Source organism: Salmo salar, unplaced genomic scaffold (genome assembly GCF_965601325.2).
Source record: "Salmo salar unplaced genomic scaffold, fSalSal1 ptg000587l, whole genome shotgun sequence".
Taxonomy (NCBI): domain Eukaryota; kingdom Metazoa; phylum Chordata; class Actinopteri; order Salmoniformes; family Salmonidae; genus Salmo; species Salmo salar.
Genome location: NW_027675427.1, coordinates 320830 through 392918, shown reverse-complemented (window position 1 = coordinate 392918; position 72089 = coordinate 320830). Strand labels below are relative to the sequence as shown.

Here is a 72089-nt window from a genome sequence, read left to right as displayed (position 1 = left end):
ATCACTCCCAATCAGCATTCGTTCGATTTCGATGCTAGTCACATACACGGGGTGTATCAGTGACACGCTTTCGAAGTTGAGTTTAAGTAGGAGACGTTTGGTTAGGGGCGAGGTAGCTTGAGTGAAACCTCGAAGATTCGTATCGCAATGTTCCGTTTTCAACCAACGTTTTGTTGGGTCCACTGCCCTTTTTAGTTCATCCAGCAAGGTTTCAGATATGAGGGAAATTGTTGAACCCGAATCTATCAGAGCGTGACAGGTCACACAGTCCTCCAGGACTGTTCTAAGGTATGGCCTGTTCGAGTTGGTTTTTCTCGTCATATCCCCAACAAAATGGAGTGGGTTGGGAGAACGGAGCGGTTTGTAATCTGCGTCGATTTCCAAGACAGATAAGTCACCTACGTGACCCAGTGGGTCCTCTATCGGAATGGTAGAGGAATCATCTGTTGCAAAGCTGCTTATCTCGTGCATCTCCACCTCCGTGTCCAAGTCTGTAGACAAAACCTGCGGGCTTGTGTCTAGAACGGGCGGTACCTGGACAGGGATTTGAGTGGGGGCGGGGGTAATGGAAATGTTTGCGTCCTCTTGAATTGCATGAATTTCGGCGGACTCGGTTTCCAACGATTTTACGCCTAGTCATGAGGATTTATCCTTGTCCTCTTTCTCAAATTTCTTACGATGCAGTACATCTTTTATCAGAGCTTCTATATCATTTCGGTTAGCGTTTAAATCATTGTTGAACACTTTGTTGCCCTTGTTACGCTTGTTACCCTTGTGTCCTGACCCTTTGTGAGAGTTAGGCGGAGGGGCATGTCGGCTAGGTTGATCTCTACGGGACCTGTTAGATTGGGGACGTTCATCGTAGCTATTGTTACGGTGGTGGTTGTCGGGGTGGTGGTTACTTGGTAGCCACCCCCTTTGATCGTCCTCTTTTCCAGCATATGTCCCTGATGCAGCCCCTTCTAATTCGAGTGATGGTTCCCGCCTAAGCTCAAAAGTCGAGGTGTCCGGGCTCTTAGCCCGGCTTGCTTTTGATGCTTCAAAAGCGGTGCTTGCCAGCTCTCGGAGCGTCGAGATTGGCAACCCGACGTGGGCAGTAGGGCCCAAGTAGTTAATGAAGTTGGGAGACATGTTTGACAGAAAAAGTTGTTTGAACGGTAATAGGTCTTCCATTCCTGTTTCAGTGAGCATGCCAAAGTAAGCTGAACGAAGCCGGTGATAGTAGGCTTGTGGGTGTTCATTTCGAGCTTGTCTGATATTGTTAGCCAACGAACTATCGTGTTTGCGAGTCGCAGAACCACTGAATTCTATTTTCAAAACCGTGGCAAGTTTAGCATAGTCGTTTTGCCCGTGTTGCTCTTGTAGACGGATGAACCTTGTCACGTGTCTGTTGGACGTTCGCTTCAAAAGATAGAGCCTGTCTGCATTCGTAGCATTTGGGTAGCCATCCAAGGCGTCCTCTATGTCTGCTAAGAATGTCTCAGTGTCGTTTGGCTTTCCCGGAACGGGATCGAAGAGGCGGAAGTTTTTGACGATTTTGTCAAGGCGATCCTCGCCAAGTGCGCGGGGAGCATCTGCACTCTCCCGTGGAGAATTGTGGGCCGAGAGGCCAAGAGGAAAAGTCAAGCTGTGGTTGTGTTGGCGAGGAGGCCCCAATTCACTGTGGGCCAAATGGCCAAGAGAAAGAGGCTGAAATCTCCTGTCATCTACATTCCCTCGTTCTCTTAGCTCCGGATGTGAGCTAGGTTGCTTGGTTTGGTTGTCCCGCGATAGCGCGTGACTGTTCTGGAGTTCCTCCAGATGATACCTAAGGGTGGTGTTATGCTGCATCGCAGAGTCCACCTGGGAGTTGAGGGTGTTTATTTCGACACGTAGGTGTCACCCTTTTTTCGCTCGGCCTAATACTTATCTGTCATGGTTTGCAGGGAGAGGGCGCGAGTGTGGAGTGAGAGATCCAGTGATGCGATGTCCTCTTGTTTAGAGGTCACATTTTCCAACTTTCTCACCTGGTCTTTCTCATCCTTCATTAAATCAGCGACTTCAATGAGTTCTGCTGTTTTGTCCTCCAACTTGGTCATTGTGTTCATTAACTGATCGTCTTTGGTCTGCAGCTTTTGGAATAGAGCATTATTGCTTCGAGTGGTTTCATTCACAACCGTTTGTAGGACATCAATTTGCTCGCCCCGTTTTCTAGCTAGCTCGTCCGATTCATCTAGTTTCGCGTGGACTTCATCGTATTTAGTTTTGGCTAAACCGAGTTGTTCTTTTAGAATACGGACTTGGTCAAGAGTTTGTTTGCGTTCTTTGTTATAAGTGTTAGACAGATCTTCCAATTTATCTGTTCTCACACACAGTTCCTCAGCTAGCAGTAGCTTATCTTTTTCGGCTTTCGATGCCAGCTCCCTGGTTCTCTCCACCTGTACCTTGAACTCCCCAGCTTCCTGCTCGTGCCTCTGCTGGGCACTGAGGTACTGGTGCACTGTCCATCTCTGCTGGTGGGCTAAACTGGAGAGAACCTTCACAAGGCCTCCGCCTGATGGTCTATTTTGAACAGCGTCTGTCGCAATGTCTGCATTTTTCTCGCTTATGGCATTGAAATCTAACATTTTCAGCTCCTCGGCATAGTTAGGATTTGCATCGCTGCTGAGGTCCGTGATCAATCTTTCCGTGGGTGAAGGTCCACTGATTAGAGGGGAAATGGGTGGAAACCCATCTGATGGATTGCTCATTATTATGATTGTCAGTTATTTCAATTTACGTAATGTTTGGGTTTTTTTTAGTTGGAGGCTGCAAACACGATTTAACTCAGTTTGTAAACGTCAATGAATCATCAAGACTGGGTCAGTAATGTGAGTTGGTTATTACTGAACTTGCCAAAACAGGTTTAATTGATTAAATCGATTTTAATGATAAATCTAACCTGTATCGGCTATTTGGGAATTTTAATTTTAAGTCACCTGAAAGAGTTGCTATCTCTAAGTTAACGTTGAAAAGTTTAACTATGTCTCATTGGTTAGAACACATTAGTTTGCGTATTATTCCAATAACCAACCTGGACGGTAGTGTAGCAATTTAATGTATATTAAATTGAACGAGACAATGATATCCAATCAGTTGAGACTGGTTAGATATCGTACAGCATAACCTGAATTATTTAAAAATAATTACTGGTGATTCTTCACCACCGGAGGTCACTGTTAACACAAGCTAAAATCGACAGGGTACCAGTGAAAATAGAATTTTACAATACTGTTAAAAAGTCTACCTAAACACCATTAAGCTGGTAAAACAGCTTTAATCTATTAATCAATTTGAATGATTAGTCAACCCCGTATAGGCTAAAGGAATTAGCTTTAATTAACCTGAAATAGTTGCTATATCTAAGTTAACGTGGAACAGTTTAACCATGTCTCATTGGTTATGGCACATTCGTGTGTGTATTATTCCCATAACCAACCATAGTGTACCAACCATAACCAGGTCGTGGAGCAATTTAATGTATATTAAATTGAACGAGACAATGATATCCAATCAGTTGAGACTGGTTGGATATCGTACAGCGTAACCTGACTTATTTCACGAAAAATGACTGGCGTTTCTTCGCCAGAGGTTACGGATAGCCCAAGCTGAGATCTTTGTTAGCTTAGCATCTGGCGCAATGCTTAGCTTTCCTTGCGCGGGGTTTCCCCCCCGCCGCACAAGGGATGTTCCCTCCAACAAGGGACCAGGTTTACTTGGTGACGTCTCACGTTCAACCCTTAACCTCTCCCCGTTACCCAACGCGAGAGGTAGAGAGATAATAACTTCGCTTCGGTCAAACGAATATATCTACTCTAATTTCCGTAATGGCTGGCTCATATGTCCTCTGCTCTAGGAATTACTTATGACCGAGTCAGATCACTCCTGAAAGCGATCGACAGAAATAACACTACGTTAGGCCCAACTAGTATTATTTCTCAGAATGCCTGCATCGGCTGGTACATATGCCCTAGCTCGTAGCATTCAGTAGGCCCCCCTTCACACTGGCTTTGGTCAGATATACAACAGGGGTCGTTCTCTCCCGACCAGTATCTGGGTGAAATGGAACGACACCCACACTTCTCTCCCGCACTAGTCCTGCCTATAGCTATTAATGGAATGTATATATATTGCTACACAATTGATATGGAATAACACAACAGTGCGGCCTAGTCCTATCTTAGATGCCTCACACGGGGCGCCATATGTCGTGACGTTGTATTAGTTAATGTGACGACTGTTGCTCATCGAATGATTAACGGTTTATAATTGCGTGATTAAATGAATTAAGCGATGAATCAAGCAATTATTAACTCATCAACCTGGGGCACCATGGGAACATTATTTTGATTGAGTTTCTATTTCCCAAATTAACTCAAAGGATATCAGAATATCGATTACAACAGTCGCTAAATTAATCAATTTCCTCTACAGTCTCATAATCTGAACGTCGTATAATCCGGGAATCTGCACGGACCCGGGCTTTACCACTGAATTTACCACACCAATCTTAGTTGATTATTTATTTACTAGCAAGCTAAAATGATGATAAAAATACACATACACAAAACACAGTCTAGATATTGATTAGGACTTAGTATAACGGCCAACACACTATGGCGCTTGTTACCCAAAATGGGGATTTTAAGGAGAGAGAAACAAAGGAAGTACACGAGAGAAATATACATTTGGGTTCATTTGTCAGCCATGCTTATTTAACTAGCCTTGCCCAGAACTGCCGCTCTTATGGGTCAGAATATAATGATGTAATTACGTGTTGGAGGTCTCAGGTGGGAAGCTCCGCGTGGGTTGTTTAGGCTTCTAAATGACGCACTTCTCCGGCGCAACTCTCTGGTTGTCCTCACGATGTCAGTGTCCTTCTTGGCTTAGGGGTCTGATCCCTCTCCCTTGATCTGAAAGGGGTCTTCTGAGGACAGACAGCTCTGTAGCTCAGAGCTCACAGCTTCGGCCCGAACGGGGTCGATATCACGATTCAATGGAGAGTGGAGGCTGGGTGGTTCGGCTTGAATTCACCCGCTTAGACACAGCTACTCGTCCGTAGCTCGTGTAGAAAAATATTTCTTTGTCTTCAACCTTGTGTTTCGTTTTGGGGTTCGTCGACTTTGTTAGACCTTCGCTGCAGCTTGGGGTCAATAGTCTCCTATGTTAATTCTTCACTCTCCAGTCTTATACCCTCGGGTCAGAAGTGGGTGTAACCGCCTTTAGGGCAATTCCCTGGGCGGACCAAGTAAAGGGGCAAGGCATTTTAATATTCCACTTTTAGACACTAACTTCACATTTCATCTTTACCAAAACATTCTGTTTGATTTGGATATTTTCCACTCAACGTACAATGTATAAACATCAGGCATATACTGGGAAAACTCTTAAAGGTACAATGTTTTCATAATAACGTCATCTCTTAACCTTTAAAAACAAATACAAAAGTTACATACATTTTAATATTCCACTTTTCGTCATAACCACCATTGTGGCTGACGGAAACCATTGTTCCAAAGTCCCTTTATTGCATGTTTAATGTTCTGAGGCCAGTTCTCCATTGTTAGGACAAAGGAATTTCTCTGTGGCCTAAGTTTTATTATGGGCGTGAGGTGTCATAAAACCTCCATCTTCAGACCCCTAGATCTCTCCTCCTCTGTTGGGGGTTTGGGAGATAATCTGTAGGGTGGTGGTCTCCTGTACCCTGACCTGATCAGGACAGTCATGACAACTCTGTACCCTAATACCCTGTATATAGCCTCCACATTGACTCTGTACCAGTACACCCTGTATATAGTCTCCACATTGACTCTGTACCGGTACCCCCTGTATATAGCCTCCACATTGACTCTGTACCGGTACCCCCTGTATATAGCCTCCACATTGACTCTGTACCGGTACCCCCTGTATATAGCCTCCACATTGACTCTGTACCGGTACCCCCTGTATATAGCCTCCACACTGACTCTGTACCGGTACCCCCTGTATACAGCCTCCACATTGACTCTGTACCGGTACCCCCTGTATATAGCCTCCACATTGACTCTGTACCGGTACCCCCTGTATATAGCCTCCACATTGACTCTGTACCATAATACCCTGTATATAGCCTCCACATTGACTCTGTACCATAATACCCTGTATAAGGCCTCCACATTGACTCTGTACCGGTACCCCCTGTATATAGCCTCCACATTGACTCTGTACCGGTACCCCCTGTATATAGGCTCCACATTGACTCTGTACCGGTACCCCCTGTATATAGCCTCCACATTGACTCTGTACCGGTATCCCCTGTATATAGCCTCCACATTGACTCTGTACCGGTACCCCCTGTATATAGCCTCCACACTGACTCTGTACCGGTACCCCCTGTATATAGCCTCCACACTGACTCTGTACCGGTACCCCCTGTATATAGCCTCCACATTGACTCTGTACCGGTACCCCCTGTATATAGCCCCCACATTGACTTTGTACCGGTACCCCCTGTATTTAGCCTCCACATTGACTCTGTACCGGTACCCCCTGTATATAGCCTCCACATTGACTCTGTACCGGTACCCCCTGTATATAGCCTCCACATTGACTCTGTACCGGTACCCCCTGTATATAGCCTCCACATTGACTCTGTACCAGTACCCCCTGTATATAGCCTCCACATTGACTCTGTACCATAATACCCTGTATACAGCCTCCACATTGACTCTGTACCGGTACCCCCTGTATATAGCCTCCACATTGACTCTGTACCAGTACCCCCTGTATATAGTCTCCACATTGACTCTGTACCAGTACCCCCTGTATATAGCCTCCACATTGACTCTGTACCAGTACCCCCTGTATATAGTCCCACATTGACTCTGTACCAGTACCCCCTGTATATAGCCTCCACATTGACTCTGTACCAGTACCCCCTGTATATAGCCTCCACATTGACTCTGTACCGTAATACCCTGTATATAGCCTCCACATTGACTCTGTACCGTAATACCCTGTATACAGCCTCCACATTGACACTGTACTGGTACCCCCTGTATATAGCCTCCACATTGACTCTGTACCGGTACCCCCTGTATATAGCCTCCACATTGACTCTGTACCGTAATACCCTGTATATAGCCTCCACATTGACTCTGTACCGTAATACCCTGTATACAGCCTCCACATTGACACTGTACTGGTACCCCCTCTATATAGCCTCCACATTGACTCTGTACTGCCGCACAACAGTTATTTTTGTTGCTCCTTAATTATTAACTTGTTTTCAATTTTTTTTTTTTTTACTTTCTTAAAATCTTTTTTCTTAAAAATACATTGTTGATTAAGGTTTTGTAAGTAAGCATTTCACTGTAATTTCGACACCTGTTGTAGTCGGCGCATGTGACAAATATGATTTGATTTGATCAAGGGATTCAAAAGAAGATAGGAATCATAGGATCTAGAATTGGGTTAAAAATAAAAGTTTTAGTACTGGTGTTTTAGAAGTGTTTTAGACAGAGTAGTGCACAGTTGAGGCCGTCTGCTGACCACATTTCAGCCTTAAAGTCATGGTGGAAACAACAATAGGCAGATGAACCCCTGATTGTTGATTACTCTCAAAGTCATAAAAGACAAATGTCTCTGAATGTTCATCTTCATCCAATGGTTGAAGGTAGCACTCATGTTCCACTTCTTGAACCACTTCAGTGTCTCTGCTTTTCAAAGGCCCTTTACAGACAGGGCAGTGTAGGATACCCCATACCTTTACAGACAGGGCAGTGTAGGATACCACATACCTTTACAGACAGGGCAGTGTAGGATACCACATACCTTTACAGACAGGGCAGTGTAGGATACCCCATACCTTTACAGACAGGGCAGTGTAGGATACCACATACCTTTACAGACAGGGCAGTGTAGGATACCACATACCTTTACAGACAGGGCAGTGTAGGATACCACATACCTTTACAGACAGGGCAGTGTAGGATACCACATACCTTTACAGACAGGGCAGTGTAGGATACCACATACCTTTACAGACAGGGCAGTTTAGGATACCACATACCTTTACAGACAGGGCAGTGTAGGATACCACATACCTTTACAGACAGGGCAGTGTAGGATACCACATACCTTTACAGACAGGGCAGTGTAGGATACCACATACCTTTACAGACAGGGCAGTGTAGGATACCACATACCTTGACAGACAGGGCAGTGTAGGATACCACATACCTTTACAGACAGGGCAGTGTAGGATACCACATACCTTTACAGACAGGGCAGTGTAGGATACCACATACCTTTACAGACAGGGCAGTGTAGGATACCACATACCTTTACAGACAGGGCAGTGTAGGATACCACATACCTTTACAGACAGGGCAGTGTAGGATACCACATACCTTTACAGACAGGGCAGTGTAGGATACCACATACCTTTACAGATACGGCAGTGTAGGATACCACATACCTTTACAGACAGGGCAGTGTAGGATACCACATACCTTTACAGACAGGGCAGTGTAGGATTCCACATACCTTTACAGACAGGGCAGTGTAGGATACCACATAACTTTACAGACAGGGCAGTGTAGGATACCACATACCTTTACAGACAGGGCAGTGTAGGATACCACATAACTTTACAGACAGGGCAGTGTAGGATACCACATACCTTTACAGACAGGGCAGTGTAGGATACCACATACCTTTACAGACAGGGCAGTGTAGGATACCACATACCTTTACAGACAGGGCAGTGTAGGATACCACATAGCTTTACAGACAGGGCAGTGTAGGATACCACATACCTTTACAGACAGGGCAGTGTAGGATACCACATACCTTTACAGACAGGGCAGTGTAGGATACCACATACCTTTACAGACAGGGCAGTGTAGGATACCACATACCTTTACAGACAGGGCAGAGTAGGATACCACATACCTTTACAGACAGGGCAGTGTAGGATACCACATACCTTTACAGACAGGGCAGTGTAGGATACCACATACCTTTACAGACAGGGCAGTGTAGGATACCACATACCTTTACAGACAGGGCAGTGTAGGATACCACATACCTTTACAGACAGGGCAGTGTAGGATACCACATACCTTTACAGACAGGGCAGTGTAGGATACCACATACCTTTACAGACAGGGCAGTGTAGGATACCACATACCTTTACAGACAGGGCAGTGTAGGATACCACATACCTTTACAGACAGGGCAGTGTAGGATACCACATACCTTTACAGACAGGGCAGTGTAGGATACCACATACGTGAGGTTGGGGGTTGTCTATTTTAACGTTGTAATTGCGATGATATTTTGGACATTTCTTGTTAATGTCAAAACTGCTGACAGATTTACATGCTTTGTGATGCAATGTTTCAAGTTTGTGTTTTTCGTAGCAGTAGGAGGAACGACATGTCAGATGAGAATCCTCACAAGGTGTTAGTTGTACGGTTTGCATCAGACATGTTTCATCCTGACAAACTGAACACTTATACTGTCTGGTGTAGCCTGAATGACATGTTGGACAAACACAGGGAGCTCCTTAGAAAGCTCTGATGTTGGTAATACCATACAACAAATGGTTGTTTTTCACATAAAAGTACAGAATATGAGGATGAGGGTTGTTCTGGGATTTCAAGCGAGCTGAATTAACTCTACTATGGTATAAAACCACAATCTTGATGTTCATCAAATGTTCTAATGTGACTATGTCAGAGAAGCCACAGGCTCCTGTATACATAGACCTACAGCCTTTTGGAGGTCACTAGCCTTTTGTAAAGCTTCTAGAGCAGTACATCCAGGAAGGAGTAAATGTGATAGACCTACAGCCTTTTGGAGGTCACTAGCCTTTTGTAAAGCTTCTAGAGCAGTACATCCAGGAAGGAGTAAATGTGATAGACCTACAGCCTTTTGGAGGTCACTAGCCTTTTGTAAAGCTTCTAGAGCAGTACATCCAGGAAGGAGTAAATGTGATAGACCTACAGCCTTTTGGAGGTCACTAGCCTTTTGTAAAGCTTCTAGAGCAGTACATCCAGGAAGGAGTAAATGTGATAGACCTACAGCCTTTTGTAAAGCTTCTAGATCAGTACATCCAGGAAGGAGTAAATGTGATAGACCTACAGCCTTTTGGAGGTCACTAGCCTTTTGTAAAGCTTCTAGAGCAGTACATCCAGGAAGGAGTAAATGTGATAGACCTACAGCCTTTTGGAGATCACTAGCCTTTTGTAAAGCTTCTAGAGCAGTACATCCAGGAAGGAGTAAATGTGATAGACCTACAGCCTTTTGGAGGTCACTAGCCTTTTGTAAAGCTTCTAGATCAGTACATCCAGGAAGGAGTAAATGTGATAGACATATTGCAAAACATAACTGATTACCAGGATTGTTAACGTTTATGAGATATGTCTTCATATTTTTAATGATTTCTGATTGCGTGAGACTATCTAGTTTCCTTCTCTGACCCCCTCCTCCTAGGGGTCGGCAGATTATTTGTATAACAAGTTCTAAGGTCCTATCAGCTATGATGGATAAATTAGATTGAACAAGACGTGAGGTAAAACAAGTGATACTGTGTTCTGCAGACTATCACCACATATTTCAAGCTGTAAGACATCCTGAGGTTCAGCTAAATCTGTAGTCCTTTCTAAAAGTTATCCTAGACTATCCAAAATCATCACATAAAAAAACTGCAAAATCATGTCTCTGATTCATACATGTGAAATTAGAAAACTGACGAATCTCTGTATTGTTAAATTTATTGCGATACAAAACATGGACACTTCTATCAAGACCGTCCCCCATTTGATTGATTACACAATTTACCAATTCATCAAAATCAACGTGTGGTTGCTCATTGTCATCATGTATAGGAGTTATAGGTGTGTGGTTGCTCATTGTCCTCATGTATAGGAGTTATAGGAGGTGTGTGGTTGCTCATTGTCCTCATGTATAGGAGTTATAGGAGGTGTGTGGTTGCTCATTGTCCTCATGTATAGGAGGTGTGTGGTTGCTCATTGTCCTCATGTATAGGAGTTATAGGAGGTGTGTGGTTGCTCATTGTCCTCATGTATAGGAGTTATAGGAGGTGTGTGGTTGCTCATTGTCCTCATGTATAGGAGTTATAGGAGGTGTGTGGTTGCTCATTGTCCTCATGTATAGGAGGTGTGTGGTTGCTCATTGTCCTCATGTATAGGAGTTATAGGAGGTGTGTGGTTGCTCATTGTCCTCATGTATAGGAGTTATAGGAGGTGTGTGGTTGCTCATTGTCCTCATGTATAGGAGTTATAGGAGGTGTGTGGTTGCTCATTGTCTTCATGTATAGGAGTTATAGGAGGTGTGTGGTTGCTCATTGTCTTCATGTATAGGAGTTATAGGAGGTGTGTGGTTGCTCATTGTCCTCATGTATAGGAGGTGTGTGGTTGCTCATTGTCCTCATGTATAGGAGGTGTGTGGTTGCTCATTGTCCTCATGTATAGGAGTTATAGGTATAGGTATAGGAGTGTGGGGGGGGGCTGAAGACAGTGTGCTCTCAATCATTTGGTTAATTAAGGATATAAGTTCATTGGGGATCTGTGATAATGTGTGATCATGTGTACGGGTTATTGGAGTTGGGTGTGTGTGTATGTGTGTGTGTGGCTGCTGAAGGCGGGGTGCTCTCATTAATTTGGGGTTGTAGGGGCCATGTGGATGTGTGTGGGGGGTGGTGTTGAAGGAGGGGTGAGCTCATTCATTTGGTTAAATAATTTGGTTAATTAAGGAGATCAGTTGTGGGGGGACCTGTGATAATGTGTGATCATGTGTATGAGTTATAGGATGGGGGTGTTGTGTGTGGGGGGGGTGGTGTTGAAGGAGGGGTGAGCTCATTAATTTGGTTAATTAAGGAGATCAGTTCTGGCGTTATTCTAGAAGTATCCATGTTACATATGGCTTTTATCGTTTGTTTGGGTGTTTTTTAATCAGATTGATGCTTATCAAGCATGGTATGTTTTTATGCCAGATGGATAGGTCTTGACTGTACTGACGTCTTAGTAAAGCAACCGTTTGTTTGTGTAGCTGGACCTCTCTGTCTTTTAGAGTCCTGTAAAAGGCTGTGAGAAACCTATCTAGTAACTGGACCTCTGTCTTTTAGAGTCCTGTAAAATGCTGTGAGAAACCGATCTAGTAACTGGACCTCTGTCTTTTAGAGTCCTGTAAAAGGCTGTGAGAAACCTATCTAGTAACTGGACCTCTCTGTCTTTTAGAGTCCTGTAAAAGGCTGTGAGAAACCTATCTAGTAACTGGACCTCTCTGTCTTTTAGAGCCCTGTGAGAATCTGTGAGAAACCTATCTTGAAGATCTGTATCCTGATCAGTGTCCTCATTGATGATATCTTCAATCAGTAGAGGCTCTACCTCAGAAATGATTGTATCAAGCTGTTTAGCTGCATCATACATCAACACGTCATCCTCATCAACACATCATCCACATCATCCTCATCAACACATCATCCTCATCAACACATCATCCTCATCAACACATCATCCTCATCATACTCATCAATACATCATACTCATCAACACATCATCCTCACATCATCCTCATCAACACTTCAACCTCATCAACACATCATCCTCATCAACACATCGTCCTCATCAACACATCGTCCTCATCAACACATCGTCCTCATCAACACATCGTCCTCATCAACACATCATCCTCATCATCCTCATATCATCCTCATCAACACATCGTCCTCATCAACACATCGTCCTCATCAACACATCATCCTCATCATCCTCATATCATCCTCATCAACACATCGTCCTCATCAACACATCGTCCTCATCAACGCATCATCCTCATCAACACATCATCCTCATCAACACATCGTCCTCATCAACGCATCATCCTCATCAACACATCATCCTCATCAACACATCGTCCTCATCAACACATCGTCCTCATCAACACATCGTCCTCATCAACACATCGTCCTCATCAACGCATCATCATCATCAACACATCGTCCTCATCAACAGATCATCCTCATCATAGCTCAACCCTTCATCAGAACCATCATTGACCTCATCATCCTTGACATTAACACCATTGAATGTATCAACCGGTTTAGGTGTTTAACTCAGTATGTCATCAGTGTCCTCTTCCTCCTCTTCCTCTTGTTGTATTGGGTCTTCTGTGTTTGTATAGGGCTTGGAGGAGTCTGAAAGAAAAATACATACAAAATAGTGTATTAAAAATAAAATATCTATAATAATAATATTAAATAACCAATATTAGTGATAAACGAGAAAATGCTTTTAATTTTTTTTAAATTATTATATATTTTTTTAAACAGTACGTTTTAAAATAAATTAACATTTCAATATATCCTAACTCCCTGTTTCTGTTTCTCACTGTTAGACCTTTTTTAGTTAAATTACCTTTGGTTGTTTGATGCCTGTTTTTCAGAGGAGTCGATGTTGTTTCCTACCCCGTTGTCCTCTTGATGTCTAGACTCGGCAAGATTGGAGTCTGAAACAAATAACAATATTTGAAAATGTTATAAGATAATCTTTCAAAAAATTATAACTATAATAAAAACAGGGCGTATCCATAAAGAGCTCATCAATCCAAAGGTTTTCAGACCAGTCGTACTTCTCGGTCAGAGGTGACGCCGCTCGTTGTACTTCAACTACGGTTCTGGGAGCCTTGTAGGACTATGATATGGTGTAGGCACCTGATTAAATACTGAATGCCTAGGGTTCTGGGGAGCCTTGCAGGACTATGATATGGTGTAGGTACCTGATTAAATACTGAATGTCTAGGGTTCTGGGGAGCCTTGCAGGACTATGATATGGTGTAGGGCCTGATTAAATACTGAATGTCTAGGGTTCTGGGGAGCCTTGCAGGACTATGATATGGTGTAGGTACCTGATTAAATACTGAATGTCTAGGGTTCTGGGGAGCCTTGCAGGACTATGATATGGTGTAGGTACCTGATTAAATACTGAATGTCTAGGGTTCTGGGGAGCCTTGTAGGACTATGATATGGTGTAGGGCCTGATTAAATACTGAATGTCTAGGGTTCTGGGGAGCCTTGTAGGACTATGATATGGTGTAGGTACCTGATTAAATACTGAATGTCTAGGGTTCTGGGGAGCTTTGCAGGACTACGATATGGTGTAGGGCCTGATTAAATACTTAATGCCTAGAGCTGATTGGAGGTGTGTATATGTGTGATAAATCTTCTATTCTTGGGCTGTTTTGAGTTTTGTCAAAGCCGGCCGTACAAAACGGTAGAATATCGTCATTTTCAATACCCTCGAAGTCATTCACGGTTAGAGCCCATAATGTCTCGGGTGCTCTTGTCTGGGGGCTGTCAGCTGTAAACACCAGATTAGCTTTTTAAAATAGTGTACACAATGTGTTTAATGCTTAACGGATGAAGGTTATTAGTCATTTTATTATTGACTCACGTCTATAGTATCTTGATGGCGTGGGACTGAGTAAAGATACACCTGTAGTCTGTTATTAGTCATTTTATTATTGACTCACCTCTATAGTATCTTGATGGTGTGGGACTGAGTAAAGATACACCTGCAGTCTGTTGGTCCTCAAAATCATCGACTTCTATAATGATCACTTCTGATGGTTGATGATCCAAATCAATTATTGCTGGTAACACCTGGGTAAATGTAGGGTATCCTATAGATGTTTTAAATAATATTAAAATATATGTATCTATTTACAAAAATATATACCTTTTTTTACTTAAAAAACACATACATTTGACGTAAAACACCAAATAGTAACAATATTAATGACCTGAACATGGGATGTCATTAACTCTTAAAATGTCTTCAGAACACCAGATATAAAACGAGAGAGCGAGAGATTATTATGCTGACATTGTATCTACATTCAACACGCACACATCTAAAATGAAAAGTAATGTAATGTTTGGTTATGTAACTGAACATCCACTAGGAGGTACCAGTGGTGTTTGGTTATGTAACTGAACATCCACTAGCAGGTACCAGTGGTGTTTGGTTATGTAACTGAACATCCACTAGGAGGTACCAGTGGTGTTTGGTTATGTAACTGAACATCCACTAGGAGGTACCAGTGGTGTTTGGTTATGTAACTGAACATCCACTAGCAGGTACCAGTGGTGTTTGGTTATGTAACTGAACATCCACTAGGAGGTACCAGTGGTGTTTGGTTATGTAACTGAACATCCACTAGGAGGTACCAGTGGTGTTTGGTTATGTAACTGAACATCCACTAGGTGGCGCCATTGGTCCACTAGGTGGCACCAGCCTCCCTGAGTTAGTGATTGCTATTTAACTGCCTGATAAATATGTTTTATCCAAAATATTTTGGGATTAACCCCTGTGTAGGCCCTAGTCCATTCTGGTTTAACACATAAATAAATCATGTATCAATAACCCCTCCTCTCATTTAATATAAATATATATGGTTATATAATACCTTATTGAAAAACATTCCTTATATAATATACAATATATACGTATTTATAAACAGACATATTTAAATATAAAAAGCATTCATTATATTGTAATTTCAACTCACCTTCAGAACTCTCCATGGGGGGATAAAGGATTCCCTGATCATCTTTTAGCTGTTCTGTCTTCAGAGCTGCAAAGCTCCAGTGTCCTCAATGAGACAATGTAGGGACTCTCTGCTTATAGGGGAGTAGGGGACAGGTATCATCTTTGTTTAAGAGGATGATCTGATTGATTGTAACAACCACATCATGACACTTCCTGAGAACCAATTCTGACATTTTTTTTTTTTTTATTAGAATTTTTTTCTGACCCCCCATTTGTTTTTGCTGAGAAGTCTTTCGGAGGTTCAGAGGTCATGAGGTCCTTGGCCGCAACAGCCTACTGCTTTCAGACAGTTGTTTCAAAGGCCTCCCCCCCCCCCCCCCCCCCACACACACACACACAGAGAGAGAGAGAGAGAAAGTGACATAGGGCAACAGGAAGAGCGGTCATTCATTGAAGGGTCATTCATTGAAGATAAATACACTTGTGTTTTTTAAAACCCTTTATTATAACCCTGAAATGTTAATACATATATGCCATTTATATCCTTTAAATGTTTACATATTCTTTAATTCCTTTCTTAGAAAATAATGTTATCAGCATGTTTCTCTGTTTGTAACCGAACGACCTCCCAACACACAACCACATGTTGGGGGGTAACAGGTCATTATAACACAACCACATGTTGGGGGGTGACAGGTCATTATAACACAACCACATGTTGGGGGGTGACAGGGGTCATTATAACACAACCACATGTTGGGGGGGTAACAGGTCATTATAACACAACCACATGTTGGGGGGTAACAGGTCATTATAACACAACCACATGTTGGGGGGTAACAGGTCATTACAACACAACCACATGTTGGGGGGTAACAGGTCATTATAACACAACCACATGTTGGGGGGTAACAGGTCATTATAACACAACCACATGTTGGGGGGTAACAGGTCATTATAACACAACCACATGTTGGGGGGTAACAGGTCATTATAACACAACCACATGTTGGGGGGGGTAACAGGTCATTACAACACAACCACATGTTGGGGGGTGACAGGTCATTATAACACAACCACATGTTGGGGGGTGACAGGTCATTATAACACAACCACATGTTGGGGGGTAACAGGTCATTATAACACAACCACATGTTGGGGGGTAACAGGTCATTACAACACAACCACATGTTGGGGGGTGACAGAGGTCATTAGCTCCCCCTGACGCTACAGATCCTTGTCAACACACACAGAAAGAGAGAGAGACACAGAGATTGAATGAAATATCAGGCTATGTAAATTACATTTTTTTAAATCTTTAGTTCCTAAATGCATACATATTACACGTTATTATTGAACAATCCTACATATACATGTTTTATAAGTAATTCCTTTTCTTAGCCTGTTAGGGCTAGGGGGCAGTATTGACACGGCTGGATAAAAAACGTACCCGATTTAATCTGGTTACTACTCCTGCCCAGTAACTAGAATATGCATATAATTATTGGCTTTGGATAGAAAACACTCCAACGTTTCTAAAACTGTTTGAATGGTGTCTGTGAGTATAACAGAACTCAAATGGCAGGTCAAAACCTGTGAGATTCCTTTACAGGAAGTGGCCTGTCTGACCATTTGTTGGCTTTCTTTGACATCTCTTTCCAAAACAAAGGATCTCTGCGGTAACGTGACACTTCCCACGGCTCCAATGGGCTCTCAGAGCCCGGGAAAAACCTGAATGTCGTCATTCCAGCCCCAGGCTGAAACACATTATTGCCTTTGTCAAGTGGCCGATCAGGGGACAGTGGGCTTAGGCGCATGCACTGGTCGCCCCCGTCTTTCTTTTTTTCCCTCTATTTACCGAAACGCAGATTCCCGGTCGGAATATTATCGCTTTTTTACGAGATAAATTGCATAAAAATTGATTTTAAACAGCGGTTGACATGCTTCGAAGTACTGTAATGGAATATTTAGAATTTTTTTGTCACGAAATGCGCCATGCTCGTAACCCTGATTTACCATTTCGGATAGTGTCTAGAACGCACGAACAAAACGCCGCTGTTTGGATATAACGATGGATTATTTGGGAACAAACCAACATTTGTTATTGAAGTAGAAGTCCTGGGAGTGCATTCTGACGAAGAACACCAAAGGTAATAACATTTTTGTTATAGTAAATCTGATTTTGGTGAAGGCTAAACTTGCTGGGTGTCTAAATAGCTAGCCCGTGATGGCTGGGCTATGTACTTAGAATATTGCAAAATGTGCTTTCACCAAAAAGCTATTTTAAAATCGGACATATCGAGTGCATAGAGGAGTTCTGTATCTATAATTCTTAAAATAATTGTTATGCTTTTTGTGAACGTTTATTGTGAGTAATTTAGTAAATTGTTAGTAAATTCCCCGGAAGTTTGCTAGTTCTGAACGTCACATGCTAATGTAAAAAGCTGTTTTTTGATATAAATATGAACTTGATTGAACAAAACATGCATTTATTGTATAACATAATGTCCTAGGTTGTCATCTGATGAAGATCATCAAAGGTTAGTGCTGCATTTAGCTGTGGTTTGGGTTTATGTGACATTATAAGCTAGCTTGAAAAATGGGTGTCTGATTATTTCTGGCTGGGTACTCTGCTGACATAATCTAATGTTTTGCTTTCGTTGTAAAGCCTTTTTGAAATCGGACAGTGTGGTTAGATTAACGAGAGTCTTGTCTTTAAATAGCTGTAAAATAGTCATATGTTTGAGAAATTGAAGTAATAGCATTTCTAAGGTATTTGAAAATCGCGCCACAGCTGGCTGTTACGTAGGTGGGACGATTTGGTGCCACCTAGCCCAGAACTCTGCAACTCAGGAACATTCACTGTCTTCTTGGTAATCAACTCCAGTGTAGATTTGGCCTTGTGTTTTAGATTATTGTCTGCTGATAGGTGAATTCATCTCCCAGCGTCTGGTAGAACGCTGGATTTTTCCTTTGCTTAGCTTTATTCCATTTCTTTTTATCCTGGAAAACTCCCCAATCATTAAGGATTATAAGCATACCCATAACATGATCCACCCACCACTATGCTTGAAAATATGGAGAGCGGTACCCGTTAAGGTTTTGTGTTGAATTTGCCCCAAACATATTTTGAATTCAGGACAATTTGAATTGCTTTGCCCCAGTTTTTGCAGTATTACTTCAGTGCCTTGTTGAAAACAGGATGCATGTTTTGGAATATTTGTATTATGTACAGGCTTCCTTCTTTTCACTCTGTGGAGTTACTGCAATGATGTTGATTCATCCTCAGCTTTCTCCTATCACAGCCATTACACTTTGTAACTGCTTTAATGTCACCATTGGCCTCATGGTGAAATCCCTGAGCGGTTTCCTTCCTTTCCGGCAACTGAGTTAGGAAGGACGCCTGTATCTTTGTAGTGACTGTGTGTATTGATACAGCATCCAAAGTGTAATAACTCAACCATGCTCAAAGGGATATTCAATGTCTTTTTTCACCCTTTTTTTCATCTACCAGTAGGTGCCCTTTTATGCGAGGCATTGGAAAACCTCCCTGGTCTTTGTGATTGCATCTGTGTTCACTGCTCGACTGAGGGACCTTACAGATAATTGTATGTGTGGAGTACAGAGATGAGACAGTCATTAAAGAAGCCCCCCAATTCATGCACCAGACCCATTGAATCTCTTCCTAGTGGAGAGGCTACACAGGCAGCATGCGTAACTAAGTTAACTCAGTGTGGACCACAGTGACAATACATAGCCAGCGGTTGTTCTTTCCTTTAAATGTCTTGCACCCCCTGCAATCATCCAGCTATGTTTGTGTCACCCTCATAGGTTTGCCCTGGAAGTTGGGACAGAGGAAGGCCTAGACGCATCATCACATCACATGCCATCTGGGCTATATTTTGCCCTGTCGTTGATGACACTTCGTAGAGTCCCAGGAATTCTTCCTTTGGTTGTAGATCTGCATCTACAAAGAGTCAAACATATTGACTCCAGATCAACTCCTGATATACCCTGGCTGGATTCAAACATATTGACTCCTGATCAACTCCTGATCTATCCTGGGTGGATTCAAACATATTGACTCCTGATCAACTCCTGATATATCCTGGGTGGATTCAAACATATTGACTCCTGATCAACTCCTGATATATCCTGGGTGGATTCAAACATATTGACTCCTGATCAACTCCTGATGTATCCTGGGTGGATTCAAACATATTGACTCCTGATCAACTCCTGATATATCCTGTGTGGATTCAAACATATTGACTCCTGATCAACTCCTGATATATCCTGGGTGGATTCAAACATATAGAATAATGATCAACTCCTGGTATATCCTGGGTTCCATCAATGATACGTGCGAACTGGAACACTGGCATTGATGAACCGATCCTGTAGGTTCATGCTCTACAACATTCGCAGAGTACGACCCTGCCTCACACAGGAAGCGGCGCAGGTCCTAATCCAGGCACTTGTCATCTCCCGTCTGGATTACTGCAACTCGCTGTTGGCTGGCCTCCCTGCCTGTGCCATTAAACCCCTACAACTCATCCAGAACGCCGCAGCCCGTCTGGTGTTCAACCTTCCCAAGTTCTCTCACGTCACCCCGCTCCTCCGCTCTCTCCACTGGCTTCCAGTTGAAGCTCGCATCCGCTACAAGACCATGGTGATTGCATTGATGTTGTTTCCGACACAATTTCTTTGACGATTGTATTGCCCACCAGCTTCAAAATGTAGTTTTGCCTTTGGGGACTGGTGAAATCAAAGTGACCTTTCAGCCAGGTGGTCAGCTCTGCATCGCCCTCTGCCTTGTACTTTAGAAGCTGGCTGAAATTCCCACTCTCCTTATCAACGCCCCGAAAAGCCTGACTTCACACCCCCAACAATCTTCATCAGATTTCTCCTCGCTTGTTGCTGCTGTCTTTCATGCTCATGTGAAAGTTGCACATTAACAGGCTTTGGCTCCTGAATCTAAGTCATCACAGCTAGTTTGTGACACAGAGGAGCCCCTTTAAGGAGGGGTTGTAATGGAGCCCAGTATAATCTTAATACCATTACTCCTGAAAGTAGAGTCCTATTTGACAGGGTTGGACTAGGTATGACATTCACATCTCTCTCTCTCTCTCTCTCTCTCTCTCTCTCTCTCTCTCTCTCTCGTCACCATCCTCATGCTCTCTCTCTCTGCCCTGTCACCATCCTCATGCTCTCTCTCTCCCTGTCCTGTCACCATCCTCATGCTCTCTCTCTGCCCTGTCCTGTCACCATCCTCATGCTCTCTCTCCCTGTCCTGTCACCATCCTCATGCTCTCTCTCTCTCCCTGTCCTGTCACCATCCTCATGCTCTCTCTCTCCCTGTCCTGTCACCATCCTCATGCTCTCTCTCTCCCTGTCCTGTCACCATCCTCATGCTCTCTCTCTCCCTGTCCTGTCACCATCCTCATGCTCTCTCTCTCTCTCTCCCTGTCCTGTCACCATCCTCATGCTCTCTCTCTCTCCCTGTCCTGTCACCATCCTCATGCTCTCTCTCTCCCTGTCCTGTCACCATCCTCATGCTCTCTCTCTCTCCCTGTCCTGTCACCATCCTCATGCTCTCTCTCTCCCTGTCCTGTCACCATCCTCATGCTCTCTCTCTCTCCCTGTCCTGTCACCATCCTCATGCTCTCTCTCTCTCCCTGTCCTGTCACCATCATCATGCTCTCTCTATCCCTGTCCTGTCACCATCCTCATGCTCTCTCTCTCCCTGTCCTGTCACCATCCTCATGCTCTCTCTCTCCCTGCCCTGTCACCATCCTCATGCTCTCTCTCTCCCTGCCCTGTCACCATCCTCATGCTCTCTCTCTCTCTATCCCTGTCCTGTCACCATCCTCATGCTCTCTCTATCCCTGTCCTGTCACCATCCTCATGCTCTCTCTCTCCCTGCCCCGTCACCATCCTCATGCTCTCTCTCTCCCTGTCCTGTCACCATCCTCATGCTCTCTCTCTCTCTCTCCCTGCCCCGTCACCATCCTCATGCTCTCTCTCTCCCTGTCCTGTCACCATCCTCATGCTCTCTCTCTCCCTGCCCTGTCACCATCCTCATGCTCTCTCTCTCTCCCTGTCCTGTCACCATCCTCGTGCTCTCTCTCTCCCTGTCCTGTCACCATCCTCATGCTCTCTCTCTTCCTGTCCTGTCACCATCCTCATGCTCTCTCTCTCCCTCTCTCTCTTTACTCTGAACGCACCAGAGTGAAAATGAAATAAATATTATCAGTAAACAAGTGGTGTTTCTTGCCCTGACGTTCAGGAATGGATTACTAACCATTTCTAATCTGAACGGCAATGATTATTATTATAGAAACATTGACTCATCTCTTGTTCTACTGTGGACTTCTATCATCTGTCCCTTGTTGCTCAGTTGGTAGAGCATGGTGTTTGCAACGCCAGGGTTGTGGGTTCGATTCCCACGGGGGACCAGTACAGAGAAAAAAAATTATGAAATATATGCATTCACTACTATAAGTCGCTCTGGATAAGAGCGTCTGCTAAATGACGTGAATCTGACTGGTGATTATTATAGAAACATTGACTCATCTCTTCTTCTACTGTAGACTTCTATCATCTGATTGGTTCTCATTTTCTCTCAACTGACTTTTCTTATTTTCTGAGGCTCAAAAAACTGATGAAGGTCACTGCCACCCTTCCTCTTGCTCATGATGACATCACTGTGAATGAAAGCTGACTGTAATACAACTGATGAATGTCACTGCCACCCTTCCTCTTCCTCATGATGACATCACTGTAAATTAAAGCTGACTGTAATACAACTGATGAATGTCACTGCCACCCTTCCTCTTCCTCATGATGACATCACTGTGAATGAAAGCTGACTGTAATAAAACTGATTTCACTTTAATCAAACAAACACTAATAATGCTATTTATCATAAGGAAGTACAGCTATACAGTATCCTATACAGTACAGCGATACAGTATACTATACAGTATACTATACAGTACAGTTATACAGAACAGCTATACAGTATACTATAGAGTACAGTTATACAGTACAGCTATACAGTACACTATACAGTATACTATACAGTACAGTTATACAGAACAGCTATACAGTATACTATAGAGTACAGTTATACAGTACAGCTATACAGTATCCTATACAGTACAGTTATACAGAACAGCTATACAGTATACTATAGGAATATGTAATAAATTAAAGCTACTACTGTCTACATAAATTACAGATGCAGCACAACATAAATGATTGACACTTTACTCAGACTTCACCTGGGCTTTCTGACCAATAGAACGTAATAAAGACATTAACGTGAGTTGAATACGTCCGTGAGCACCATTGTTGGTCGCTGGGTGAATGTGTGGCTAATTAACTTTCCAGGTAACTTAGCTATGATAGCTAACGTTAGTGGTCGCTAGGTGAATGTGTGGATAATTAACGTTCCAGGTAACTTAGCTATGATAGCTAACTTTAGTGATGGTTGATTGATTAGCACTCGCAAATCGGTCCATTTTCACCAAAAACTTTTGTTTCCACTCCATGCAATTACTGACACTTTTTAGCAAAATATTATTTATTTCCACAATTACAGTTCCAGCGCAAAATGACGTATTGACGTTGACGTTAAAACATCACAATCGACAGTGATATAGCCTACGTAACACTCATATTACGTTCTAGTTTTACACTTTTTAATACATTTGAAAGTAATGAAATAGCACAGCAAATCTTTTATTTATTTATATTATTTATATCAATATATTTGGGGGATATTTTGAGCATATTTGAATATTGGATGTGTCCCCCCAATATATGTTATAATTCCGGCACTGGGATACACTCTTTGTGTAGAAAGTGGATTTTATGGCATTTAAAGCCACAGTGATACATTGTACAGCACACGTGTCTCAGAAGTCCAAGAAGCTGGACATTATATCTGCAGCAGAGAAGAAGAACAACAAGACAGGCTTTATAATTTAGAGTAATATACAAGTGGCCAACCAAGATCACCTGTTCATAGCTGTTTCAACATGAATCCAGCAAGGAGATTCACCTGGTGGAGATCTATGTATTACCTGGAAGTCTAGAGAATGAAGGGCAATGGGTAAAGGCTGAAAATGGATCCATCATAATGATTCTACATGTTATAGTATGAACCTGGATCCATCATAATGATTCTACATGTTATAGTATGAACCTGGATCCATCATAATGATTCTACATGTTATAGTATGAACCTGGATCCATCATAATGATTCTACATGTTATAGTATGAACCTGGATCCATCATAATGATTCTACATGTTATAGTATGAACCTGGATCCATCATAATGATTCTACATGTTATAGTATGAACCTGGATCCATCATAATGATTCTACATGTTATAGTATGAACCTGGATCCATCATAATGATTCTACATGTTATAGTATAAACCTGGATCCATCATAATGATTCTACATGTTATAGTATGAACCTGGATCCATCATAAAGATTCTACATGTTATAGTATAAACCTGGATCCATCATAATGATTCTACATGTTATAGTATGAATCTGGATCCATCATAATGATTCTACATGTTATAGTATGAACCTGGATCCATCATAATGATTCTACATGTTATAGTATGAACCTGGATCCATCATAATGATTCTACATGTTATAGTATGAACCTGGATCCATCATAATGATTCTACATGTTATAGTATGAACCTGGATCCATCATAATGATTCTACATGTTATAGTATGAACCTGGATCCATCATAATGATTCTACATGTTATAGTATGAACCTGGATCCATCATAATGATTCTACATGTTATAGTATGAACCTGGATCCATCATAATGATTCTCCATGTTATAGTATGAACCTGGATCCATCATAATGATTCTACATGTTATAGTATGAACCTGGATCCATCATAATGATTCTACATGTTATAGTATGAACCTGGATCCATCATAATGATTCTACATGTTATAGTATGAACCTGGATCCATCATAATGATTCTACATGTTATAGTATGAACCTGGATCCATCATAATGATTCTCCATGTTATAGTATGAACCTGGATCCATCATAATGATTCTACATGTTATAGTATGAACCTGGATCCATCATAATGATTCTACATTTTATAGTATGAATCTGGATCCATCATAATGATTCTACATGTTATAGTATGAATCTGGATCCATCATAATGATTCTACATGTTATAGTATGAACCTGGATCCATCATAATGATTCTACATGTTATAGTATGAACCTGGATCCATAATAATGATTCTACATGTTATAGTATGAACCTGGATCCATAATAATGATTCTACATGTTATAGTATGAACCTGGATCCATCATAAAGATTCTACATGTTATAGTATGAACCTGGATCCATCATAATGATTCTCCATGTTATAGTATGAACCTGGATCCATCATAATGATTCTACATGTTATAGTATGAACCTGGATCCATCATAATGATTCTACATGTTATAGTATGCCATGGCCTTTACTGGCCAAAGGTTAAACTGCTGTTATGTTTATGATATACTATGGTGTTGTTGATGAACACTGTTTTACAGTATGTCATGGCCTTTTCTGGCCAACTGCTGTTATGTTTATGATATACTATGGTGTTGTGTCACTAGACTTTGACCAGATATTATTGCATCCAAAGATCAACTGTACCTAGAACATAGATACAGAGCCACTTGTTATCAGGAAGCTGCTCTCTCAGAACAACGGAAAATATCTCAATGACTTGACATGTTCTGGTTGTGAATTCAGGCTACAAGGTAAGAATCTTCCCAGGGATTATTGTAAAGTGTGTAGAGAAATTAAATGTATGGTGTTATTTTAGTATAGTGACTGACAGTAAAACACTCAGATCTAAAAGTCCATTTCACCTGGGACAGTTATGTGACAGTTCAATCATACAAAATGGCGCTAACTGGGCGTAGGCAAGTCAAATTCAAAAACATATTGTTCATATATTCGTATATTGTGGTTATTTTACAATTTGTATATTTTTATGTATAAGTTGTAAATCGTCTTTCAAAATATCGTAAAATTTGTTTTCTAAATTACAATGAGCTCCTCTTTCCTGTGTAATTTGGTTTGAAACCACTGAACATACTTTTCTTAACATTGTTATTATGAATAAAATTAGATGCGTGGGGTGAATTCGTTCTGTGCCCATCTGTGTGCCCCAGGGTGATCGCTCCTACACTATCTACAATCTAAAAGGGTTCTTTGGCTGTCCCCATAGGAGAACCCTTTGTAGAACACTTTTTTTGGTACTAGGTAGAACCCTTCTGGGTTCCGTGAAGAACCCTTTCCACAGAGGGTTCTACATGGAAGCCAGAAGGGTTCTACCTGGAACCCAAAAGCGTTCTCCTATGGGGACGGCCGGAGGACCCGTTTGGAACCCTTTATTCTAAGAGTGTACTGTATCATAGGTCTATAGACTTGTCTTCTCAAAACAGGCTTAAAACACAACAAGCAGCAAACAAACATGTTCTCTTTATAATCTACAGTTAACTCCTTTCACTCAGGAAGGTATGTTGTGTGAAAGAGAGACAAAAATATTGTGGAGAGCCTAACAACAACTTACACTTCCTCAAAACAGTTTGTGTGTATTCATTAGTGCCCACCGTAGCAAAACGTTTGGCAACAGAAACCGTTTAGGTCACATTGTACAGCGTTCAGAGTAAACAGTTTATGTTTTATTTAACATCTTAAAACTGTTGGCTGTGGAGTAAACTAATGAATACGACCCAGGTTGTTGCCTACGACTCGGCATGTTGATACCTGCCTCTTGCTGAAACCTGAACGTAGCCTGAGGGGTATACTATGATACAGGCTTGATATACTGGTTTTCTAAAGCTAGCCAGCTTCAGTTAGCTTCACATTCCAGCTCAGGCCTCACCCATCAGAATATACAGAACAGAACAGAAAAAAATCGCAATGAAGTTTCAAGGTGAGAATCCTGCCAGGGATTATTGTAAAGTGTGTAGATAAATTAAATGTAATGTTAGTATAGTGAATGACAGTAAAACACTCCTGACAGTCTACTACTACTGAGACAGGTTGGTGTAATGTTAGTATAGTGAATGACAGTAAAACACTCCTAACAGTCTACTACTACTGAGACAGGTTGGTGTCAGTTTAATCATACAAAATGGAGCTGACTGGACGTGGTCAAGTCAAATTCAATATATCAATATTCATATATTATAGTTCTACATTTAACATTTCATATGATAATGTAATTGTATCATAGTTCCTCTATAGTGTAGTGATTCTCTACATTTCATATGATAATGTAATTGTATCATAGTTCCTCTATAGTGTAGTGATCCTCTACATTTCATATGATAATGTAATTGTATCATAGTTCCACTATAGTGTAGTGATCCTCTACATTTCATATGATAATGTAATTGTATCATAGTTCCACTATAGTGTAGTGATTCTCTACATTTCATATGATAATGTAATTGAGCCACTTCACAATTCCAACCAAGTGACCAAATTGGTGCCAATGGCGCGATGCGTAGGTTGTTGGCCTTTTACATGTGAGACCTGGGTTCACTTCCCTGCCCAGCTGTTTGCTACATTGGTGTCAGAAGTGGTATGGTGTCTATGAGGCCATCAGAATGCATGGCCCGGATGTGTGAGGGGTCTGAGTAGTCGAAGCACGGGACTAATTAACACTGATACTGGGTTAACACTATTAATACTGACACTGGGTTAACACTATTGATACTGATACTGGGTTAACCCTATTGATACTGATACTGGGTTAACCCTATTAATACTGATACTGGGTTAACCCTATTGATACTGATACTGGGTTAACCCTATTGATACTGATACTGGGTTAACACTATTGATACTGATACTGGGTTAACCCTATTTATACTGATACTGGGTTAACACTATTGATACTGATACTGGGTTAACCCTATTTATACTGATACTGGGTTAACCCTATTGATACTGATACTGGGTTAACCCTATTGATACTGATACTGGGTTAACCCTATTGATACTGATACTGGGTTAACCCTACTGATACTGATACTGGGTTAACACTATTGATACTGATACTGGGTTAACACTATTAATACTGATACTGGGTTAACCCTATTTATACTGATACTGGGTTAACCCTATTAATACTGATACTGGGTTAACCCTATTTATACTGATACTGGGTTAACACTATTGATACTGATACTGGGTTAACCCTATTGATACTGATACTGGGTTAACCCTATTGATACTGATACTGGGTTAACCCTATTTATACTGATACTGGGTTAACACTATTGATACTGATACTGGGTTAACCCTACTGATACTGATACTGGGTTAACACTATTGATACTGATACTGGGTTAACACTATTAATACTGATACTGGGTTAACCCTACTGATACTGATACTGGGTTAACACTATTGATACTGATACTGGGTTAACACTATTAATACTGATACTGGGTTAACCCTACTGATACTGATACTGGGTTAACCCTATTGATACTGATACTGGGTTAACACTATTAATACTGATACTGGGTTAACCCTATTGATACTGATACTGGGTTAACCCTATTTATACTGATACTGGGTTAACCCTATTGATACTGGGTTAACCCTATTAATACTGATACTGGGTTAACACTATTGATACTGATACTGGGTTAACACTATTAATACTGATACTGGGTTAACCCTATTTATACTGATACTGGGTTAACACTATTGATACTGATACTGGGTTAACACTATTGATACTGATACTGGGTTAACCCTATTTATACTGATACTGGGTTAACACTATTGATACTGATACTGGGTTAACACTATTAATACTGATACTGGGTTAACCCTATTTATACTGATACTGGGTTAACACTATTTATACTGATACTGGGTTAACCCTATTGATACTGATACTGGGTTAACCCTATTGATACTGATACTGGGTTAACCCTATTGATACTGATACTGGGTTAACACTATTAATACTGATACTGGGTTAACCCTATTGATACTGATACTGGGTTAACCCTATTGATACTGGGTTAACCCTATTAATACTGATACTGGGTTAACACTATTGATACTGATACTGGGTTAACACTATTGATACTGGGTTAACACTATTGATACTGATACTGGGTTAACCCTATTTATACTGATACTGGGTTAACCCTATTGATACTGGGTTAACCCTATTAATACTGATACTGGGTTAACACTATTGATACTGATACTGGGTTAACACTATTAATACTGATACTGGGTTAACCCTATTGATACTGATACTGGGTTAACCCTATTGATACTGATACTGGGTTAACCCTATTAATACTGATACTGGGTTAACCTTATTGATACTGATACTGGGTTAACCCTATTAATACTGATACTGGGTTAACCCTATTGATACTGATACTGGGTTAACCCTATTGATACTGATACTGGGTTAACACTATTGATACTGATACTGGGTTAACACTATTGATACTGATACTGGGTTAACACTATTGATACTGATACTGGGTTAACCCTGTTAATACTGATACTGGGTTAACCTTATTGATACTGATACTGGGTTAACCCTATTAATACTGATACTGGGTTAACCCTATTGATACTGATACTGACTTGTCTAGTAAAATAAATAAATAAATACTGGGTTAACCCTATTTGTGCGATGCATAGGGTGTTTTCCTTGTTCACCAGTGACCTGGGTTCACTGCCCTGCACCACTGTTTGCTACAATATTAATATCATAGACTATCTGTTAAACGAAGAGACACCACAATATGAGTGAAAGGATTTCAGGATAATATCAGTGAGTGTTGATTTAGAGGTGTCTTCTGGGTTCATCCTTGTAGCTGCCTTTATCAACAGGGTGAAATGTAACAAATGACATCAGAGTTGGGAGGTAACCAGGTCCCAGTTTAAATCACCATGACAACCATGTCATTATTTCTCCAGAGCAGCAAGGGAATCTAGAGACTCAACCTTTGTAGAATCACAATCACCTTTATTCACCAAGTACATTTGCACGTACATATGTAGGATCTTAATTTGAGCCAGTTTACTACAGCAGGAAAATATTCCTGCAGCAACAAGAAATGTGAATTATCATGGGGATTATAATTAATGGACATTTTTGTAGGGGTTGATACTTAAGTCTGATATCTCTAAGTGGAAATTACAAACTTCAGAAGCCTTTTTAATCCTCAAATACACTACAAGTTTTACATTTCCTGCATTGCAGGAACGTTCTTCTGCAGTAGGGAGTGATCAAAATAAGATCCTACATCTGTACACATAATTTTACATGGTGAATAACATACAGCTGGCAGGTTTTACGCTTTTTCGATAGTACACCGATCTCTGGTAAGACAAGGGGTGGCGGTTTATGTATATTTGTATGTATGTGTATATAGCCTCAACTATTGTTATTTTACTGCTGCTGTTTAATTTTTGTTACTTTTTATGTCTATTTTTTTCTTATGTGTTTTTTATTTAACACCTATTTTTCTTAAAACTTGTTGGTTAAGAGCTTGTAAGTAAGCATTTCACTGTAAGGTCTACAACTGTGGTATTCGGTGCATGTGGCAAATAAAATGTAAATAAATAAAATGTGAATATATTTGATAGACAACATTTAGAGGCAGAATACAGACAGAAGAGTTATAACATTATACACAGCTAGGTAGAGTGAGCATAGAACTATATGAGAATACATTTTTATTTTATTTTATTTAACCTTTATTTAACTAGGCAAGTCAGTTAAGAACAAATTCTTATTTACAATGATGGCCCAGGGGCGAAAATCTGATATCAACTTTGGAGGGGACAATTACATTACATTTTCTCAAGAGCAATTCCTGAGGGGGACACCAAAAGTAGTGCTGTAACACATAGCCTACGTTTAATATGGTAAATGTATATTGAGGAACCAAAGAAATAAGGTGTTTGCCGTACTCCTAACTACCGGTACCCAAAACTACACAACTAATCACAACAGCAATACCATTGCCTTTAACAAATCTTAGTTCAGTCACCAGTTTAAGTTGAGAGTGGGGGTATCCATGGCATTTTCCAATTATGTTCCTATTTTACAAGTTAAAAAAATTGAGAACCTTTCATAATGTTGCCAAACAAAGACTCAACAAACTTACCTGAGACTCCCTGTCTCTGCCAGTCTGTCCCTGCATATCTGTCCCCAACTCTGCTGTCTGTGTGCCATCTGTTGCCTGCTCTGCCTAATGACATCATTGTGAAACATTTCCATTAGAATTTCATTTCTTTCTTATGAACATTTTATCAACTAGTCTTTGAGATATTAGGCTACGAGGGTTCTTACTTTGCGTTTTGGTGTACTGAAAAATACTCTGATGTCCGTCTTTTTTCTGCCATTTTTCTGCCATTTTTCTACCTGGTTGGCTACACACACACAGTATGTAGGTTATTTACAGTAGGAGATGGGCTTCTATCATCTTATCTTCTATCATTCTATATGGGCTTCGATCTAAAAGGTAGCTAGCAAATGTGAAACGGATTGCAGTGACAAGAGTTGACAGCTGTATGAGTTCACCATTTACACAACATATGCTGCAACCTTTTGTAATTTTAATCGTTTGTTTCATATTGGCTGGCTTCTAACAATAGCTGAATTTGCAAAGCTAGCGAGCACCAATTCAGTGGTGTTTGCTATAATCTTTGCTACCCAGGTTAAATAAAGGTGAAATAAAATATATTAATAAAAGTTCCCTTGCGACAATTTAGCTTTTGCAACGAGACCATTAAATATATTTAAAACAATGGTAGAAGAGAGTGAAGTTCTGTTCAGTTTATCGCTAACCTTATCACAGGGACTTTGAAGCACTAACTTACATGCATGCTGATCTTGGAATAAATTGACGATAGCAAAGATTCCATCTTTGACGACGCCACATACATGGAATAGGTACTAGCTAGCTTAATAGTTAATATTTGCGCGCTAGCTCTGCATATTCAGCTAGTGTGTGTGCGCGATTGACTGGATTAACCTCACGTCAGTTACGTGTATTGAGTGCCTTTCAGACAGTAGATACGACCTCTACGTTACCTCGCAAGCTAAGGAACTGGCAGTGGATCAAACCATTGTGAGGCAAAGGGTGGGGGGGGTCGCAATCTTTTGAAACTTAAGAACAAGCTATTAAGTGTCTATAATCAGCACAATTGCTTTCATTGCATATTATTAATATTATTTAAATTACATAGTTATGTTTCAGTGATATATTGGGGGGGACAAATCATATTTTTCCCAGGATGGGGGGGTTGTGTCCCCCCCGTCCCCCCCGGCATTTCCGCCCCTGTGATGGCCTACCGGGGAACAGTGGGTAACCTGCCTTGTTCAGGGGCAGAACAACCGAATTTTACCTTGTCAGCTTGGAGATTCGATGCAGCAACATTTCAGTTACTAGCCCAATACTCTAACAACTAGGCTACCTGCCACCCCCATTAAAAGTGTGTGGTTGTTAACAAGTGTTAAAAAAAACTGTACATATAGGCATACAACTACAATTAAAACATATATATTAATAAAGACACTGTATATTCATAACGCTAGCAAAACTTATTTTAGATTGTTTTTGCAAAGGCTTCTGTTAATTTCACCCAAAAATGTGGGTCTTTTCTCATGAAGTCAAAATAAAATCTGCTACAATACTTTTTGTAAATATTTGCAGGTATTGAGTGTGAGATTTTGTTGCCTGAGATGTCTGTCTGTTTAGTGCTGCATGCTTGATATTGCTGACCCCTTATTGGGAGGTGGCTTACTAGTTTGTATATTGTACTGATTCATATGGATACCTGTCCATACATTGGCTGTAAAAGTGTATAAAAACAGAAAAGCATATAACTGTAGCTATGTGGTCTTTACTTGAGTGTGTTTCAGCAGGGTGAGGTCAGAGAGATGCTTCCAAGTCACTGTTTTTCTGAACTCATAAAATCCTTTACACAATCTGATGGGATGGATGTTCAACCCCATTAAAATGACCATAAGGTCAATATAGAACCTTTAAGTTAAGACCTCACAGATCTGTTCATGGCAAAGCAGTTCAATGAATGATACTAATTGATTCTGTGACAGTATTCATAAAGAGTAGGACAGCTGATCTAGGATCAGTTAAGTATTTTAGATCATAATGTATTAGATTACATGGAGTGGGGGACCTGATCCTAGATCATAATGAATCAGATTACATGGAGAGGGGGAACCTGATCCTAGATCATAATGAATCAGATTACATGGAGAGGAGGGACCTTATCCTAGATCATCATGAATTAGATTACATGGAGAGGGGGGACCTGATCCTAGATCATAATGAATCAGATTACATGGAGAGGGGGGACCTGATCCTAGATCACAATGAATCAGATTACATGGAGAGGGGTACCTGATCCTAGATCATAATGAATCAGATTACATGGAGAGGAGGGACCTGATCCTAGATCACAATGAATCAGATTACATGGAGAGAGGGACCTGATCCTAGATCATAATGAATGAGATTACATGGACAGGAGGGACCTGATCTTAGATCATAATGAATCAGAGTACTTGGATAGGGGGACCTGATCCTAGATCATAATGAATCAGATTACAAGGAGAGGAGGACCTGATCATAGTGAATCAGATTACATGGAGAGGGGGGACCTGATCCTAGATCATAATGAATCAGATTACATGGGGAGGGGGGATCTGATCCTAGATCATAATGGATCATATTACATGGAGAGGTGGGACCTGATCCTAGATCATAATGAATCAGATTACATGGAGAGGGGGGACCTGATCCTAGATCACAATGAATCAGATTACATGGAGAGGAGGACCTGATCCTAGATCATAATGAATCAGATTACATGGAGATTGGGACCTGATCCTAGATCACATTGAATTAGATTACATGGAGAGAGGGACCTGATCTTAGATCATAATGAATCAGATTACATGGAGAGGGGGGACCTGATCCTAGATCATAATGAATCAGATTACATGGAGAGGGGGGACCTGATCCTAGATCACATTGAATCAGATTACATGGAGAGGAGGGACCTGATCTTAGATCATAATGAATCAGAGTACATGGAGAGGAGGACCTGATCCTAGATCATAATGAATCAGATTACATGGAGAGGAGGACCTGATACCATATCAGCACTCCTCCTCTGGGACACTGCCTTTATGAAACCAAACACATAGTTGTTAAATCTAGTTACAGCAGGTGTTTACTGCCATCTAGTGGAAGATACCAATAAAACACTTTATTTTCAGGGTGGGGAGGCGGCTGATTGAAACAGAAAGTTAAGTTGTTCTTTTGTACAGAATCCATTTTGAGACGACAGAGCAGAAGACGCTATATGGAGATTACTGACAAATAAAGTGAGTATTTCTCAGTATTTCTGAACAGTAATACATTCTAAAGGACAGAGTAAGATATAGTACTAGTAGTAGTTAGTAGAACTGTTATATGAGCTTAGTTGCTGACAGACAGCAGTTTTAGTAGAACTGCTACTTGAGCTGAGTTGCTGACAGACAGCAGTTTTCAAAGTGGAAACTAATCAGTAGGTCTACATGTTATCAGTAAAACGTCTGGTAAAGATGGTGGAGGAGCTTTTACATTATATGGTTTTATGTTTATCTCAGGGTTTCTCAATCCTTTTGTTCTGACCAGCACTTACACACCTGATTCAACTAATCATTAAATATTTTAAAACAGTTTAATATTTGAGGCATACAAATGAACATTCTCAAATGAAAACCTTTTGGGTTTGAAGGCCTGTTTACAATTATTAAAGGCCTACTAGAATTCATATTTGATGAAAAAACACAGCTAAACCTGGTTTCTAGTAAATTATATGTTTATCTAAAATAATGTAAAAGAGATGTCTTGAAGAAGGACTATAATATAAAAACTGAAGCATGATTCAGTACAATGTCATGAGTTACTGCTGTCACATGCAACTGACTGTTAGCCCCACCCGCTGGATACTGTTGTTATATAACTATTGTTATATAAATGGGTGGTGACGTGTTTGACTATGATTGGTGTTAAAACAATTCTAATTAAATTATTAAATGAAATCATACTCTACCTTAACCACAATGTATTTAAAAATGCATTTTGTTTGTTATGAAAAAGAATGCTCTTAAACATTTGCATTTAAAGTATAACTTTTAATGTATATAAACAAAGTGCATATAAATCTAACCATTCAAAATAAATACAACCTGAACAACATAATAGAATATTGCATCATATCAAAGAAAAATAAATAACAATTTGCCAAACTGCAGCATCCCACAATTTGAAATAAATGTAAAACATAATGATGCTATTACACATGTGCATTTAAAGTATAACTTTTTAATGTATATAAACAAAGTGCATATAAATCTAACCATTGAAAATGAATACAACCTGAACAACATAATAATAGAATATTTAACCATATCAAAGAAAAATAAATAACAATGTGCAAAACTGCAGCATCCCACTTAAAACATTAAACTGGTCCCTCTTTTCTCTCTCTTCTTTATTACCATGTTACAACCAGCAGCACACAGCAATGCTGACCATATTTTGCTTTTATGAGAGATTTGCATTCAGAAATGCAAGCTGCCTCACTGTCGAGGGGCTGATGCGGTTTCTTCTCTCAGTAATTATTTGTCCTGTTTTTGAGAAGACCCTCTCAGAGGGAACGGATGTGGCCACTATGCAGAGTCTCCCTGTCATGACTTTAGTAAGCCGTGGGCAGACAGAGGCCTTGTTCTTCCACCAGCTCAGAGGATCTGCAGGAGGGGCTCCTCCAAATAGGATCGGACCTCCATTATGGCATCTGCTGAGGGATTCCTTCGTGCTGCATCCCCAGTTGCTCTCTCGTCAAACAGCATCCAAACAGCAGACGTTTGTGACACTACTGCTGGTGCTTCTGCTCCATCTGATCCCTCTTCTTCCTGATGCCCTGGTGCCTGAGCCAGCTGACTGCTGGGGCTGTCCCTCCATCTGATCCCTCTTCTTCCTGATGCCCTGGTGCCTGAGCCAGCTGACTGCTGGGGCTGTCCCTCCCTGCTGCGGAGGTTATTCTTTGAAGAGCCTCATCAATCGCTATGGCATCACTGAAGGCTAACTTCTTAAACCTGGGGTCAAGTGCAGCGGTTTCTGATAGCACGTGATTATATTCCATTCTGTGGAACTTTCTGTCCATTGATGAACATAGGGTGTCCATCAACTCGGTCACATTAAATTTGCTTCTCTCTGGCGTCTGGCTGTGATTCGCTGCAGACCCTTACACAGGAGTATCATTGTTGAGGTGGTCACATAGCTGAAAAGAGAGAACAGTAACTTATTAGTTCAGCTTCATGTTTAGTCTACTGATACTACATTCTCATCTACTGCTCATATACATATATAATACTGGATTAAATAATGATGCAGTAATAACTGCTTACTGTACCTCACTCCACTGATCTCCACAGTGACCTGCTCCAGGACTGCACACCTCCTCCACCACCTCCCATTCCTCTTGGGTCAGAGCATCAACAGGTGCATTGACAATGCCCAGGGTAGAGATGATGGCATCCTTTGACTCAAGAAACCGCTTCAACATATAAAATGTTGAATTCCACCTTGTAGTGCAGTCTTGTTTAGGCCTCAGCTCATGCATCCCCATCTGGCGTTGTGTAGACTTTAGTTTTTCAGCACCTACTGTGCTCCTGTGGAAGTATTCCACAGCTGCTTTCACTTTGTCCACAGTAGGCTTCATCACCTTCAGAACATCTCTTACAATCAGGTTGATTGTATGGGCAAGACATGGATGATGGGTCAATTTATTAAACATTTTCATGGCTTTGGTTATGTTAGCTGCATTGTCGCTAACACAACAGACCACTTTTCCATCTACTTGTCCTTCTCTGGCCACTCTCAACAGTTCCTCTGCCAAGTTCTCTGGGTGTGTCTGTCGCTGAACTCAAAGCAGTCCAGAAGACAGCTAGACATCGAAAAAATCTTCAATGAAGTGACATGTACCCGACATGTAAGAAGTGGTTACCCTTGATGTCCAGCAGTCAGTGGTAAGGCAAACTGCAGTAGCTTTTTAGACTCTTTTCCACACTGAAGCCTGTGTGCTCTCGTACATTTGTGGAAAAGTGATTTTGAAAGGGTTTTCCTGCTTGGAATTGTGTACATTGGATTTACATTATTGCTATAATTTCTAAAACCTCCACAATCTAAAATGGCTGGAAATCGGTGGCAATCATTTTAGCCAATGCAATATCAATGTGGCCTTGTTTTGCTAAAGACATAGACTTTGGAATAAACTGGTCCATAGAAGACTGCGTTGCTGTGGGTCATGGAGTAGGTCTACTGGACTGAGTGGATACATCTCCACCACTATCACTAGCAGGTCTACTGGACTGAGTGGATACATCTCCACCACTATCACTAGCAGGTCTACTGGACTGAGTGGATACATCTCCACCACTATCACTAGCAGGTCTACTGGACTGAGTGGATACATCTCCACCACTATCACTAGCAGGTCTACTGGACTGAGTGGATACATCTCCACCACTATCACTAGCAGGTCTACTGGACTGAGTGGAGACATCTCCACCACTATCACTAGCAGGTCTACTGGACTGAGTGGATACATCTCCACCACTATCACTAGCAGGTCTACTGGACTGAGTGGATACATCTCCACCACTATCACTAGCAGGCCTACTGGACTGAGTGGATACATCTCCACCACTATCACTAGCAGGCCTACTGGACTGAGTGGATACATCTCCACCACTATCACTAGCAGGCCAACTGGACTGAGTGGATACATCTCCACCACTATCACTAGCAGGTCTACTGGACTGACTGGACACATCTCCACCACTATCACTAGCAGGTCTACTGGACTGAGTGGATAAATCTCCACCACTATCACTAGCAGGTCTACTGGACTGAGTGGATACATCTCCACCACTATCACTAGCAGGTCTACTGGACTGACTGGACACATCTCCACCACTATCACGAGCAGGTCTACTGGACTGACTGGACACATCTCCACCACTATCACTAGCAGGTCTACTGGACTGAGTGGATACATCTCCACCACTATCACTAGCAGGTCTACTGGACTGAGTGGATACATCCCCACCACTATCACTAGCAGGTCTACTGGACTGAGTGGATACATCCCCACCACTATCACTAGCAGGTCTACTGGACTGAGTGGATACATCTCCACCACTATCACTAGCAGGTCTACTGGACTGAGTGGATACATCTCCACCACTATCACTAGCAGGTCTACTGGACTGAGTGGATACATCTCCACCACTATCACTAGCAGGCCTACTGGACTGAGTGGATACATCTCCATGTGTGGAGGTACTGGCTCCACCACTATCACTAGCAGGTCTACTGGACAGAGTGGATACATCTCCACCACTATCACTAGCAGGCCTACTGGACTGAGTGGATACATCTCCACGTGTGGAGGTACTGGCTCCACCACTATCACTAGCAGGTCTACTGGACTGAGTGGATACATCTCCACCACTATCACCAGCAGGCCTACTGGACTGAGTGGATACATGTCCATGTGTGGAGGTACTGGCTCCACCACTATCACTAGCAGGTCTACTGGACTGACTGGACACATCTCCACCACTATCACTAGCAGGTCTACTGGACTGAGTGGATACATCTCCATGTGTGGAGGTACTGGCTCCACCACTATCACTAGCAGGTCTACTGGACTGAGTGGATACATCTCCACCACTATCACTAGCAGGTCTACTGGACTGAGTGGATACATCCCCACCACTATCACTAGCAGGTCTACTGGACTGAGTGGTTACATCCCCACCACTATCACTAGCAGGTCTACTGGACTGAGTGGATACATCTCCACCACTATCACTAGCAGGTCTACTGGACTGAGTGGATACATCTCCACCACTATCACTAGCAGGTCTACTGGACTGAGTGGATACATCTCCACCACTATCACTAGCAGGCCTACTGGACTGAGTGGATACATCTCCATGTGTGGAGGTACTGGCTCCACCACTATCACTAGCAGGTCTACTGGACTGAGTGGATACATCTCCACCACTATCACTAGCAGGCCTACTGGACTGAGTGGATACATCTCCACGTGTGGAGGTGCTGGCTCCACCACTATCACTAGCATGTCTACTTGACTGAGTGGATACATCTCCACGTGTGGAGGTGCTGGCTCCACCACTATCACTAGCAGGCCTACTGGACTGAGTGGGTACTGGCTCCACCACTATCACTAGCAGGTCTACTGGACTGAGTGGATACATCTCCACCACTATCACTAGCAGGTCTACTGGACTGAGTGGATACATCTCCACGTGTGGAGGTGCTGGCTCCACCACTATCACTAGCAGGTCTACTGGACTGAGTGGATACATCTCCACCACTATCACTAGCAGGTCTACTGGACTGAGTGGATACATCTCCACGTGTGGAGGTGCTGGCTCCACCACTATCACTAGCATGTCTACTGGACTGAGTGGATACATATCCACCACTATCACTAGCAGGTCTACTGGACTGAGTGGATACATCTCCACCACTATCACTAGCAGGTCTACTGGACTGAGTGGATACATCTCCACCACTATCACTAGCAGGCCTACTGGACTGAGTGGCTACATCTCCACCACTATCACTAGCAGGTCTACTGGACTGAGTGGATACATCTCCACCACTATCACTAGCAGGCCTACTGGACTGAGTGGATACATCTCCACCACTATCACTAGCAGGTCTACTGGACTGAGTGGATACATCTCCACGTGTGGAGGTGCTGGCTCCACCACATTCACTAGCAGGTCTACTGGACTGAGTGGATACATCTCCACGTGTGGCGGTGCTGACTCCACCACTATCACTAGCAGGCCCGCTGACCTGATCCTAGATCATAATGAATCAGATTACATGGAGAGGAGGACCTGATCCTAGATCATAATGAATCAGGTTACATGGAGAGGGGGACCTGATCCTAGATCATAATGAATCAGATTACATGGAGAGGGGGGACCTGATCCTAGATCATAATGAATCAGATTTCATGGAGAGGAGGGACCTGATCCTATATCATAATGAATCAGATTACATGGAGAGGGGGGGACCTGATCCTAGATCATAATGAATCAGATTACATGGAGAGGGGGGGCCTGATCCTAGATCATAATGAATCAGATTATATGGAGAGGAGGACCTGATCCTATATCATAATGAATCAGATTACATGGAGAGGAGGACCTGATCCTAGATTATAATGAATCAGATTACATGGAGAGGGGGACCTGATCCTAGATCATAATGAATCAGATTACATGGAGAGGAGGGGACCTGATCCTAGATCATAATGAATCAGATTACATGGAGAGAGGAGGACCTGATCCTAGATCATAATGAATCAGATTACATGGAGAGGAGGGACCTGATCCTAGATCATAATGAATCAGATTACATGGAGAGGAGGGACCTGATCCTAGATCATAATGAATCAGATTACATGGAGAGGGGGGACCTGATCCTAGATCATAATGAATCAGATTACATGGAGAGGGGGGACCTGATCCTAGATCATAATGAATCAGATTACATGGAGAGAGGAGGACCTGATCCTAGATCATAATGAATCAGATTACATGGAGAGAGGGGGACCTGATCCTAGATCATAATGAATCAGACTACATGGAGAGGAGGGACCTGATCCTAGATCATAATGAATCAGATTACATGGAGAGAGGGGGACCTGATCCTAGATCATAATGAATCAGATTACATGGAGAGGAGGACCTGATCCTAGATCATAATGAATCAGATTACATGGAGAGGGGGGACCTGATCCTAGATCATAATGAATCAGATTACATGGAGAGGAGGACCTGATCCTAGATCATAATGAATCAGATTACATGGAGAGGGGGGACCTGATCCTAGATCATAATGAATCAGATTACATGGAGAGGGGGGACCTGATCCTAGATCATAATGAATCAGATTACATGGAGAGGGGGGACCTGATCCTATATCATAATGAATCAGATTACATGGAGAGGAGGGACCTGATCCTAGATCATAATGAATCAGATTACATGGACAGGGGGACCTGATCCTGATTCAGCACTCCTCCTTTGAGACACTGCCTTTATGAATAAGGAATGCTGTTGTAAAGTGTAGTTACAGCAGGTGTTTACTGCCATCTAGTGGAAGATACCAATAAAACACTTTATTTTCAGGGTGGGGAGACGGCTGATTGAAACAGAAAGTAAAGTTGTTCTTTTGTTCAGGATCCATTTTGAGACGACAGAGCAGAAGACGCTATATGGAGATTACTGACAAATAAGTAAGTATTTCTGAACAATAATTCATTCTAAAGGACAGAGTAAGATAATGAATATCTGTAATGAGATGTTACTAGTTAGTAGAACTGCTACTTGAGCTGAGTTGCTGACAGACAGCAGTTTTCAAAGTGGAAACTAATCAGTAGGTCTACATGTTATCAGTAAAACGTCTGGTAAAGATGGTGGAGGAGCTTTTACATTATATGGTTTTATGTTTATCTCAGGGTTTCTCAATCCTTTTGTTCTTACCAGCACTTACACACCTGATTCAACTAATCATCAAATATTTTAAGACAATTTAATATTTGAAGCCAACAAATGAACATTCTCAAATTAAAACCTTTTGGGTTTGTAGGCCTGTAAACAATTATTAAAGTCCTAAAGTAACTCACATTTTGGAGGAAAAAACAAAGCTAAACTTGGTTTCGAGTAAATTATATGTTTAGCTAAAATAATGTAAGAGAGATGTCTTGAAGAAACGCTTCTGGGTTTAGAACTCTGCGTCTCAGTGCCCTGCGACAGTGGGAAGTTCGTTTTGCATGGCCCGGTGCTACAGGTGAGTGGAGTTTTATTTTAAGGAACAATGGAATGGTCTAAAATGCGTAAACGCTGCTCACGCGGGGAGCCGGGCAATGCAAAACGAATTCACCCAGTGACCGTTACATTATTTCCTTATATGAAACTGAAAGTAACTTTGTAGCCCACGCAGTTACAAAATGTCTGTTGAAACTGTGGCTCATATGTCTCTAGAACGTTAGAACAGTGGTGGAAAAAGTACTCAATTCTCATACTTGAGTAAAAGTAAAGACACCTTAATAGAAAATGACTCAATTAAAAGTGAAAGTCACCCAGTAAAATACTTCTTCAGTAAAAGTCAAAGTATTTGGTTTCAAATATAATTAAGTATCAAAAGTAAATGTAATTGCTAAAATATACTTAAGCATCAAAAGTAAAAGTAAAGTAGTGATAATTTAAAATTCCTTTTATTAAGCAAACCAGACGGCACAATTTTCTTGTTATTTTAATTTACGGATAACCAGGGTCACACTCCAACACTCAGACGTCATTTAAAAATGAAGCATTTGTGTTTAGTGAGTCTGTCAGATCAGAGGCAGGGGATGACCAGGGATGTTCTCTGTTTAGTGAGTCCTCCAGATCAGAGGCAGTAGGGATGACCAGGGATGTTCTCTGTTTAGTGAGTCCTCCAGATAAGAGGCAGTAGGGATGACCAGGGATGTTCTCTGTTTAGTGAGTCCTCCAGATCAGAGGCAGTAGGGATGACCAGGGATGTTCTGTTTAGTGAGTCCTCCAGATCAGAGGCAGTAGGGATGACCAGGGATGTTCTCTGTTTAGTGAGTCCTCCAGATCAGAGGCAGTAGGGATGACCAGGGATGTTCTCTGTTTAGTGAGTCCTCCAGATCAGAGGCAGTAGGGATGACCAGGGATGTTCTCTGTTTAGTGAGTCCTCCAGATCAGAGGCAGTAGGGATGACCAGGGATGTTCTCTGTTTAGTGAGTCCTCCAGATCAGAGGCAGTAGGGATGACCAGGGATGTGCTCTGTTTAGTTAGTCCTCCAGATCCGAGGCAGTAGGGATGTTCTCTTGATAAGTGTTCATATTGGACCGTTTTCTGTCCTGCTAAGCATTCAACATGTAACATGTACTTTTGGGTGTCAGGGAAAATGTATGGAGTAAAAAGTACATCATTTTCTTCATGAATGTAGTGAAGTAAAAGAGAAAGTTGTTAAAAATATATTTCTCAAAGAGATAATAAATGAATGAGAACAATTGACATTCAAGAATTAGTCACTGTGTTAACCACAACCAACATGCTGGATCTCTGTTTAGTTGTCACTGTGTTAACCACAACCAACATGCTGGATCTCTGTTTAGTTGTCACTGTGTTGACCACAACCAACATGCTGGATCTCTGTTTAGTTGTCACTGTGTTAACCACAACCAACATGCTGGATCTCTGTTTAGTTGTCACTGTGTTAACCACAACCAACATGCTGGATCTCTGTTTAGTTGTTACTGTGTTAACCACAACCAACATGTTGGATCTCTGTTTAGTTGTCACTGTGTTAACCACAACCAACATGCTGGATCTCTGTTTAGTTGTCCCTGTGTTAACCACAACCAACATGCTGCATCTCTGTTTAGTTGTTACTGTGTTAACCACAGCCAACATGCTGGATCTCTGTTTAGTTGTCACTGTGTTAACCACAACCAACATGCTGCATCTCTGTTTAGTTATTACTGTGTTAACCACAACCAACATGCTGGATCTCTGTTTAGTTGTCACTGTGTTAACCAACATGCTGGATCTCTGTTTAGTTGTCACTGTGTTGACCACAACCAACATGTTGGATCTCTGTTTAGTTGTCACTGTGTTAACCACAACCAACATGCTGGATCTCTGTTTAGTTGTCACTGTGTTAACCACAACCAACATGTTGGATCTCTGTTTAGTTGTCACTGTGTTAACCACAATCAACATGCTGGATCTCTGTTTAGTTGTCACTGTGTTGACCACAACCAACATGCTGGATCTCTGTTTAGTTGTCACTGTGTTAACCACAACCAACATGCTGGATCTCTGTTTAGTTGTCTCTGTGTTAACCAGAACCAACATGCTGGATCTCTGTTTACAGGGGTCAGTGCTCTAAAATGAGTCTCTCTGGGGAGAGAGAGGAGGGGGGCCCTGCCTCCAAAATGCATCTCTCTGGGGGACATGACACCAAAGCTAAGAGGTGAGATAACAATTTTATGATAACAATATTGAGCCGGTCGGTCACATTTGAGAGTGAGGGAGATATATAACATTTTGCATAAAAAAACATGATTTTTGTCTCTCTGAAATGAAACCATCAAGTGATAGATTTTAAACAAATCCTTGTCTGTGAGAGATGTAATAATTAATACATAATTTCTTTAAACAATAAAAGCTCATTTCTGTAAAGTGATATGTAGCGTTTTGGAACTCTTCTTATGTTTCCCATCTGAGATCAGAGTAGATGAGAGATGTAATGTTTGTCTCTGTTGTGTTGAAGCCCAATCAAGCAGGAGAGACCAGCCTCCCCTGTCCCCAGCTGTGTGTCCATGAAGAGTGACCGGTCTATGGGTACACCTATAGTGTTTAGAGAGGGAGACTTTTCTACTGAACAAAGGTAAGAAGAACTCATGGGTCATGGTCTGTGAGTTAACCTCTTGGGGCTAGGTGGGACGCTAGCGTGCCACCTGTGGTGCACTCCATCAACAGCAGGTGCATTTCAAGAGCGGCAAATTTGAATCCAAATAAATGTCAAAATTCAAATTTTTCAAAAATACAACTATGTTACACCATTTGAAAGATAAACATCTCCTTAATCTAACCACGTTTTACGATTTCAAAAAGGTTTTACGGCGAAAGCATAAATTTAGAGTATGTTAGGACAGTACATTTACAAGAGTTGTGTGTAATGTTTTGTCAAGTCAAAGACAGGGTCACCAAAACCATAAAACCAGCTAAAATGATACACTAACCTTTTACAATCTCCATCAGATGACACTCCTAGGACATTATGTTAGACAATGCATGCATTTTTAGTTCTATCAAGTTCATATTTATATACAAAAACAGCGTTTTACTATGGCATTGATGTTGAGGAAATCGTTTCCCTCCAATAACCGGCAGTCAAGTCAGCGTCACAAATTAAATAATTAAAATTAGAAAACATTGGTAAAATATTATATTGTCATTTAAAGAATTATAGATTTACATCTTTTGAACGCAATCAACTTGCCAGATTTAAAAATAACCTTACTGGGAAATCACACTTTGCAATAATCTGAGCACTGTGCCCAGAAAAATACGCGTTGCGATACAGACTAGACGTCATGTTGGGGAGATCTAAAATCGAAAATACTATGTAAATAATCCATTACCTTTGATTCTCTTCATCAGATGTCACTTCCAGGTATCACAGGTCCATAACGAATGTAGTTTTGTTCAAAAAAGCTCATCATTTATGTCCAAAAATCTCCGTCTCGTTAGCACATGATGTAAGCCAGCCGGACTTCTCGTCATGAACGAGGGGAAAAAATATATTTCCGTTCGTTCAAACATGTCAAACGTTGTATAGCATAAATCATTAGGGCCTTTTTTAACCAGAACATGAATAATATTCAAGGTGGACGAATGCATAGCCTTTTATAACGTATTGGAACGAGGGTACCCAACATGAAGTAGCGCGCCAGGTGTCTAATGGGACATCACCGTTCCATGGCTCTTGTTCGGTCAGATCTCCCTCCAGAAGACTCAAAACACTTTGTAAAGGCTGGTGACATCTAGTGGAAGCAATAGGAAGTGCCAAAATATTCCTAAACCCCTGTGTTTTTCAATGGGATAGGTTTAAAATCAATACAACACATCAGGTATCCACTTCCTGTCAGAAAATGTCTCAGGGTTTTGCCTGCCAAATGAGTTCTGTTATACTCACAGACACCATTCAAACAGTTTTGGAAACTTTAGAGTGTTTTCTATCCATATATAATAAGTATATGCATATTCTAGTTACTGGGTAGGATTAGTAACCAGATTAAATCGGGTACATTTTTTTTATCCAGACGTGCAAATGCTGCCCCCTAGACCCAACAGGTTAAACAACACTGTCTCTAGTCATTTCTCCTATCCCATTTTCACATTTCTTATTGTTGTTTTCATAATCCATAGGCTAATCCTTTAGTCCATTTTCATAGTCCTAAAACAGTGTGTGTGTGTGTGTGTGTGTGTGTGTGTGTGTGTGTGTGTGTGTGTGTGTGTGTGTGTGTGTGTGTGTGTGTGTGTGTGTGTGTGTGTGTGTGTGTGTGTGTGTGTGTACTGTAATCTCATGTTTTGTCCACAGAAACCAACAGGAGAGATCAGAGTCAGAGATTCTCAGTGGTCAGTCTTCCCAGAGTCATCAAACAGACCTGGACTCCATATTCAGTGTATGTGATCCTGTTATGTACATTTGTTTTTGTTTTCCTCAAGTAAAGTTGATCTGTCAATTATTCATTATTGTGTTAATGAGAAAGCATTTCTTCTCTTGCTTAACTTATTTACTTGATTTATTTTAGTTGCTTGAAGAGAAAATTATGACATTTGTGAAGAACGAGCTGAAGATGTTCAAGAGGATTCTTAGTCCTGAACTCCCAGAAGGCTTTGAGAGTCCGAAGCAGGATAAGGAAGTGGTGGATGCTGAAGATGAGAAGCAGGAGAGCAGTGCCAGAGAGGGGGCTCTCAAGATCACACTGCACGTCCTGAGGAAAATGAACCAGAAGGAGCTTGCTGACACACTGGAGAAATGTAAGATCTGTCTGCCTCATGTTGAATGATGTTTTATAACGTTTAACCTCTATGGGCTAGGTGGGACGCTTGCGTCCCACCTACGTAACAGCCACTGGCAGCCTGTGGCGCGATTTTCAAAACGTTAAAAATCCTATTACTTCAATTTCTCAAACATATGACTATTTTACAGCTATTTAAAGACAAGACCCTCGTTAATCTAACCACACTGTCCGATTTCAAAAAGGCTTTACAACGAAAGCAAAACATTAGATTATGTCAGCAGAGTACCAAGCCAGAAATAATCAGACACCCATTTTTCAAGCCAGCATATAATGTCACCAAAACCCAGAAGACAGCTAAATGCAGCACTCACCTTTGATGATCTTCATCAGATGACAACCCTAGGACATTATGTTATACAATACATGCATGTTTTGTTCAATCAAGTTCATATTTATATCAAAAACCAGCTTTTTACATTAGCATGTGACGTTCAGAACTAGCATACCCCCCGCAAACTTCCGGGGAATTCGCTAACATTTTACTAAATTACTCACGATAAACGTTCACAAAAAGCATAACAATTATTTTAAGAATTATAGATACAGACCTCCTCTATGCACTCGATATGTCCGATTTTAAAATAGCTTTTTGGTGAAAGCACATTTTGCAATATTCTAAGTACATAGCCCAGGCATCACGGGCTCGCTATTTAGACACCCGGCAAGTTTAGCACTCACCATAATCATATTTACTATTATAAAAGTTTGATTACCTTTTGTTGTCTTCGTCAGAATGCACACCCAGGACTGCTACTTCAATAACAAATGTTGGTTTGGTCCAAAATAATCCATCGTTATATCCGAATAGCGGCGTTTTGTTCGTGCGTTCCAGACACTATCCGAAATAGTAAAGAAGTGTCGCGCGCATGGCGCAATTCGTGACAATTAAATTCTAAATATTCCATTACCGTACTTCGAAGCATGTCAACCGCTGTTTAAAATCAATTTTTACGACATTTTTCTCGTAGAAAAGCGATAATATTCCGACAGGGAATCTCCTTTTCGGCAAACAGAGGAAAAAATCCCAAAGGCGGGGGCGGTCGGGTCACGCGCCTAAGCCCAGTGTCCCTTGATCGGCCACTTGAGAAAGGCGATAATGTGTTTCAGCCTGGGGCTGGAATGACGACATTCTGTTTTTTCCCGGGCTCTGAGCGCCTATGGACGACGTGGGAAGTGTCACGTTAGAGCAGAGATCCTTAGTAAATGATAGAGATGGAAAAGAAGTTCAAGAAATGGTCAGACAGGCCACTTCCTGTAAAGGAATCTCTCAGGTTTTGACCTGCCATTTGAGTTCTGTTATACTCACAGACACCATTCAAACAGTTTTAGAAAATTTAGGGTGTTTTCTATCCATATGTAATAAGTATATGCATATTCTAGTTACTGGGTAGGAGTGGTAACCAGATTAAATCGGGTATGTTTTTTATCCAGCCGTGTCAATACTGCCCCCTAGCCCTAACAGGTTAAAAGCTGTAGCTAAAGTACAGCTAAAGTAGCTGTGTAACTCAATGATATTGTAGCAACCTTAACACAACACCTAGTGACCTCATCAAGTAGCAGATCGGATGTGATGTGGTGATTAATTTAGAGAGAGAGACAGAGAGAGAGAGAGACAACATTAATAATACCATCAATAATACCAATAATAATATAATCAGTCACACCAGTCTGTAATGCATTATGAAAACATTTAACATTTATACAGTCAGTTAAGAGAATAAATGATTATAATTTAAACTTTATAACAGTCCTACAATACTGTAGGCATTAAAACAGACGTAATATTAATATCCTCTGTGTTATTTCTAGATTCAGATGATCCTGCTGTGATTTGCCAACGTGAACTCAAATCTAATCTAAAGAAGAAGTTTCAATGTGTATTTGAGGGGATCGCTAAACAAGGAAACCCAACACTTCTCAATAAGATCTACACAGAGCTCTACATCACAGAGGGAGGAACAGGAGAGGTCAATAATGAACATGAGCTGAGACAGATTGAGACAACAACCAGGAAACAAGCAAGACCAGAGACTGCAGTCAAATGTAACGACATCTTCAAACCCTTAACTGGACAAGACAAACGTATCAGAACTGTGCTGACAAAGGGAGTCGCTGGCATTGGAAAAACAGTCTCTGTGCAGAAGTTTATTCTGGACTGGGCTGAAGGAAAAGCAAATCAGGATGTTCAATTTGTGTTTTCATTCCCTTTTCGGGAGCTGAATTTGATGAAAGGGGACAAACACACTTTGATTGAACTTCTCTATCACTTCTCAATGGAAATCAAACAATCAAGAATCTCCAACTACGACAAGTACAAAGTTGTGTTCATCTTTGATGGTCTGGATGAGTGCCGACTGCCCCTAGACTTCCAGAAGAACAAGATCTGTTGTGACGTCACAGAGTCAACCTCAGTGGATGTTCTGCTGACAAATCTCATCGAGGGAAATCTGCTTCCCTCTGCTCTCCTCTGGATAACTACCCGACCTGCAGCAGCCAATAAGATCCCTTCAGGGTGTGTTGACCAGGTGACAGAGGTACGAGGGTTCAATGACCCACAGAAGGAGGAGTACTTCAGAAAGAGATTCAGTGATGAGGACCTGGCCAGCAGAATCATCTCACACATAAAGACATCAAGGAGCCTCCACATCATGTGCCACATTCCAGTCTTCTGTTGGATTTCTGCAACAGTCCTCGAACACATGCTGAAACATAAGACAGAAATGATGCCCAAGACTCTGACTGAGATGTACACACACCTTGTGGTGTTTCATACCAAACAGAAGAATGAAAAGTATCTTGGGAAAGAAGAGACAGGTCCACACTGGAATAACGAGAGCATTCTGTCACTGGGAAAACTGGCTTTTCAACAGCTAGTGAAGGGCAATCTGATTTTCTATGAAGAAGACCTGAAAGAGGCCGGCATTGATGTCAATGAAGCCTCAGTGTACTCAGGATTGTGCACACAGATCTTTAAAGAGGAATGTGTTCTGTACCAAGACAAGGTGTACTGCTTTGTTCATCTGAGCATTCAGGAGTTTCTGGCTGCTGTGTATGTGTTCCTCTCATTCATCAACAACAATGAGAATCTCATGGACAAACAGCAAATAAAGTACAGTATATTTTCTTTGCTGTACAGAGATAAGTCTGAAGTTACTGTCTACAAGAGTGCTGTGGACAAAGCCTTACAAAGTGAGATTGGAAACCTGGACCTGTTCCTCCGCTTCCTTCTGGGACTCTCACTGGAGTCCAATCAGAAGCACTTACGAGGTCTACTGACAAAGACAAGAAGCAGCTCACAGAGCAATGAAGAAACAGTCAAGTACATCAAGGAGAAGATCAGGGAGAATCTCTCTCCAGAGAGGAGCATCAATCTGTTCCACTGTCTGAATGAACTGAATGACCATTCTCTAGTGGAGGAGATCCAAAGCTACCTGAGCTCAGGAAGTCTCTCAGAACCCAACCTGTCACCTGCACAGTGGTCAGCTCTGGTCTTTGTGTTGCTGACTTCAGAAAAGGAGCTGGATGTGTTTGACCTGAAGAAATTCTCCAGATCAGAGGAAACTCTTCTGAGGCTGCTGCCAGTGGTCAAAGCCTCCAGAGCTGCTCTGTGAGTAAATAAAATAACATATAAGAAGTATTCATCAGGAAGAAATATTATGTTTAGAGAAAAATATGTATTATAATATGTATATTGAAAAACATATTGAATAAATGCATTGATGGAAGATGAATCTATATGTTGTTTGGGAATATGAACCACATGCATCTACCGTTGTCCTTCTACACTACTGGTGTTAAATTAACAGTGTGTTTGTGAAGTCATGATGATCTCGTTGCAGGCTGTCAGGCTGTGGAGTCACAAAGAAAGGCTGTGCTTCTCTGGTCTCAGCTCTGAAGTCAAACCCCTCACACCTGAGAGAGCTGGACCTGAGTAACAATGACCTGAAGGATTCAGGAGTGAAGCTGCTCTCTGCTGGACTGGGGAATCCCAACTGTAAACTGGAGACACTGAGGTCAGTATTCCTGTAGTTGGTCAAAAAGTGATAACTGTTCACCAGATCCACATGTGTTTACCAGAAACACATAGTCCACACCATATGTGTTTGGACAGTGAAGCTTATAGTTTTAAATGTGGTGCTATGCTCCAGCATTTTGGATTTGAGATAGAATGTTTCATATTAGGTGACAGTACAGAATGTCACCTTTTATTTGAGGGTATTTTCATACATAGCTGTGTTACTGTTAAGAAAGGAAAGCACTTTATGTATTTAGTTCTCCCATTTGAAAAAGTTGTACATATTCGGACAAATTCACTTATATTGTATTAAAGTTGTCATAAGTTTAGTATTTGGTCCCATGTTCCATGCCTGCAGTGATTACATCAAGCTTGTGATTCTACTAACTTGTTGAATTCATTTGCAGTTTGTCTTGGTTGTGTTTTGGATGATGTTTTTCCTAATAGAAACTGAATGGTAAATAATGTCCTGTCATTTTGGAGTCACTTCACTTGTATTGTCAGTAAGAATAGAAGATGTTTCAGAACACTTCTACATTCATGTGGATGCTACCATGATTATGAATAATCATGAATGAATCATTAATGATGTTTATTGTAAAGGACCACAGGTCCAGGGCTCAGCAGGTGTTTATTGTAAAGGACCACAGGTCCAGGGGCAGGCAGAAGATCAAAAAGGGTCCAAAAAGGCAACAGGCAGGGAAAAGGCCGTGGTCCGGGAGATCAGGCAATAGGTTGATAACAGGAAATCCTATAGGCTAAGGTACAGGCAGGGAATAGGTTGATAACAGGAAATCCAATGGGCTAAGGTACAGGCAGGGAATAGGTTGATAACAGGAAACCCTATAGGCTAAGGTACAGGCAGGGAATAGGTTGATAACAGGAAACCCTATAGGCTAAGGTACAGGCAGGGAATAGGTTGATAACAGGAAACCCTATAGGCTAAGGTACAGGCAGGGAATAGGTTGATAACAGGAAATCCAATGGGCTAAGGTACAGGCAGGGAATAGGTTGATAACAGGAAATCCAATGGGCTAAGGTACAGGCAGGGAATAGGTTGATAACAGGAAATCCAATGGGCTAAGTTACAGGCAGGGAATAGGTTGATAACAGGAAATCCAATGGGCTAAGGTACAGGCAGGGAATAGGTTGACAACAGGAAATCCAATGGGCTAAGGTACAGGCAGGGAATAGGTTGATAACAGGAAATCCAATGGGCTAAGGTACAGGCAGGGAATAGGTTGATAACAGGAAATCCTATAGGCTAAGGTACAGGCAGGGAATAGGTTGATAACAGGAAATCCTATAGGCTAAGGTACAGGCAGGGAATAGGTTGATAACAGGAAATCCAATGGGCTAAGGTACAGGCAGGGAATAGGTTGATAACAGGAAATCCAATGGGCTAAGGTACAGGCAGGGAATAGGTTGATAACAGGAAATCCAATGGGCTAAGGTACAGGCAGGGAATAGGTTGATAACAGGAAATCCAATGGGCTAAGGTACAGGCAGGGAATAGGTTGATAACAGGAAATCCAATGGGCTAAGGTACAGGCAGGGAATAGGTTGACAACAGGAAATCCAATGGGCTAAGGTACAGGCAGGGAACAGGTTGATAACAGGAAATCCAATGGGCTAAGGTACAGGCAGGGAATAGGTTGATAACAGGAAATCCAATGGGCTAAGGTACAGGCAGGGAATAGGCAAAAGGTGTCGTTAGGGAGGCAGGCAAAAACATCATACACGGGAGGAGTAAATTAAAGGAAACTCAGCGCTCCGCATAGCCTTGTGTCACAAATCAAACATTACATCACAATGATGGGGGTGCAAAGAACTGAACTAAATGGTTATAATGACATACAGGTGTGTGAACAGGTGATCAGAATTCAGGTGATTCAGATCTACGTCTTTGAGAGTTGCAAGCAGACGTTACACCATCCACTATTTTAATATTGGGCAAAACACAACCCATAACACAACCCAAAACACAACCCATAACACAACCCAAAACACAACCCAAAACACAACCAAAACAAACTGCAAATGCAACCAATGAGTTTACAACCAAACACTAAACTTTTGACTACTTTAATACACTATAAATGAACTGGTCAGAATACTTATGACTTCTTCAAATAGGAGGACTAGATACATAAAGTGCTTTCATTTTTCTAAATGGTGAAACAGATATGTATTAAAATACCCTCAAATAAAAGGTGACATTATATACTGTCACCTCATATGAAACATTTGATCTGAAATTCAAAATGTTGGAGTTTAGAGCCACATTTAAAATGTTATCTTCACTGTCAAAATAGATATGGTGTGGACTGTATACTCAATACAATCTAAATCTGATACCTCACTGTCTGTCTTTTGACTGATACTGCTTTTAAACTGGTCTGGTCAGTCTACTCAAATATTCATACTGTACATATTTCTCTCTACAAGTAATATGATAATTTAAAATAAAGATACATTAATTTATAAATAGATGTGGCAGGTTTCAGGACACTGATGTATCTGAATATGATGAAAAAATATACTGCCACTATTTTCATCACAAAGAATATCAGTGTGGTTTTAAAATGATTTGACTCTTTGCAGGCTGTCAGGCTGTCTAGTCACAGAGGAAGGCTGTGCTTCTCTGGTCTCAGCTCTGAGGTCAAACCCCTCACACCTGAGAGAGCTGGACCTGAGTAACAATGACCTGAAGGATTCAGGAGTGAAGTTGCTCTCTGCTGGACTGGAGGATCCACACTGTAAACTGGAGACTCTGAGGTCAGTATTCCTGTAGTTGGTCAACAAGTTTTTGTATTTGTATTAATTGGATCCCCATTAGCTGCTGCCAAAGCTAAAATATTTGTACTATACATTTTTCTCTCTACAAACAATAATTTGATAATTTGTCATTTCTAAAAATGATACATTCATTTCTGAATAGATATGGCAGGTTTCAGGACACTGATGTATCTGAATATGTTGAAGAAATATACTGCCACTATTTTCACCACCAAAGAATAGCAGTGTGGTTTTAATATGATTTGACTCTTTGCAGGCTGTCAGGCTGTCTAGTCACAGAGGAAGGCTGTGCTTCTCTGGTCTCAGCTCTGAGGTCAAACCCCTCACACCTGAGAGAGCTGGACCTGAGCTACAATCACCCAGGAGACTCAGGAGTCAGACTGCTCTCTGCTGGACTGGAGGATCCACACTGCAGACTGGAGAAACTCAAGTATGTAGAGGGTTTATGTCAATGTTCATATCAGACATGATTGACTTTTCAGGCTAGGTAATACAAACATTCTGACCACCACTTGGACAAAGTTATATGCGTGTGTGTGTGTGTGTGTGTGTGTGTGTGTGTGTGTGTGTGTGTGTGTGTGTGTGTGTGTGTGTGTGTGTGTGTGTGTGTGTGTGTGTGTGTGTGAGAGAGTTCAGGTGTATCCCTCAATGACTGTCTGTTTTTCTGCTTATCGCTACAGTGTGGAAAATAGTGGAGAGAACAGAATGAAACCTGGACTTAGAAAATGTGAGTGTTGACTGCTGTGAAGAATATGACTAAGAATAAGTCTTAATTCAAGTTAAGTCAAAGACCACCATCATTACTGACTTGGTCATATTAAACATCAGCTGTAGTTCTACAGAAGCAGAAATCAGGGACACCAACGTTTACAAAGAGTTGATATGACAGTGTGTGTGTGTGTGTGTGTGTGTGTGTGTGTGTGTGTGTGTGTGTGTGTGTGTGTGTGTGTGTGTGTGTGTAATTAATGTGAATAAGTGTGTATTATATTACCATACAGTATAACATATGATCATTCAACAAGTCTCAAGTTACCTTAACTTCTCCTTTTGATACCTAGAAACATCTACATTAAATGAATTAGTGAAAAGTGAGTTAACATTCTAATGTGAATGATGATGATTTCTAATATTGTGTCTGGTTTCATCCATCAGATGTCTGTGATCTCACACTGGACCTAAACACAGTAAACAGACACCTCTCTCTGTCTGAGGAGAACAGAAAGGTGACATGGAGGAGAGAGGAGCAGCCGTATCCTGATCACCCAGAGAGATTTGAGGACCGCGGACAGGTGCTGTGTAGAGAGGGTCTGACTGGGCGTTGTTACTGGGAGGTAGAGTGGAGTGGGAGAATGGGGGCTGATATAGGAGTGACATATAAAGGAATCAGCAGGAGAGGATGGGGTGATGACTGTTGTCTTGGATGTAATGACAAGTCCTGGAGTCTGATCTGCTCTGACAACAGATACTCTGCCAGGCACAATAATAATCTCACTACCATAGACGTCCCCTCCTCCAGCCCCCACAGAGTAGGAGTGTATCTGGACTGGCCAGCCGGCACTCTGTCCTTCTATAGAGCCTCCTCTGACACACTGACCCACCTGATCACATTCACCTCCACATTCACTGAGCCCCTCTATCCAGGATTTAGGGTTTATGATGTTGGCTCTTCAGTGTCCCTGAAATAACACACACACAAACACACACAAACACACACACACACACACACACACACACACTGGACACACACACACACACACACACTGGACACAAACTGGACACACACACACACACACACACACTGGACACACACAAACACACACACACACACACACACACTGGACACAAACTGGACTCACACTGGACACAAACTGGACACACACACTGAACACACACACACTCAACACACAGACACACACTCAACACAGACACACACTGAACACACACACACACACACACACACACACACACACACACACACACACACACACTGGACACACACACACACTCAACACAGACACACACTGAACACACACACACACACACACACACACACACACACACACACACACACACACACACACACACACACACACACACACACTGGACACACACACACACACACACACTGAACAAACACACACTCTGGACATACACACACACACACACTGGACACACACACTCACTGGACACACAAGACACACACACACACACACACACACACACACAGGAAACACACACACACTGGACACACACACTCACTGGACACACACAGACACACACCGACACACACACACTGACACACACACACTGGACACACACACGCTTGACACACACACACTTGACACACTGGATACACACACACCAACACACTGGATACACACACACACACACACACACACACACACACACACACACTGGATACACACACACAAACACACACACTGACACACATAAACACTGACACACACACACACAATGGACAAACACAATGGACAAACACACACTGGACACTCACACATGTCAGGCTTGTAATATTTTCTGATCTTTTACCACTTTGCATTTTTTATGATATATTTTACTGTTTGTGTTTGTACCACAGGAGGTTGGTGGGACCTTATTTAGGGAGGACAGGTTTGTAATGGCTGGAGTGGAATAAGTGGAATGGTATCAAACACGTGGTTTCCATGTGTTCCATTTCATTCACTCTGTTCCAGACATTATTATGAGCCGTCCTCCCCTCAGCAGCCTCCACTGGTATGTACTGTCCTGTATGTGAGAGAGATCCAACAAGGAATTACAATGTATGTATTACTTTTAATACCTGCAAATGGCAAATAAACTACTGGAACTCCTTATGAATGTCTGCAGCCGACAAAAGGTGAAAATATTACCGGAATATTCTGCAAAATGTTGATGAAGACGTCACTCAATCCACCCAAAACAACATGCAGTCTTTCCACAAGACTCCCATGAAGTTATAGTGTGACGTTATGAGTCGACGTTAAAGTAACATTCTCACAACATACTGCACTTGTTTTATACTGTTTTAGATGTATCCTCTGTTTAAACATTTAAACTCTTACAATAACACTGTTAAAATACCAATGTGATCATTTCTTGTCTTTTATGTTGGAAAAACAAATTGTACAATTATATGTGGACACACGCTCCATAGTTGTACAAGTATACATGGATATATTGTACTTTTCATAATAAAACATATTTGAAACAAGAAAAAGCATGTTAATTGTGAAAACAATTTCGTTATTGATTTTTACATTGCTTCTCCCTGTCTCATGTTGACGTTTGTCATGAATCTTGACCTGGAGGCAGAACTGTGCGATTTCCTCTAGATATGTCAGCTGCAAAGTCAGAATTGGATGTGGAAAATAATGTTGATTTATGGTCTTAATTTAAGGGAAGGATTAGCAGTGTGGTTAGGGTTGAGGTTAGGATTAAAATCGGATTGTATTACTTTGTGCCTGTGCCAGCTAGGGAATACTTTGCTGAACTGCCTCCAGGGCAAGATTCATGACAATAAATGCCAGCCTGCCTCCAGGGCAAGATTCATACCAATAAATGCCAACCTGCCTCCAAGGCAAGATTCATGACAATAAATGCCAACCTGCCTCCAGATAAAGATTCATGACAATAAATGCCAACCTGCCTCCATGGCAAGATTCATGACAATAAATGCCAACCTGCCTCCAGGGCAAGATTCATGACAATAAATGCCAACCTGCCTCCAGGGCAAGATTCATGACAATAAATGCCAACCTGCCTCCAGAACAAGATTCATGACAATAAATGCCAACCTGCCTCCAGGGCAAGATTCATGACAATAAATGCCAACCTGCCTCCAGGGCAAGATTCATGACAATAAATGACAACCTGCCTCCAGGGCAAGATTCATGACAATAAATGCCAACCTGCCTCCAGAACAAGATTCATGACAATAAATGCCAACCTGCCTCCCAGTCGTCCCCTCCTTATCTTTACAAGGCTGCAGAACCTGCAAGCTAGTGATGTGTGGGTTCTCTCATAACCCTCAGTCCCCAGGTGGGTAGATGGCAGGTTGAATAAAGAGAAGCTAGTGATGTGGGGGTTCTCTCATAACCCTCAGTCCCCAGGTGGGTAGATGGCAGGTTGAATAAAGAGAAGCTAGTGATGTGGGGGTTCTCTCATAACCCTCAGTCCCCAGGTGGGTAGATGGCAGGTTGAATAAATAGAAAACAATAGGCTACATAAAACATTCCATAAATGTATAATTATTATGTAATTAACACAAAACATTAAGGACACCTTTCTTTCCATGACAAACTGACCAGGCGTAACTCAATATTAGGAAGGTATCCTTTATATTTTGTCCACTCAGTGGCTCTGACCCTTTACGTAACTGTCAATCCTCTTTGCCAGGAACCTTCTGTAACGGTTGGCGTCGGATAAAGCGGACCAAGACGCAGCGGGGAAATGTGCACTAATCTTATTTTTTGATTTAATTGGCAAAGAAGGTGAACCAAAAATAAACACATACACCAAAAAAGACACAACGACCTGCCTCCAATTGAGAGTTCAACACCCAAATACCTAACATAGAAATACTAAACTAGAGAGAACATAGAAATTCAAAAAACATAGAACATAACCCAAAACCCAGAAATAATAAATCAAACACCCTTCTAAGCAAACCACCACCCCGAACCACATAAAACAAATACCCTCTGCCACGTCCTGACCAAACTACAATCACAAATAACCCTTATACTGGTCAGGACGTGACACCTTCTTTAAATGTTCCCAAATGCTCCCACACTGATGCTCTCTCACAGCTGCTCCAGGGCCTCTTGGGTTGAGGAGTCATTCTCTTCTAACCTGATCACAGCTGCTCCAGGGCCTCTTGGATTGAGGAGTCATTCTCTTCTAACCTGATCACAGCTGCTCCAGGGCCTCTTGGGTTGAGGAGTCATTCTCTTCTAACCTGATAACAGCTGCTCCAGGGACTCTTGGGTTGAGGAGTCATTCTCTTCTAACCTGATCACAGCTGCTCCAGGGCCTCTTGGGTTGAGGAGTCATTCTCTTCTAACCTGATCACAGCTGCTCCAGGGCCTCTTGGGTTGAGGAGTCATTCTCTTCTAACCTGATCACAGCTGCTCCAGGGCCTCTTGGGTTGAGGAGTCATTCTCTTCTAACCTGATCACAGCTGCTCCAGGGCCTCTTGGGTTGAGGAGTCATTCTCTTCTAACCTGATCACAAACAAAGACAAGATTCAAACAAATAAACATGATGGTCCAACATAATAGGGGGGGGGGGGGTAGAGGGAAGGTAGAGGAGAGGAGGGGGGTAGAGGGAAGGTAGGGGAGAGGAGGAGGGTATAGGGAAGGTAGGGGAGAGGAGGGGGGTATAGGGAAGGTAGGGGAGAGGAGGGGGTATAGGGAAGGTAGGGGAGAGGAGGGGGTATAGGGAAGGTAGGGGAGAGGAGGGGGTATAGGGAAGGTAGGGGAGAGGAGGGGGTATAGGGAAGGTAGGGGAGAGGAGGGGGGTATAGGGAAGGTAGAGGAGAGGAGGGGGTATAGGGAAGGTAGGGGAGAGGAGGGGGGTATAGGGAAGGTAGGGGAGAGGAGGGGGGTAGAGGGAAGGTAGGGGAGAGGAGGGGGTATAGGGAAGGTAGGGGAGAGGAGGGGGTATAGGGAAGGTAGGGGAGAGGAGGGGGGTATAGGGAAGGTAGGGAGAGGTGGGGGCATAGGGAAGGTAGGGGAGAGGAGGGGGGTATAGGGAAGGTAGGGGAGAGGAGGGGGTATAGGGAAGGTAGGGGAGAGGAGGGGGGTTTAGGGAAGGTAGGGGAGAGGAGGGGGTATAGGGAAGGTAGGGGAGAGGAGGGGGTATAGGGAAGGTAGGGGAGAGGAGGGGGGTTTAGGGAAGGTAGGGGAGAGGAGGGGGTATAGGGAAGGTAGGGGAGAGGAGGGGGTTTAGGGAAGGTAGGGGAGAGGAGGGGGTATAGGGAAGGTAGGGGAGAGGAGGGGGGGTATAGGGAAGGTAGGGGAGAGGAGGGGGTATAGGGAAGGTAGGGGAGAGGAGGGGGTATAGGGAAGGTAGGGGGGTATAGGGAAGGTAGGGGAGAGGAGGGGGTATAGGGAAGGTAGGGGAGAGGAGGGGGTATAGGGAAGGTAGGGGAGAGGAGGGGGGTATAGGGAAGGTAGGGGAGAGGAGGGGGGTATAGGGAAGGTAGGGGAGAGGAGGGGGTATCGGGATTAGGGTTAGGGTTAGGGTTAGGGTTAGGGGTTAGGGTTAGGGTTAGGGTTAGGGGAGAGGAGGGGGTATAGGGAAGGTAGGGGAGAGGAGGGGGGTATAGGGAAGGTAGGGGAGAGGAGGGGGGTATAGGGAAGGTAGGGGAGAGGAGGGGGGTATAGGGAAGGTAGGGGAGAGGAGGGGGGTATAGGGAAGGTAGGGGGAGGTGGGGGGTATAGGGAAGTTAGGGGAGAGGAGGGGGGTATAGGGAAGGTAGGGGAGAGGAGGGGGGTATAGGGAAGGTATGGGAGAGGAGGGGGGTATAGGGAAGGTAGGGGAGAGGAGGGGGGTATAGGGAAGGTAGGGGAGAGGAGGGGGTATAGGGAAGGTAGGGGAGAGGGGGGGTATAGGGAAGGTATGGGAGAGGAGGGGGGGATAGGGAAGGTAGGGGAGAGGAGGGGGCATAGGGAAGGTAGGTGAGAGGAGGGGGTATAGGGAAGGTAGGAGAGAGGAGGGGGGTATAGGGAAGGTAGGGGAGAGGAGGGGGTATAGGGAAGGTAGGAGAGGAGGGGGTATAGGGAAGGTAGGGGAGAGGAGGGGGTATAGGGAAGGTAGGGGAGAGGAGGGGGTATAGGGAAGGTAGGGGAGAGGAGTGGGGGCATAGGGAAGGTAGGGGAGAGGAGGGGGGACTTCCTCCATGTCAGGTAAGCAGCCTCCAAGTCTACCCTCACCAACTGACCAGACTGAGTGTGTTCTGAACATCCCTCTCTGTCCTCTGATGTTGCGTCCAAGTCTTCTTTGGTCTTTCTGGTGTCTCTGTCTTGACTCTTTAGTGAGTTTTTTCAGTTCTTTCCCAGGCTGCCTGAAAAACACAAAAAGATGGCAACTACATAAGAGTTATAAACTATCAAAATAAAGAGAATCCCACACTCCATATATAAACTCCCAGTAATTTATTGGGTATTTACCAACGTTTCAGCATCACTGTGACTTCTTCAGGGTGATGTCATCAATACTTCAACCAGGTTATGTAGACAAACAGTGCAATTAGTGCAACCAATGACAATAGAGAGGGGTGTGTCATAATGATTAAGTTAATTACAATGAATTTATGAAACTGTTAACCTGTTGGGGATAGGGGGCAGTATTGACACGGCTGGATAAAAAACGTACCCGATTTAATCTGGTTACCACTCCTACCAGTAACTAGAATATGCATATACTTATTACATATGGATAGAAAACACCCTAAAGTTTCTAAAACTGTTTGAATGGTGTCTGTGAGTATAACAGAACTCATTTGGCAGGCAAAAATGTGAGAAGGTTTCATTCAGGAAGTGGCCTGTCTGACAAGGTGTCGTTCTTCTTGTCTCTGTTTATTGAAGAGTGAGGGTCTTAGCTGTCCCGTGACACTTCCTACGGCTGCCATAGGGTCTCAGAAGGCGGTAAAAAGCTGAATCGTGGCTTTGCAGGCTCTGGCTGAAAAAAAGTAGCGCGTTTGGGTAGTGGCTGGTTACAGTACTGTGAGACTCAGGCTCGTGCCCGCGTCGACCGAAAGCTTTGTTTACTTTCCTCAGTTTAGCTAAATGGACATTCCCGGTCAGAATATTATCGCTTTTCTACGAGAAAAATGGCATAAAAATGGATTTTAAACAGCGGTTGACATGCTTCGAAGTACGGTAATGGAATATTTAGATTTTTTTTGTCACGGATTGCACCATGCGCCCGACCCTTCTTTACCATTTCGGATAGTGTCTGGAACGCACGAACAAAACGCCGCTATTCGGATATAACGATGGATTATTTTGGACCAAACCAACATTTGTTATTGAAGTAGCAGTCCTGGGAGTGCATTCTGACGAAGACAACAAAAGGTAATCAAACTTTTATAATAGTAAATATGATTATGGTGAGTTCTAAACTTGCCGGGTGTCTAAATAGCTAGCCCGTGATGCCTGGGCTATGTACTTAGAATATTGCAAAATATGCTTTCACCAAAAAGCTATTTTAAAATCGGACATATCGAGTGCATAGAGGAGGTCTGTATCTATAATTCTTAAAATAATTGTTATGCTTTTTGTGAACGTTTATTGTGAGTAATTTAGTAAAATGTTAGCGAATTCCCCGGAAGTTTGCGGGGGGTATGCTAGTTCTGAACGTCACATGCTAATGTAAAAAGCTGGTTTTTGATATAAATATGAACTTGATTGAACAAAACATGCATGTATTGTATAACATAATGTCCTAGGGTTGTCATCTGATGAATATCATCAAAGGTGAGTGCTGCATTTAGCTGTCTTCTGGGTTTTGGTGACATTATATGCTAGCTTGAAAAATGGGTGTCTGATTATTTCTGGCTTGGTACTCTGCTGACATAATCTAATGTTTTGCTTTCGTTGTAAAGCCTTTTTGAAATCGGACAGTGTGGTTAGATTAACGAGAGTCTTGTCTTTAAATAGCTGTAAAATAGTCATATGTTTGAGAAATTGAAGTAATAGGATTTTTAAGGTTTTGAAAATCGCGCCACAGGCTTCAAGTGGCTGTTACGTAGGTGGGACGAATTCGTCCCGCCTAGCCCATAGAGGTTAAAATAGCTTTTCGGTGAAAGCACATTTGCAATATTCTCAGTAGATAGCCCGGCATCACAGGGCTAGCTATTTAGACACCCAGCAAGTTTAGCCTTCACCAAAATCAGATTTACTATTACAAAAGTTTGATTACCTTTGTTGTCTTCGTCAGAATGCACTCCCAGGACTGCTACTTCAATAACAAATGTTGGTTTTGTCCAAAATAATCCATCGTTATATCCAAATAGCGGCGTTCGTGCGTTCCAGACACTATCCGAAATGGTAAATCAGGGTTACGAGCATGGCGCAATTCGTGACAAAAAAATTCTAAATATTCCATTACGTACTTCGAAGCATGTCAACCGCTGTTTAAAATCCATTTCTATGCCATTTTTCTCGTAAAAAAGCGATAATATTCCGACCGGGAATCTCCGTTTAGGTAAGATCTTTCGTCTGAACTATCCTCACCGGTCCTTGGCTCTGGATGACTACACGGGTAATGTCCGTTTTATCAGGGGTACTACTGGTATTCTGGCTGGCGGTAGAACTATCTCCTGTCCTAACCTCTACTACTCGGAATGGTACCGCAGTGTCGACAATGGTCTGGTCAAGGCCAACATACCATAACCCTAAATCCTCTTTCTTTATGCTTTTAATGGTCATTCCTATCTTCAAGCAATACTTCCCTTGCTCTGGATTGCAGTCAAAAACCCTGGCCTTCACTATACACCATCTGTTTCTATATTGGGTGTGTGGATAGACATAGCCTTCTCTCTCTGTGTGAGCTATGACCTGATTCCATGAGTTACACCAGGATCTACACATATCTTCCCCATGAAGTCCGAGTCCTAGACTGCCAGGAGGTTAGGGACCCCATTTGGTCTGCAGAGAACTCTATTGAGACATCCTTCCCTAACTCTACTCTCACTTCCTTTTTATCCAGATCGAGTGACCTTTTGTACCTAGGCCATAAAAACTCCTCATCTTCTACACTATGGGTCAAGTTACCACTTTCTGACTTCTCGAGTGGTTCATGGTGTATTAGGAATATGGCTCCCACAATCAGACAGCTCAGACTGACCAGTACCCCTGTAAAGCCCCACCCCCTCCCGGTGAATATATCACTGGCTAGAGGCCAACCCACACTTTCACTTCTATGAACGCACACAGTGAGGATCGGGCGGGTTAGGGAATCTTCGTTAGAGAGGTAACCCCCGAACCTTATTGGTATTCGGTTCTTCTCCTAACTCTGATTGTTCGACAGTGTCAGTGTGTCTTACCCTACCGCAATGTGTGATATGAACCCAGGTAGCTCTTTCAGCTATTCTCACCTCGAAGGCTATTACCAGGAACACTTGGTATGGGCCCTCCCACCGTGGCTGCTTCCAGTTCTTTTCTCCTCAGGGACTGGATCCACACCCAGTCTCCTGGTTGGATTGAGTGAATCATCTTCTCCTGTAATTCACCTGTTGGACACAAAGTCTCGGACATACGGGTTTGGTTAACCATGTGTTCTGTTAGTATATCTTCAACTTCTATGTCTACCTGTTCTGGCCTCCCTAACTCTGGCATTCTATATGGTTTACCTGATCAGCTAAAATGTAATCCATAATTTAAAGAGATAGATCCTAGTAAACCAACTACCCTAATCGTGTCCACCCAGTAAGTTGGGACCGCTTCTTCCCATTTAATATACTTATCTATTATAAAAAATGTTTTTTTAAGTAGTTCGTTATCCAATAGGCCACAAAGTGTTTCCGAACCTGCTCTACTATCCCCCCCAGTTGACACATGGCTCTGCCCATGTGTCAATCTTGCCGCATCTCTAAACAATGACTTAGGTAGTATTGGTAACTTATCATGATACCAAATACCGTCCTTATATAAATTGCTCCTAACTTCTCCCTTTTCGAAATCCCTTTCACTGGTGCTCTAGACTGACAATTTTAATATAGCTTTGTCTATGTTTACTTCCTCTTTTAAGAACTGCTGTGTCGATGGCTGCGGTTTAACCTCTATGGGCTAGGTGGGACGCTAGCGTCCCACCCGTGGTGCACTCCATCAACAGCAGGTGCATTTCAAGAGCGGCAAATTTGAATCCAAATAAATGTCAAAATTCAAATTTTTCAAACATACAACTATTTTACACCCTTTGAAAGATAAACATCTCCTTAATCTAACCACGTTTTACGATTTCAAAAAGGTTTTACGGCGAAAGCATAAATTTAGAGTATGTTAGGACAGTACATTTACAAGAGTTGTGTGTAATGTTTTGTCAATTCAAAGACAGGGTCACCAAAACCATAAAACCAGCTAAAATGATGCACTAACCTTTTACAATCTCCATCAGATGACACTCCTAGGACATTATGTTAGACAATGCATGCATTTTTAGTTCTATCAAGTTCATATTTATATCCAAAAACAGCGTTTTACTATGGCATTGATGTTGAGGAAATCGTTTCCCTCCAATAACCGGCAGTCAAGTCAGCGTCACAAATTAAATAATTAAAATTAGAAAACATTGGTAAAATATTATATTGTCATTTAAAGAATTATAGATTTACATCTCTTGAACGCAATCAACTTGCCAGATTTAAAAATAACCTTACTGGGAAATCACACTTTGCAATAATCTGAGCACTGCGCCCAGAAAAATACGCGTTGCGATACAGACTAGACGTCATGTTGGGGAGATCTAAAATCGAAAATACTATGTAAATAATCCATTACCTTTGATTCTCTTCATCAGATGTCACTTCCAGGTATCACAGGTCCATAACGAATGTAGTTTTGTTCAAAAAAGCTCATCATTTATGTCCAAAAATCTCCATCTTGTTAGCACATGATCTAAGCCAGCCGGACTTCTCGTCATGAACGAGGGGAAAAAATATATTTACGTTCGTTCAAACATGTCAAACGTTGTATAGCATAAATCATTAGGGCCTTTTTTAACCAGAACATGAATAATATTCAAGGTGGACGAATGCATACTCTTTTATAACGTATTGGAACGAGGGTACCCAACATGAACTCGCGCGCCAGGTGTCTAATGGGCCATCATCGTTCCATGGCTCTTGTTCGGTCAGATCTCCCTCCAGAAGACTCAAAATACTTGGTAAAGGCTGGTGACATCTAGTGGAAGCAATAGGAAGTGCCAAAATATTCCTCAGCCCCTGTGTTTTTCAATGGGATAGGTTTAAAGGTAATACAACACATCAGGTATCCACTTCCTGTCAGAAAATGTCTCAGGGTTTTGCCTGCCAAATGAGTTCTGTTATACTCACAGACACCATTCAAACAGTTTTAGAAAATTTAGGGTGTTTTCTATCCATATGTAATAAGTATATGCATATTCTAGTTACTGGGTAGGAGTGGTAACCAGATTAAATCGGGTATGTTTTTTTATCCAGCCGTGTCAATACTGCCCCCTAGCCCTAACAGGTTAACTAAACAATCTAAAAAAATATATCACCTCTACTCCAACAACGTTCTGCCTTTCCTCTATCGTAAGAGTAAAACCAACTTTTCAACTTTCTCTTCTCTTTCGGCTTCACAATTATGAAATGTCCAAGACTTAAAAGTAACATGTAAATTGCCAAACCAACTTTTCAACTTTCTTAGTAACTTCCTTTTTCTTTTCACCCTCTGCTCTCTTCCTCGTTGTTTCTGTCTCTTTTTCCCCTTCTCAGAATTTAGGAATAATTACTATTGTGACTTTTGATAAGTTATTAGGTCTCACACATACACAAGTTACTTTTAACTGGTCAGTAAACCTATCTCAAACGGACATAATTTTTTCGCTGCTGATATCCTTCTTCAACTTTCTCTCTCTCTTTCTCTACACTTGCCTTCTCACCTTCTTCTCCAGGCTTCAGACAGCCACACCCTGGCTATGTCTAACCCTCGACCTGCTGTTTCCCTGTCTTGTCCCCACATACCTTATGTATCTTTCTTATCATTAGTCCCGACTTTTCTATGTCCAAACTTCCATCAAATTCATACTTCCTTCTCCACATCGGACTGAAATAAATATTTATTTTATAACATTTAACTCCATATACTGCTCATCTCCAGTTAATTCCTGCACCTCCTTTGAGGGTTTGCCACCCATGGTTATTCAATAACTATTTATTATTAGGTTGCACAATCTATGCGTGTGTTTCTATAATCTGTTATTATCTTTAATCTATGTATATATACTTTTACTCTGTTTCCATTTAAACCTTCTATGTGTATCACAATCTATGTGTTTATCACTCCTCTCTGTGTGGGTGCTCACACTCTATGCACACGATCTCTGTGTATGTGCTTTTCACAATCTATGTGTGTGTGCTTCCTCCTTCCATAGAATAGTCAGACCAATTTTTTGCGCCCTGTTAGATCTCGACTACCCTCCCCGCTAATATACTCTAGATCAGTTATCCTTTAGATCTATGCGCATTAGCTTGCCTAATGTATATCGACCAGTTTAACCTTTAGGTCTCAACATTAGATAGTTTACATTGGTAGTGGCCACAGATACCTAGGGTCATTATGGACCCCCCCACACCTTGCCTAGGATGGCTCTACACCCAATTCCTCTCTTCCAATTGCATAGAATACTACCTATATCAGGGTTCTCCACACAATATTCTAAAGACAGGTCACCAGGTTAGTATGCCCCAACGGATATTTCGGTGTTTAACACCTAGACTACACTAACTCCCTTATCCACTACATGCAATCATAAAGGTATTACTCCCCAAATCCGCGTAAATAAAGATTTACTGACCTTTGTCTTGTAGGCTGGGAAAAGCAATGTAGGTTGGATTCCGTCACCGTCCCTGTCGACCTTAGATATTTACCGGCCTGATATGGAACCCCAATTTCAGGGGACAGGACAGTTTACGAGTCAATGACCTGCCCGTGCACGGTTTTCGGCGTGTTACCTTAGGAAGACAGGGACAGATGTTGGAATCCGGCTCGAAGGACCAAATTGTCATGGGAATTCTGTTCCCAATGTTCATAAACCGAACTTCAATTAAACTACTCAGTCTGCCCCCCAGAGGGTGTAAGATTCTGGTTGAATGAAGCAGACGGAGAGCCAGCCTACAATTGGTCAGAATGTTTATTTACGAGAGCTCTGAATATCATACAATGTACACAGCCTTTTATACCTGACATTTGGTCATACCATATGTCATACCCCTTACAAATGCCCCTCCTCTTCTTTAACACTGTCAATGCTTATTTACAAGTCTTCTCCATCTCATACATTGCTTATCATATCCTGCCCCATGTTACATAATCTACTGCAAGCCTAAAGGTTTCTCCCCTCCCTGGGTGGGGAGACCTTCTTCCTGTTATCAGTTTCACAGTGGTCACAAGTTGTCTGCTGTCTGGTTGCTTATATTGCTAAATCATTAAGCTTCAACTTTTCCGACACACACACATTAGTACATTCGTCTTATAATCACTCGGTTATACCTTTTCAGGTTGAAATCATTTAGTCAAACATTTAATCATATTATTTCCATTACAATCCACCCTATTGGCTAAATATTTCACATACACTATAACACATCTATTTTTATTGGATTCAGAAATGTCACACAAAATCAAACTAGATCAAAGAAAACGAATACATGTATTTTCATTACATACTTACCAATGACTGTTCTAAGCCTATGTCCAGTCATAACTCTTCGGATTAGGATTTTTGCTATGACCTTCATTTAGAGAAACAGTCTTGCTAAACATGGGCTCCTCGTAATTGAATGAATCCTGCACCAGGCTCGGCGGTAGGTATTTGTCATCCCACTGGTCTGAACTTGGAATCGGTCCGTATCTCACCATCTGCTCCGTCATCGATTTCTCCAGAGCCCTGGAAATGAGACCTCTCGCACAAGGGACCAAACAACAACCACATAATATCAACACAGTCATACAGGTGAAAGCAGCCCACGACACAGTGATTACAACCTTTTTCCATTTTCCGAACGTACTATCAAACCATCCCGTGAGTGCCGTGTCCACCCCGGAATTTTCTGCTAACTCCTGAGCTAAATTGTTTAGACCGGCCAGGGCCTTGGTCACTGATCCATCTGGAGCTGTGTTCTCAGGGATGAAAGTACAGCATTCAGATCCGAACATCACACACACACCACCCTTTTCAGCCAGAAGCATATCCAAAGCTATTCTATTCTGCAATACCATCAAAGTGGTCGCAGCTGTCTGTTCTGCTAACCCTTGAATTGCCTCTCTGGTATAGTTGATGAAACGCTGTTGGTTATAATAAATGTAATTTATCCAATCCATATTTTTATTGAGAGTCGACCACCAAAAAAGACTTGATTCCAATCCAGCCCATATCTGATTCCTAGCTTTAAACTCATAAGGCACCCCCCTTGGTAGCCCAATGCTATCAATGTAAATTCTATCGTCAAAGGACCCTGACGGAGCACTCCTCCCCTCTCTTTCACCTGGCACTAGGTCTTTGTGTTGTATAAGGGTGAAGGGCATGCCTAACTGTACCAATGCACAAATACCAGTCCAATTTGCAGGCACGTTTGGCCACAGCTTCATACCTCCACACAACCACCAGACATCCGCTCTCGGCCTTTTTATCTTACTAAAGTCCTCGGAACTCAACCACCCAGTCAGGTCCCTCATTGTCTCGTCAGTTGTAACATTCTCTGTCCTATTACATGTTCTTACTTCCCCTACGTTCCATCCGTGTGTGTTGTGTCGAGCCACACAATAATAGTCTCCTCCTGCGACTGTGAAAGGGGGAAGTCTGGATCTAATGAGCACATAGGATACAGATAATGCAGATCAGTGCAACTGTCTGGCTTCCTTGCCTTCATGAACAGCTTTACCATACAGGCCATTCCCCTTGGTAAATTAATTCCATCGAGTAGAAAGGGGATGGTTGTCAACTGAAGTTTGGCTGTTGCGCAGGCATAACCTTCTTCTTTAGCTACTGATCTAGCTGTATACTGAATCCATTCCAGCCATAGGTTGGAATCCCCAAACCAAGTCTCCACCTCAATCACTTCCTTAACCTGTTAGGGCTAGGGGGCAGCATTTGCACGTCTGGATAAAAAAAATGTACCCGATTTAATCTGGTTACTAATCCTACCCAGTAACTAGAATATGCATATACTTATTATATATGGATAGAAAACACTCTAAAGTTTCTAAAACTGTTTGAATGGTGTCTGTGAGTATAACAGAACTCATTTGGCAGTCAAAACCCTGAGACATTTTCTGACAGGAAGTGGATACCTGATGTGTTGTATTACCTTTAAACCTATCCCATTGAAAAACACAGGGGCTGAGGAATATTTTGGCACTTCCTATTGCTTCCACTAGATGTCACCAGCCTTTACAAAGTGTTTTGAGTCTTCTGGAGGGAGATCTGACCGAACAAGAGCCATGGAACGATGATGTCCCATTAGACACCTGGCGCGCGAGTTCATGTTGGGTACCCTCGTTCCAATACGTTATAAAAGAGTATGCATTCGTCCACCTTGAATATTATTCATGTTCTGGTAAAAAAAGGCCCTAATGATTTATGCTATACAACGTTTGACATGTTTGAACGAACGTAAATATATTTTTTCCCCTCGTTCATGACGAGAAGTCCGGCTGGCTTAGATCATGTGCTAACAAGACGGAGATTTTTGGACATAAATGATGAGCTTTTTTGAACAAAACTACATTCGTTATGGACCTGTGATACCTGGAAGTGACATCTGATGAAGAGAATCAAAGGTAATGGATTATTTACATAGTATTTTCGATTTTAGATCTCCCCAACATGACTTCTAGTCTGTATCGCAACGCGTATTTTTCTGGGCGCAGTGCTCAGATTATTGCAAAGTGTGATTTCCCAGTAAGGTTATTTTTAAATCTGGCAAGTTGATTGCGTTCAAGAGATGTAAATCTATAATTCTTTAAATGACAATATAATATTTTACCAATGTTTTCTAATTTTAATTATTTAATTTGTGACGCTGACTTGACTGCCGGTTATTGGAGGGAAACGATTTCCTCAACATCAATGCCATAGTAAAACGCTGTTTTTGGATATAAATATGAACTTGATAGAACTAAAAATGCATGCATTGTCTAACATAATGTCCTAGGAGTGTCATCTGATGGAGATTGTAAAAGGTTAGTGCATCATTTTAGCTGGTTTTATGGTTTTGGTTACCCTGTCTTCGAATTGACAAAACATTACACACAACTCTTGTAAATGTACTGTCCTAACATACTCTAAATTTATGCTTTCGCCGTAAAAACTTTTTGAAATCGTAAAACGTGGTTAGATTAAGGAGATGTTTATCTTTCAAAGGGTGTAAAATAGTTGTATGTTTGAAAAATTTGAATTTTGACATTTATTTGGATTCAAATTTGCCGCTCTTGAAATGCACCTGCTGTTGATGGAGTGCACCACGGGTGGCACGCTAGCGTCCCACCTAGCCCATAGAGGTTAAGGTCTTTCGTCTGAACTATTCTCACCAGTCCTTGGCTCTGGATGACTACACGGGTAATGTCCGTTTTATCAGGGGTACTACTGGTATTCTGGCTGGCGGTAGAACTATCTCCTGTCCTAACCTCTACTACTCGGAATGGTACCGCAGTGTCGACAATGGTCTGGTCAAGGCCAACATACCATAACCCTAAATCCTCTTTCTTTATGCTTTTAATGGTCATTCCTATCTTCAAGCAATACTTCCCTTGCTCTGGATTGCAGTCAAAAACCCTGGCCTTCACTATACTCCATCTGTTTCTTTATTGGGTGTGTGGATTGACATAGCCTTCTCTCTCTGTGTGAGCTATGACCTGATTCCATGAGTTACACCGGGATCTACACAGATATCTTCCCCATGAAGTCCGAGTCCTAGACTGCCAGGAGGTTAGGGACCCCATTTGGTCTGCATAGAACTCTATTGAGACATCCTTCCCTAACTCTACTCTCACTTCCTTTTTATCCAGATCGAGTGATATTTTGTAACTAGGCCATAAAAACTCCTCATCTTCTACACTATGGGTCAAGTTACCACTTTCTGACTTCTCGAGTGGTTCATGGTGTATTAGGAATATGGCTCCCACAATCAGACAGCTCAGACTGACCAGTACCCCTGTAAAGCCCCACCCCCTCCCGGAGAATATATCACTGGCTAGAGGCCAACCCACACTTTCACTTCTATGAACGCACACAGTGAGGATCGGGCGGGTTAGGGAATCTTTGTTAGAGAGGTAACCCCTGAACCTTATTGGTATTCGGTTTTTCTCCTAACTCTGTGATTGTTCGACAGTGTCAGTGTGTCTTACCCTCCCGCAATGTGTGATATGAACCCAGGTAGCTCTTTCAGCTATTCTCACCGCGAAGGCTATTACCAGGAACACTTGGTATGGGCCCTCCCACCGTGGCTGCTTCCAGTTCTTTTCTCCTCAGGGACTGGATCCACACCCAGTCTCCTGGTTGGATTGAGTGAATCATCTTCTCCTGTAATTCACCTGTTGGACACAAAGTCTCGGACATACGGGTTTGGTTAACCATGTGTTCTGTTAGTATATCTTCAACTTCTATGTCTACCTGTTCTGGCCTCCCTAACTCTGGCATTCTAAATGGTTTACCTGATCAGCTAAAATGTATTCCATAATTTAAAGAGATAGATCCTAGTAAACCAACTACCCTAATCGTGTCCACCCAGTAAGTTGGGACCGCTTCTTCCCATTTAATATACTTATCTATTATAAAAAATGTTTTTTTAAGTAGTTCGTTATCCAATAGGCCACAAAGTGTTTCCGAACCTGCTCTACTATCCCCCCTGTTGACACATGGCCCTGCCCATGTGTCAATCTTGCCGCATCTCTAAACAATGACTTAGGTAGTATTGGTAACTTATCATGATACCAAATACCGTCCTTATATAAATTGCTCCTAACTTCTCCCATTTCGAAATCCCTTTCACTGGTGCTCTAGACTGACAATTTTAATATAGCTTTGTCTATGTTTACTTCCTCTTTTAAGAACTGCTGTGT

At 42.0% G+C, this 72089-nt stretch overlaps 1 protein-coding gene and 1 long non-coding RNA gene across 2 annotated transcripts; both read left to right on the top strand.

Moving 5' to 3' along the window:
- The first annotated feature begins 33957 nt into the window (after window positions 1-33957).
- On the top strand, window positions 33958-44260 carry LOC145876409 (uncharacterized). The gene is made up of 5 exons (XR_014391528.1): window positions 33958-34065; window positions 36615-36756; window positions 41020-41075; window positions 43727-43825; window positions 44126-44260. It is a non-coding gene; the product is annotated as an uncharacterized LOC145876409 (long non-coding RNA).
- Window positions 44261-47844: 3584 nt separating this feature from the next.
- On the top strand, window positions 47845-56497 carry LOC145876403 (NLR family CARD domain-containing protein 3-like). The gene is made up of 6 exons (XM_082972181.1): window positions 47845-50052; window positions 50285-50458; window positions 53065-53238; window positions 53516-53689; window positions 53940-53986; window positions 54412-56497. The coding sequence occupies exons 1-6, from the start codon at window positions 48671-48673 to the stop codon at window positions 54942-54944; spliced, it is 2484 nt and encodes an 827-aa protein (XP_082828307.1). The 5' UTR covers window positions 47845-48670; the 3' UTR covers window positions 54945-56497.
- The last annotated feature ends 15592 nt before the right edge of the window (window positions 56498-72089 follow it).

Coding starts and splice junctions, on each gene's coding strand:
- LOC145876403 (XM_082972181.1), top strand. CDS start 48,671: ATGAAAGGGGACAAACACACTTTGATTGAACTTCTCTATCACTTCTCA. Junction 53,239..53,515: donor TGTAAACTGGAGACTCTGAG/GTCAGTATTCCT, acceptor GACTCTTTGCAG/GCTGTCAGGCTGTCTAGTCA. Junction 53,987..54,411: donor GAAACCTGGACTTAGAAAAT/GTGAGTGTTGAC, acceptor TTCATCCATCAG/ATGTCTGTGATCTCACACTG.